This window comes from Haemaphysalis longicornis, unplaced genomic scaffold (assembly GCF_048455015.1).
Source record: "Haemaphysalis longicornis isolate Haplotype H1 unplaced genomic scaffold, Haemaphysalis longicornis Haplotype H1 scaffold_30, whole genome shotgun sequence".
In the NCBI taxonomy this organism is placed as follows: domain Eukaryota; kingdom Metazoa; phylum Arthropoda; class Arachnida; order Ixodida; family Ixodidae; genus Haemaphysalis; species Haemaphysalis longicornis.
The window spans coordinates 3,889-75,977 of NW_027526336.1; the positions used below are offsets into that span (position 1 = coordinate 3,889).

Sequence of the window (72,089 nt, forward strand, 5' to 3'; positions counted from 1 at the left end):
ACTCGGCTCACGCTTCATCCGCAGCTGACGCGAGCCTTACAGAACGATGACAGCCCGTCCGAAGACATTACCACTACTATAATGAACGTCCTGATTGGCGAGGTGCGTCTCGTGAAGATCGATGCCAAAGACACCAAGCAGACGGTCGTATTTGAAATGTATTCCAAGTGGGCATTTATACGCGTGATGGCACACGCCATCCTGCGGTACGCCTGGACGTACGGTTACAAATCCATGTGCAACCTCTTGCCCCACGGTCTGTTTACGTCTTCCAAGGGAGCCAAAGTGAGCGTCAACGGGGTGCCGGTCGAATCGACCGTGTACAACAAGTTTAACGGCCACTTGTACGGTCCGTCCGAGTGGCACAACGACAGCACGCGCGATGCGTTTGTGGCAACCACCACCGGTGGCAAGGCGGGTGCGCTCGCGGTGTGGTACGACGATCGCGGTAGGCGATTTCGTCTGGTGCAGACTAGCACCACCAAGGACGAAGACGACGCGCCAGATTCGGCAATCGCATTCGGAACGAGAACCGTGGACAGTGTTATGTGGGTGTACGACAAGAAGGACGAGCCCGATCGCATAGTGTCGTGTAACAATGCCGAAATCGTGGGGGTCGAGGGGGCCGCTTTGAACACGCATTCCATTCGCTCGGAAACAATTCCACCTGAACAGATGGACAAGCACAAGGAGGACGAAACCAATAGAACGTCGATTAAGGCGATTCCGGACGAGGCAGACATTATGTCTCCCGATGATACAGAATCGACAGAGCCGGCGCCGCCACCACCGGCTGCCGCCACCGTCGTTGAAACGGAGCTGCCACAGTCGGATGCAGCAGCAGCAGCAGCACCACGACCGGCCTACTATGCATTAGTCAGTGATGCTCTCGTACTACCCTACCCCAACCAACACGAAAGGTTAACGGAGCAGGAAAGAATTTTATTCAGACAGGTGGCTTCGTACATGGAACAACTGGTCAATGACTACAGCGCGACAGATTATCGGCAGTTGTTCATCGACACTCTCAATTACGTTGGCCTCACCGGAGGCGGCAGCACTACTTACGGTGACACTATTTGGCTGTCGCGCACGGGCCCGCTGTTTGCAAACGGAGCCGTAATCACGCCGTTTAACGAGACTCTCACTAACGCATACGGAACTTTACAGAAAGCCGTGCTCCGACTGAAAGACGAGGGAATGTTAGACGATAAAGCGCAGCGCAATATCAGATGCAAAGGCAAGAAGCCTTGCAAGGAAGATGAAAATGGCTGGTTGAGCACACAACTGACGGAGGACGATAAACAATTGGCAATCTACGCATCGGCTGCCAGCGTTGCCGCGACCACCATCGCCACTGCATTTTACCTGTTCAAGCAGGCCCCGGTTCGTGGATTACCGCTATCCCGTCGCAGTGGAATGCGAGGAGGAGTGGGCGGAAAAATCAAAACGTCCATTACTAAGAGTGCTTTGAAGGCGTACCCGTATTGACAACATCACAAAAAATGACGTCGAACAATAAACACCAACCTCAACTTGGAAGTGCGTTGTTACTCGGAGCATCTATCGGAATAATTTCCGCAATGGTGGGTGTCGGCTTTATATACGGTAAACCGAAAGAAGTCGTCAGGACTCGCAATGCAATGTTTCGGAATTTACCGTTCGGATTTAGCATACCGCTGGACGACGCCAGCGTCACGCCAAACGACGCGGTCATTAGACATTTAAACGAGCGACAATCCGAAAGTATTTTGTAGCGCATTTCAGTAACGATGAATGTAAATCAGAAGATCGAAGACAGTGACAACCACAGGCAGAAAATGCTCAACGTGATTGGCATGTCGTCCAGAGAGCGCAACATGGGCGGCGGCGGTAGAAGGCGCAACGACGACGCCGGCGGCGAGGCCATTGCTCGCGGAACGCCCATGAGCCGGAAGGAAAAGCAGTTTTACGACTTGATTAATGTCGCCATGCTGCTCCTGGCAATCGCGGCCATCGTCATGAGCCTGACAAATTGTTTCTTTCTGCACTATAGCATGTACTCCGTCGTCCGCTACTCGATTGGCAGCGGAACGGAATCGCTTTTGACAATTGGGGTGTACGTCCTTCTCGGCATACTCGCGCTGTGCATCATCAAGATGGCCAAACGCCGCAAGGTTCGCTCGTTCACTACAATGTGCATCATGTTGGTAATCACCTGTCTGTTATTGGAATCCATCTTTGTGAGGGTAGCGTGGCGCTACTTTTCCTACTCGGACGTAAAAGAAGACGTGATTGCGCGCTACGAAGCCATCTTCGCCTTCGTGAAGACTCACCTACCCAACTATCCAAACATCATGAAGCTCGTATTTAGCGGTCCCACCGATCACAACGTCATGATGGGTAGGATCAGATCCATCGTGAAATTCGTCGGGGAAAACTCGACGACGTCCGCGATATCGACAACCACCACGACAACACCGTTTCCGTTTTAATCTTTTTTTTAAGTAATGAAGAACTTGTTGCTGTTGTGCTCACTAGCGTTGTCGCCGCTGCTGGCGGTGGCAACGTTCGAGCTGCGCCAGACGACGGCGTACACCTCGCTGATCGAATCAGTCCCCCAGAGAGAGCCCATCGGTGGCTCCGCCAAAATTTTTACGTACACCACCATTGTGAATCCCCACTTGGACCCGATCGAAGCCAGCAACTTTCACACCGTGGTCGACACTGCGGCCGCGGTGTGGGTACAGACGATCCTATGCCTGTCCTCAATCGCACTGTTCAAGGAACACGTTCCCGACAATGTCATTCGCCGCATGCATCGCTCCTCTCTACAACCCGACATTGTAATTGCGTTCAGCGTTGGTTCGTACTACAACCTGAGACCGGGCGGGAAGAACGTCACGTTGTTTACGCAAACCTCGGACAGGGGCATATTTATCCCTCACCACATTACCGTGCAAAAGATTTACGCCTACGTCTTGCGCCACTTTGGCCGGCTGCTCGGGTTCAAACACACTACGTACAACCCCAAGGTCATGACGCGTAACCTGCTAAATTCCAAGAGGATGAAGGAGGAATTTAGCGACGACGAGGCGCGCGAAATGAGGCACTTTTCCAACATTGCGCGGTACGACGGGTACAAGTCCACCGTTATGCACATTCAATTTTGCACGAAGGAGGGCCCGGGTGCAATCAAACGGCCGAGCATCAATACGCGCACGTCCAGGACGTACTCGGAGAGGTCCGTACTCGTGCCCATTATGGGGAGCGCCATTCGGACTCTAATCGCAAACACCGAGGCCGCGTTCAGCAACAGAACCAGCGCAACTCACGCTGCAGTGGTCAGGGCGGGCGTGTTGGCCTAGCCAACGCTCGAAGTGTGCATGTCCCTGTACGCGTGGCAGTCCGGCGTCCGCAAGGTGAGTTACGAGGAAGCAAAGAAGTACAAGCCGTACAGCATCTCCAACTTTTACTGGAACACCCTGATCGTACTGAGCAAAGACAAACCCTACGAATACCTGGTGATCACCGAGGGCGGCGAGATTTTCGCCGTGGCCGATTCGGCCAACGTGCTGAGCCGTTTCATGTACGCGTACACAAATTACGACGAGAACACCGGACAAATCTCTTCCGTCAACGTGGCCCTGTACGGGGACACGGACTTGATGAACGTTGTGTACACCAACGTGTTTCCTCCCACGTTTGTACTAGACTATCTCGTTCAGAAATCTTCCGTTGGAAACAGCCAGCCGGCGAGGGCGTTTGCGCAGTATTACAGCAAGATGAACTCCTCCAAAATCGGCATCTGGGACGGTAGCACGGCCACGGGCATGGACGTGGAAGACGAGACCGGCAACAAAGAGAAGATTCACATAAAAGACGTGCAGTCCGTGAGTCCCATGACCAATTACGACATGGCGTACACCAAGATTGGCACGTGCAACGGCAGGAAGGTACTGCGCATCTTTTCTTTTGCCAACACCAATTTTGTTATCGATGTTTTAGGCAACATTCACGACAACTGCGTTGCCACCAGCAAGCGCGGCGGCAGCGACTTTGCCACTTTTGTCAAGGTTGCGATTGAGGATAACTATTACAAGAGCTTCCAAATCGAATGCATCAAGAACGGCGGAAACGACAAATGTAACTCGGAAAGTAAGCTGTCGGAGCTTCTGACTAACGCGGACGACGCGTACGAGTCGTACGATCCGGAAACTGCATACGGTGGGGTCGAAGAGGACGAGGACGAAGCCAGCGAAGAGGCTATGCAGCAGCGCAGGAATGCCAGCCACAACGCGCAGGCGCCCCCACCCCTGAAGTGCGCCTCCTTGTTTGAGTTTGCCAACAGGTACCAGGAGAACGAACGCTACCAGATGCTGGAGAAGATTCGCAACTCCGCAACGTACAGCGAGTGCATGGCCGCTTACAGGGGGGAGATTGGAACAGATGCGGATGAGGACGACGACTCTAACGACGACGACCGTTCCGACAACACCTCAATGTTTATGGGAATCGCCATAGTGGCCGTCATACTTACCACTCTGGGTCTGGCATACGGTTTTCGTCACTACAGAAAGAAGCACGACGATCATTCGGTTGCTTGAGGAAAAATAAAGATTATTTTTATTGCTTTCACATCGTTTGGTCGATCATGTCTCCGCGCATTTTCTTGTCGTTGTTGCTGTTGCATCCCATTACCATCAACGTGTGGTGGGCTTGTCCGAGCATGTTGACGACGGATCCGCTGACGGCGGTCGTGGCGGGCAGGATCATGCTATACGTGTTCATTTTTGCTCGGTTGTTGATGACGTACGCACCGGTGGCACCTAAGTTGGCCGCGGCATTCACCGTGCCGGCCAGGGCGGTCATGGTGCTATATTACGGTAGAGAGAGAGAGAGAGAGAGAGAGAGAAAGACTTTATTTGAGGCCAGCAGGGAGTGGGAGGTCGGGATGCGCAGAGCCTCCACATCCCACCCACGTTCACGACGTCCTCGGGACTAGGCCCCGCCGGTGTCGGCGTGAGCGGTGCGCGAAAGGTACTCGGGAGTTCGTCCCTTTCCCCCCCGTCTGCGACTCGCTCCGCTTCTGCCTGGCGAGAGCAGCCTCGAGCTGCTGGACGGCTAGAGTTTGTGCGTTCAGGTCCGTCGAATAGGCGGCACTCGTTATGGTGTCCGGCAGCCGGCCGTAGAGGTCGGCAGCTTCCACGGGGTGCACTGCACAGTCCCACAGGATGTGGGCCAGAGTTGCGCGATGTTGCCCGCACACACTACACACGTCACATGCGTACACGTCCGGGCACACGTGACGCGCGAGCGCCGGCGTGATCACTGACTGTGTTTGTAGTTGGCGTAGTAGCACTGCCTGCTGTCGTGTTAGTTCCGGGTGGGGCGCCGGAGCAGTGCGCCGGCCGAGCCGGTACCACTCCAGCACCTCCCCGTACGTGAGGAGGGGCTCCGGGTCCCACTCCACGTCGTCGTTGTCGTCTTCGTCATCGTTGTCTTCGCGATGGCCTCCCTCTGTCGCGGAGCTCGGCAGGGGGGAAGAGACCGCCGCCGCGCGGTTGGTCAGTCCTCGCGCGGCTGCGTCCGCCGTCTCGTTGCGGTTGGGGAGACCGTCGCCCACGTTGCCTCTGATGTTGGTGTGAGCCGGAAACCACCGAAGGTGGGTGGCCGGCACCGCTGCACTGATCACCGCACTGCACTTCACCGCGCGCACTGCACTTTCACATACGTTGTTCTTGGCGTAGTTCGCGATGGCCGTGCGCGAGTCACTGAGCACTGTGGTGCACTGCGGATCCGTCAGCGCCAGCGCGATCGCCGTCTCCTCCGCCTGGCTGGCGCACGGCACGCGGACGCTGCAGGCGCTGTATATTTCTCCCGTGGTGGCGCGGACCGCCACCGCTACGTAGGCGTCGGGTCGGTCAGTGTACCGGGCGGCGTCCACGTACAGGGCGCCCGTGTCGTTGGCGTGCGTTGCGGCGAGAGCGTGGGCCCTCGCCTCTCTGCGACCGCGGTTGCGGTCGGGGTGGACGTTGCGGGGCAGCGGGAGGATCCGGAGTCGCCCCATCACCTCCGGCTGGAGCTGCTGCCGCTGCTGTTGCTGCGCTGTCTCGTTCTGCTGCGACGACGTGCCCGCCAGCCCGAGGCGTTCCAGGATACGCCTGCCCGAGCTCGTAGTGGCGAGGCGCTTGAGTTGCGCCGTTCGTTGGGCCTCGCTGATCTCCTCGAGGGTGTTGTGCACCCCGAGCTCGAGCAGCCGGGCCGTGCTGGTGCTATTTAGCAAGCCCAGGGCCGTCCTGTACGCCTTGCGGATGGCCGCGTTGATGCGGTCCCTCTCCTGGCGCAGCCAGAAGTGGAACGCCCCGACGTAGGCGACGTGGCTCATCGCGAAGGACTGGAGCAGGCGGAGGAGGCTGGCTTCCTTCATTCCGTTGTGCCGCGTCGACACCCTCCGGATGAGTCGGGCCGCCGCGCCGATCTTGGTGACGAGGCGGTCCACCGCGGTCTTGTTGCTTCTGCTGGCCTCGATGTGCATGCCGAGGACCCGGAGAGTGGCGACCCTGGGGATGACTGTGCCGTCCCTCGTTCGTATGTGGATGTTTGCCGACTCTTCTGCCACTTTCTTGCGGTACCTGCCCGGCGGTGGGACGATCAGCAGCTCCGACTTCTGGGGCGAGCACCGCAGTCCCGTGCCGATGATACGGTAGAAGACTCTTGCGTGCCGACATCTTCTCTTATTAGTATTTTAATACGTCGTAATACTATACTAGTGCCCCAAATGCCAGTTTTTCAATTTGTTTGGTGACGGTGTTGGTCCTGTAATATTGATAACCCGCAATGCCGGCTCCCAATAGACCGGTTGCAAATGCGACTCCCGCCGCAGACGCCTTGTCCATCGTTGTGGGGGCCGGTGTGGGTACGTCTGAACCCGAGGAAAAGGTCTTGAGGTTCCTTGCAAGTATAGCAATTTCAATCGCGTTGGACAGACTCGAGGCCGCGGAAATGCAGGGGCTGATTGTGCTCACCGACTGAAACTCCATTTTGTAAAACTGTCTGAGAGCGACAGTATCTTTATTTAAATATACAGTGTATGTGTGTGCTGTAAAGCCTATACAGATGATGTAAGAGTTTTATAGTAATGGGTTTCGGAGAAGAAGACATTGCCGCTCGTTTGGCGTTTCGCGCCAGATGGGTCACCGCGCTCGGGGGTAACCCCAATGCATACTTGCGCAACGACAACAATGCAGTTCCCGTTCGTCAGATATACAGCGGTCTCCGCATTTTGCGCAACAACGACGAAATGGTCGTGCCAATCAACAACTGTGAAGACGTTGATATAGATCACGGTAAACGCCTAACTTTGGCGCGAACCGTAGGCACTATGATCCAGAAGTACTCTCCCATACGAGACATTTTCATAACGCACGACGCGAATGAGTACAGGGCACTGCCTCCCTCTACTCTGTTATTCGATGTAAATCTATCGAGATCAATGTTTAGCACTCCTCCCCCGCCGCCGCCGCCTCCATCATCACCAGTAGTGGAGGTGTTGAACACACCCAAATACGAACCTCCCCGGTCCCCAGTGTACAATTCGTATTTGTCACCGCCGCCGTTTAGGCCGTCACCTCTGCCGACGCAGTCTGCTCCGCCAACGCCGCCGCCGCCGCAGTCGCCGCCAATGTTTAGAACGCCGCCACCGACACCGCAGTCTTCTTCTCCGCGACAGTCGGCATTTAAGTTTAGACACCCAACGCCGCCGCCTCCGCAGTCTTCTTCTCCATTTACGTTTAGACACCCAACGCCCCCACCGCGACACGAGCAGTCGCCACTTATGTTTAGACACCCAACGCCGCTTCCGCCACGACACGACCAGTCACCACCTATGTTTAGACACCCAACGCCGCCGCTGCACTCTTCTCCTCCGCGACAGTCACCAATGTTTAGGCCGGCGCTGCAGTCACCGGTGGCGTCAAGGCAGCCAACGCCACGTTGCACGCCATCTCCATCTTTGAAACGCAAGCCTTCTTCATCTGACAAGACGACGAAAAAGAAGAAGAAGAAGCGGCGAAAACGTTCGGTTAGCAGCAGCAGCAGCAGCAGCAGCGAAAGCGAAAGCGATAGCGATGATGATGATGCTGAGAAGAAGCGCAAAGCCGAGAAGAAACGACAGTATTACAATCCGCGCGAGGAATACGATGATTCGGACGATGATTCCGATGATGATTACATGAGCGGAGACGAACTGTACGTGATATTGCATAAATTTGTGGAGGACATATCCAGATCGTATCCATACATTGTGGACGAGGAGGTTGTGAATGCTATCTTTAACATTGACGACAGTCTCACGCGACTAGAAGTCTTCAATCTGCTACTCCAAATAATTATCAACATTACGATATTCAAGTTTGCAGAACAGATACATTTGATGCACAAGTATAGAGCCTACGAAGTATGGCAGCTGCAAGGGCTCCTACCTGCCATGATGATACGGGAATACAACGCGTATATGAGAGTGGTGGTTGATTTCAACGATGCCATACAGAAGTGCATCCAGCACCGCAGTTACGACTATTACATAAAGGCGGCCAGGGCAGCCAACAAGAGGATCAAGAAGTACTACCGCGAAACCAATGTGGACGACGAAATGCTTTCAAACGCGCTCAACGCAGCAAACAAGGCGTTTTGCATTGTGAAGTACTGCAATCCGTTTACCCTAATGTTCAAGTTGCAATTGGACTTTCTCTTTCATAGATTGTTGTGTCTCATACGAGCAACTCTTCGGGCAAATCCGTCAATGATGCATTTACAGACGCCAAATAAGAAGACTGCGAAAAAGATTGACCGAAGTAACGAACAACAACAACAACATCATCAACAACCACAAGGTACAAATTTGGATTTATTCAGTATGCTATTCGGTCCATCGCAGCCGCAGCATTACACGATGGCGTGTAGCGATCGCATGGACGTCGAAAAGAGACGAAAGAAACACAAGCAGTACAGACTGCTCACTGATAATGTGCGTCAAGCCACGTCCGCGCTCAATCAGAAGATACACAAGTACATTTGCACGGAGGGTAGCTTTGTGTCTTTTCTCAAGTATTCCGAACCAAACATCATGCCGTCTTCTTCCTCTTCTTCTTCAACTGTACATCAACATCGCAAAGTGCGCAATCTCGTGGCTCCGACAGACATTGCTTCCGTGATGGACGAAGTGGCGACGATACACTTGCTTGGGTTTAGCGAGCGTTACGATGCGTGCATGCTCGTGGTCGATCACGTTCCAGCGTTTGCCACGCGAAGACTGCAAGAAGGCCGCTCTGGCGGTCGTGGGATAACGGGCGGCGGCGGCGAGGATAGTATGCGTCTAATCGCGGATGCGGTGTCTTCCATAATCGGATACGTGCTCACATTGATGTACAGATACAATGAAACGTACTTTATAACTTCGTATCTGACAAACTGCGGATTCATCGAGGGCTCGCATTACACGCAGGAAATCATCCTCACCACGTACGACAATACCGGCATGCCCATGGGGGTTGCACAACACATGCGCCCAACTGGAGTGGCCGTGGACAAAGTTCAAATGACGCTGCTGTCGAGCGACCTGTCCGCTCTGCTGAGCAAATTCATGAATCACTTTAAGCAGAACATTTCTCGGCCCCTAACCGAATCTTACACCAAACACAGCGTGGTGTACAGCGGTATAGATTCGCTGATGCGAGACAAGACGTCTCACAACTTTGACAATCTGTGCATGTTGATGGACAAGGTGTCCAGCAAGTACATGTCGCCGAGTGACAGCGCGTTGATACGTCAATTTGCCGATATTGCACTGCCGTGGGCGAGCGCGCGGTACGTTTACAGCAACCCGGACGAGGCCAAGCAATTGCTTGCGTTGGAGCACGTGCTAACCATCAACGAACTCTTGGACGTGTTCATGAACTCGGAGCTGCCCAACCTCATGTCCAAAGTATTGAATCGCATTGTCGGTGGCAGTAGCGACGATAAAAAGGATCACGATCAACCCAACAACCAGGAGCAACGCGGGAATGACAACGGTCTTCATAATGACCACAAGAAGGCATTCACAACTGCCGACTTTGCAGCAGCGTTCAAGGCGGCCTCTAAAAGTACCGCCGGCGGGCGGGGAGGGGATCGCAAAGACATTGCCTTCGGTCTCGCTGGCGTTCATCCTTCGTAAGCTTTGGCGTAGTGAGCAATCTCCATCGGCGGCATTCGCAAGTGCGAATTGGGGTTTGTCATGGGAGATATCAGAACCACGTAATTACTGTCTTCGTCCCCATTGATTGCCTTGGCAATGTCCAATTCTTCAGACGACACCACGTCCTCGTTTGACATGACCCTATTGGCCTTGCGGTCGAACAACGTCAATCCGGGATACTTGGAATTCAACGCTCCGGGACTGCGAAACATGAGTGCGGCGGAGGGTAGGTTGGCTTTGACCCACACATCGTTCACTTTGGAATCGTTGGTTGTACTTGCCGGTGTAAACGTATGTTCGAGTGCATATCTTCCTTTGCTACCGAGATGCAAAGCAGATCGAAAGTAGTGCTTTAGCATTGGAATAAAAATGTCATTTGCTAAGAATTTGCGTAATTCTTTGCATCGTCAATGGGAACCAACGTTGGAAGTTCGGTTGCCTTAGCCCCCTGTTGAGCTTGTCTGATGTATTGTTCAATTAGATCTTTGCCCGGTACGGGATTCATGGGTGTAACTGCATCTACTGTAAGTGGTGTACTCGATGACCAAATGTTTACTCCAAACGCTATTCGCTTACCATGTTCGTCAACAATCTTGTTGTAGGCGGCAAGAAACGCTGCCATGACTATTGCCCCGGACGTTCCGTAATACGGACACGCCGATTGCATTAGTTGCACGAACCGGTGATCTTTCACAAATTGTTGCGATTGCAAAGACGGTACATCGCTCTTTAGTATAGGCATAATAAGATCTCGCTTCACATTCGACACTGCGAGTGTCAGTTCGCATCCAATGCCGTACAAGTGCCTATAGTCTTTAGATTGCATTATACGTTCGTCACCGTGAAAGCCAAACATTGATATAAATATTTTAACGGCCACCGGTGGAATGTTGTTGAAGTCTTCTTTGGTAGTGTAGTGTCTTGCGAACAGAGAAGGCGTCAGTGGGACGGATAGTCCACCGCCGGTGTTCTCGTCTATGGTGTTGAGCTCGTCAACGTTCGTGAGCGCAGCGAGTGCCTGTGCGCGCGTGTCGGCGTACAGAGTGTTTCTTTCTCCGGAGACGGTGCCGTTGACAAAGTAAGGTTTGTGTTCATGTCCGGCAGTTGCGGGAGTCTTGCTTTCGCACAGTAACAGATCAAATATCCACTGGTCCACACACGCATTGACCTTAACCAAAGCGGCGTCTCCAGTCAATGGGTCTTCCAGAGCGAGATGAGCGTCCACTCCGGCCACGCGCTTCTTCCTTCGTTGGTCATGTACAGTGGCATTGTTTCAATTGTGTACTCTTTACCGTTGATCTTTACTTTAGTATTGGGTTCTGAAGACTTGTAGGCGTCCTTTTTAGCGGGTGCATTTCCACCAACCCTATCGCTGGGACTATTGCCGAAGAGACGCAAAAAAGGTTTGGATACTCTAATTTGATCCGCCCATGAAGTCGTCATTCGCGGAGCGTACCATAGTGCGCGCTGTAACGTGCGTATGAAGGAGGTGGTCTGCATTTTTTTTCTTACCTTTTGTGTGAGCTAACAAAAATGGCACAACAACGGCAGGAACACAATGTCATTGCATATTTGAGAAATTATTTATTGCAAGGACTCAGTAGGGCGGCCAACGTTCCATTCTTCGAGGCCGACCAGGACGATCCGTTATTAAATCCTGTAGGAGCGGGAGCAAGACCGGGACAGCAGATAAGTGACGATCCGTATAGTAGTGTCATCCCAGTAATTCAACCTCTTCCACCAGTAAATCATCAAGAACAAGTAGAACAGTACTTCAACAAATCCACTACAAGTTCTCTAATTGGCGATCCAAGTGGAATAGACGCCCCACTAAAGAAATTTGTATTTCTTAGTCCGGACGCTTTCGATCCGGGACAACGCATATTGAATTTTAACGGACCGTTTGCTTTCGTAAGGACCAAGTCTCATTCCAAAGGCGGTGGAGAATCTGAGGCGCTGAAAAAATGTTTCGGAAACGCGCACTACGCTTATCATTCCTTGGACAGTCTCGTCAACGCCGCACTCAGACTGACTCCGCAAAATAACGCGACTGATCGAACGTTTACGGCGTTGGTAAGTGATGCTTTTAAGACTGCAGACCCCGTACTGCCCATAGCGGAACGTGCAGCAGCCGGCACGCCGGTTATCAGAACGCAACCGGTTAGAAACGCGTTACCTACTGCCGTCTTGTTTCTAGGAGCCGGTGCAACGACTACACACGCCGATGTATTAAAGCAAACCGAATCGTTTTGTCACAAACACAGAAGTCCGTGGTTCGGAGGCGTGCGTTACGATACCGTGTACGCAATGTCCAAACAACGCTGTCTATTTCCGCGTCGAGACGACGGTGAAGACGTTGGTGCGACTCTATTCGTGGGCATTTTCATCGATGCGTTTATCAGAACCATTATGCTAATGTCCCAAATTAAGAATGTACGTTCCCCCTCGGCGGTGTGTAAGCATATTGTGGAACGATGTTCGTCATCATCATCAACCTCCACGTTCACGGAAAGAATAGCTAGATACGGATGCGAACCCGATTGGTGGGTGGGCATGAACGCGGCATTGAGTGTGTTAGTGAGAAATCCACCGGGTTCTGGAGTAAACGCCGCAACAACGCTCGCAACATTCGAAACGAATCACGGTAATCATCAAGCAAACTTATTCGCTAAAGAATTTTCGCAACACCCGTTCACTAGGGTGATCAGACACGACAAAGGCGATTACGGCAAGCGCTTGTTAAAACGTAAATGTGTCGAAGACTAAAATAATATTTGTCAGTACTCATGAGCAGTAATACCAGCAGTACGTATGCGCACGATGCCGCGCGCGCGATCGCAACGTTCGTCTTGTCTCCAGAGAACGGTGGACGCATCGACCCCGCAGTGACCCTCGCCACGGCCGATTTGCGCACGCTAATCAACAAATTTCAGGCGGCCTGTCATCCGCGCAAGTGGATAGATCAAGTAGTGCGCCAAGTTGGCGTGCAGCTAAAGTTGGACACGACTACCATAGACGGAGCCATAGAAGTAGTTCGAACGTACGTGAGGAGTCTGAAACGAGAAAATGAGCTGCTCCCGACTCAAAAGTGCGAAGCGTGCAACGGGGCCATCGCAACAGCGGGTTCCCACAAGGGCTACAACAGACGTTGGTGTTGGTCGTGCTTCTGGTTGCGCCGCAACGATAACCACAAATACATCGGGGGCCCGTCTCACGTGGAGGATTCGTCGGCCGTTGTCGTGATAGCCACCTCGCAAAAGATAAATTGCTGCGAACGAAGTGGCATAATAGTTGCCACCAAACCCTACGCCGGCACCACCACCGCTCAACCGGCGGCGGCGGCCGTTACACGCAAGCCACCTCCTCGCATACGCGCATCTGGCCGCGGTAATCCGATGCAGGGCGGAGCCCCTCTCTCTCTCATAGAAGAATTGAAACGCAGACAGCAACAGTTGGGTATATCGGGTGATGATGATGGTGATGATGACCCACCTCAATTTAAGCGACCGCCGCCGCCGTCGCCGGCGGCGGCGGCGGCGGCGGTTGTTCTCGTAGAGCAGCGGATCCTCTTCGTCTTCGCAACTGTCAGGCAGCGCAATCATGTAGTTGCTGTCAATGTAACCCCATTCCCAGGGGGGTCGTTGTTGTTGATGTTGCTGCTGTTGCTGCTGGTGATGTTGTTGCTGCTGCTGCTGCTGCTGATGATGATGTTGCTACTGCTGCTGCTGCTGATGCAGTTTGAGTTCGTCATTGAGTACCGCTTCGTAGTCTTCTAGGTCGATATCTGCATCCTCATCATCGTCGTCTTCCTCCTCGTCCTCCTCGGATGAGTTGGAATAGTTGTATTCGTCGTCATAGTCATCATTAGAGACCGGAACTTTAGGCAAAATGCCTATTTTTTATTCCAGTCCGTATCGAGCCTATTTAACATATAAGCATGAACTAAAGGAAGGGGAACATTTTAAGCAATAGTTGATTGTGCCTATACGTGCCTATTTTGAGGTTCGTGCCTATACAAGCTTTTAAGCGCCTATAAATGCCTTTTTTGTGCTGTCGAGTACAGACTTTGCCTCAATCAGTCGTATATCTCGATGGAAAAAAAGGAAATCTATTGTTGGACTGATGGGAATGCATGAGCATCTTGTCTCTCTCCATTGCTAACTTGAGGCCTCGCCCGATGCTCATTCCTTTCTCTTCAGACATCCGCCACGCAGAGTTTCTTTCACCCCACTCAGTAAAGCGTATAACCACAAAAATATCATCATCTTCTTCCTACACTATGCCAACCATGCTTAGCGTTCTAATAATCTCAGCGGTCTCGTTTTCTCGCTCTAGCAGCGGCTTTGGCTGCCTGTCTTTCCTTTTGTAGTCTGCCAGTATCGCCATTAGCCGCAGTATTTTTCATTTCTTCCTCGTTTGCCACCCTAAACTGGCTGCGTGCTCGATAATTATACAACGCGGGCAATCAGTGGCAGGAGTCACAGAGACCCGCCGAGACTCCCCGTGACTGACGGGCACGTCTGCAGAGGCAGCTGCCGCTCAGTCGCACTCCTGTTAAAGTATTCTTAGCACCGTCGCTCTCGTCACTCACGCAGCCGGCGATCTCTAAGCGCTATCTCACTTTACCGTTTTTGGGTTTATGTCGCTGGCTGTTTGACAGAGTGACGCGTAGCGACGGAAATATTACCCGAAATGCCCTATATATTGTTCGCGCAATAATACAGTGCTAACAGTGGCATAAATTGTTTTGTCACAGACAGGAGAACACGTGTTTTGAGGAATGGTCTCGTCGAATTTAGTCTGCAAGGCATGCAAGGTGAAAATAAAGAGTACGCGTTGTCCCCCAACCAGTCGGCGTGCAGCGAGTATAGAAAACAGTATGTTTGTGAATGGGGGTATGAAGTAATGAAAATGACGAGGCGCGCTGGCGTTGGAAATGGGTTCGCACTGGCTTGTTTGGAAGAAAACAAGAGAGCAATTGAAAACGTTGTATTTAGCATTTTTTAAGGGTTTTTATTGAATGCTAGCGGCATAAAAAGATTCTTGCGGGTTCCGTCGGCGCGTCGTCTGCTAGCGCCCCCAACGATAGCGCGCAAGCGCCAGCCTGCGAGGGAGCCGGCCAATGGAAGCCCTACCTCTCAAGGCCAGGACGGTACTGCGGGAAAGCTCAGCTACTCTCTCGGCAAGATGCGCAACATTGACTTTCACGCCTTTCCTTCTGCTTAAAAAATTGCAAATAAATCTGAACCCTTTCCCACTTATTTACCTCGGACGGGATTTCGAAAAGCCTTTCTAAACAATGCAAAACAATTACAAATTGCTCGCGAATCCCTCCCCCCCCCCAAAAAAAAGGTCGGATTTGTTTGGTGTCGAGAATATTGCAGCGCAGATTGCACGCGGGCGAGGCTAGAGCGTGCCCTAGAGAGGCAGCGCGAGGCTAGCTTGTGGCAAGATTAAGAGAAAACCTATTGACCCTATCACTACAGCCAGCACGTCAGCGTAGTTGGCGTTTCTGCTCTCTCCGTAATCCGTCCGAAGCCTGCCGACGAATGCCGAAGATTAAGACGCCGAAAAGTGTCCTTATCCGGCAATGGACCAGTGGATCGCAGTGCTACACCGTCGACGGAGAAACAGTATTCTGCCAACCCTGCGGAAAGCAGGTGAGAATACAATACTTTCCACTTGATCTTAATTAACGATATCATGCACTTGACGTGAACACTGGACCAACCGTAAACGTGACGCCTCCAACAGTGCTTACGCTAAATTTATTCTGAATGCTCAGAACTTGCCAATAATGTGCGTTTTAAGAACTTTTTACGGTAACTGCTATTCATTGTTGTGCAATGTTTGCAACCTAATTCGGGAACTGGCTTCCTTATTGAAAATTTCCGGCACAGTGTTGGTCGGATTGTTGTATAAGCATCATGATTTTAAAAACGGTTACCTGCTATTGCGCAGCTGGCCAACTTCGCCATTCCTTGAGCTATTGTCAGGTTTACAACTCTACATGACTAAAAGCAAAAGTACACTAGCAACGTTTCACGTGCCTTACGCAATATCTTAGTTTTCGTTACTGTTTTCTTCGCGCAGGTACCCTGTGAAAAAAAGTTCCACTTGCAGCAGCATGAAAGAACAGCACTGCATCAAGCCAATGCTCTGCGCAACCAGCCGTCGACATCAAGACAATCGTTCCTGGCTGAAAGTATTGCTCAAGGAAAAAAAAGTGAATTCAGCGCTGACCTGTGCGAAGCATTAGTCGCTGCTAACATCCCTTGGGCGAAAATCGAAAACAAGACTTTCAAGAATTTCTTGCAAAAGTACTGCAAACAAAAGGTACCATCAGAGTCGACTCTTCGCAAGGAGTACCTGCGACCACTGTACGAGAAGACGCTACAAGAAATTAGAAGAGAAATCGGTGAATTCCACATTTGGATTTCTGTGGACGAGACGACAGATGTCACCGGACGAGTACTCGGTCACTTTGTAGTCGGAAAGCTTGACGCAGAAGAGAAAACAACACCCTTCCTGGTTTGCTCAAAAGAGCTAGAAAAAACTAGCGGAGAGACCATCGCCCGCTTCGTGAACTCGTCATTGAAGCTTCTGTACCCCTCCGGAGCCCACGACGACCGAGTACTGCTGCTCTACACAGATGCAGCAGCTTATATGCTTAAGGCTGGTGCACTTCTCAAGGTTTTTTACCCAGAACTATTGCACGTCACTTGTCTTGCTCACGGGATTCATCGGGTGTGTGAAGAGCTACGAAAGTCGTTCAGTTCGGTCAACGAACTGATAGCTGTAGGGAAGGCGGTGTTCCTCAAGGCTCCTTCCCGCGTTCGTGCTTTCAGGGAGCAGCTGCCGGGTGTACCTCTTCCACCGGAGCCTGTTGTTACCCGCTGGGGAACTTGGCTGACGGCAGTGGAATACTACAACCAACACTTAAACGGTGTCAAGGCTGTTGTAAGCAGCTTTGCTGAAGATGAGAGTGTCGCCGTGAGAAGGGCCCAGAAGGTTCTACATGATGTTACACTTGCATGTGACTTGGCCTATTTGTGTGCCCATTTCACGTTCTTGGCAACAACAATACAGAAACTTGAAAGTTCGGGCACAACGCTGACTGAAAATATTCAGCTGATTTTGGACGCACAGGAAAGGTTCGCTAGTGCTCCCAGGGGACCGGTTGCTGACAGAGCTATAGAGAAGCTTAAGTCTGTGTTGGACAGAAATCCCGGATTTTCGACGCTGACGGAACTGTCTGAGGTTTTGAGCGGCGGACATACCGCGATTCCAGATGGAATCAAAACATCCAACGTGCCAAAGTACAAGTACGCTCCGCTAACCTCAGTGGATGTGGAGCGTTCTTTCTCTGCGTACAAGACGATATTGACTGACAGAAGGCACAACTTCAAGCCCGAAAACCTGGAGATGGTGCTTGTTTGCCACTGCTTCCACAGCCTTTCGCACAGTGTTGCGTCACCCTAGATATCTTGAAATCGTCACCCTTGAGTGTTTTATGAAGAAAATAAACTTGCATTTTCAAAATACCGATGTTTGTAGCCTGTGTTTACTCTAAACCGAAAAATTGCACTGAAATACGCCGCCTGAGTAAATATTATTCGAGCCTATATATGCCTATATGGTAGTACTTAGTGCCTATATATGCCTAAATTTCAATTTTGAGCGCCTTCAATAGGCGCCTAAAACCCGTTTTTTTAGTGCCTAAACTTCCGGTCTCTAGTCATCATCGTTATCATCATCATCGAGGTACTCTTCATCATCATCGTCTTCGTTGCGGCGGCGTAGGCCAACGCCGGTTCTGCGACACATGCGCCTCCGCTTCTTTTTCTGCTTCCACGACGAATTCTTTGACTTGCTGTTGCCATTTCCGCCATCACACAGACCGAAACATTTGTCCAAGAGTTTGCCGCGGGTGGTGCCCGTTCCATAAACGGTCCTCCTCATCATCTTGCAGATATATTCGTCATCGTACTTCATCCCCTTTTTTTTGCAGCTCTGACTACGGCCGGCACAACGTGCATGCTGCTATTCCCGCCGATAACGTCCAAAATACAATTTCTGGCGTTGCGCGCACCTTCCTTCGGAATACATTTTACGTGTTGAACAGTTACTTTGCTGGCGATCATCGAGCACATCTTCTCGGCGTCTGTCGACAGCGTTATAGCAGATCCCAGGCACGTGCACTTGCTGGTCACATTTTTGAGCAGTATAGTGGCAAGCAAAACTTTGCTTTCCCGCTTCATCGCACATGCACATTCCAGTAAGGTCTTCAGCGAGTTGAGATCCACATCACACCCGAACATGCACAGGGCGAAAGTCTTCAAACTGTCCAGGGAAGGAGCCGAGGAAGAGGAAGTAGAAAGAGAAGCCGAAGCCACGGCGGCAGGAGCAACCGCGTCCCGTTTACGCTTGCCCATCGCAGACAAATGCAATCCGGCACTGTTTGTGCGTTACCTGCAGAACTTGTTGACCGATCCTGGAATGAGACACCCCCGGGAATGTCAAGAACTACTATGGGCCTATAGAAAGAATTTATACAATATTTATTTATAGAATATAGAATATTATATTATATGGGCCTACAGAAAGAATAGAAAGAACTACTATAGAAAGAATTTATAAATATCGCGATACCGGAAGTCTGATATACGCGTTGTTATCTCATTTTCCACAGCAGCGGCGGCACGATGGCCGCGACAGAAACTGCGCGCGTTATTCGTGATGTCGCCGTGGGATGCTGTTCTCCTACTCCGCACGACACCGCAGCAACGACGACGACCGCATGTAATAATGGGGGAAGGATCGCCACCATAACAATTCACATCGACTACAGCATTCCCGCACAACCAGAAGCGTTTATTAGAAACTGCCAACCACTACGGGCTCCAGTCGTTAGACGGAGGCGAAAGAAAAAGATTAAAGTTTCTTCTGTTTCTTCTGCGTAGCAGCAGACTCCTCGTCGTTTGTTCTTTTCTTTTGAGCACGCTGCAGAAATGCCCGCATGCTGTTCTTGAGCAGGACACTCTCGCGAACCGTTGCGGCCCGTTTGCACGTTGCCTTGAACGACTGGTTGAGGGAGCGTTGCTGCTTGCTGCTGCCTTCGCTCCGTCCGCCGGCGATGTCGTTCAGAATGACTAGCTGTGCAATCTGCTGCACTTGCGCGTCTTCCAGGTCTTCGAACTTCTTCGCGCCCAGTTGCCTCAGGTAAGGCCGCGTGAGACTCTGGGCAAACTCCATCTCGGACCGAGTGAGCGTGTTGCAAAACAGGGGCACCTTCAGGTACCGAGACAGGGAAGTCACCACTGCGTCTGTGTAGTAAGAGTAGTCGATGGGTATCTTCCGCTTGAGCGCGACGACCGTGTCCTCCACGTGGTCGGACAGGTTGCACATTTTCTGGTCCTCGCGGTCGGACGTGCAGACCGCGCACAAAATGTAGGGGACTCGGTCTCCAATCTGAGGCGCGATGGCATCGCCCCTCCTCTTGATGCGCAGCACCAGCTGGTAGTGCGGCAGGTGAGGGTTCTCCTTCTTGAAAGTCTTGGATATGACCAGGCTCTCCTGGGGGGCCTCGCGCACGCCCAGCACGCTTCTCCTGACCGTCTCGCAGGCACTCTTAATAGACGAGGTAGTCATGAGCTCGTGAATCATCAGCCTCAACGCCTCGGACACGTAGCGGCAACAGTCCCTGCGCACAATCTCGATGCCCTTGTAGTCTAGCTTGTTGAAGGTGCCGTTCGTGTAGTGACCACCCACGTAGCGCTTCTTGGCCTCGAGCAGGTAGGGCATGTACGTCTTCTCGTAACACAGATTGATCACGCCCGGAAACTTGTCCGTGATGTGCTTCGCCAGCCTGTCGCCCAGCTCTTCCGCTGCGGCCAGCGTCGTGCCGTGCGTCGTCAGTATCATGACCGAGTCGGTGTCTCCGTAGACGATCCTCAGTCCCAGACTGTGTTGGTTAGAGTAATCCAGCACGTGGTAGATGGTGGCCCCAATCAACGTGCGGCCCATGTTGGTGACCGATCTCGACACCGGCTGACACGGCAGCAGCGCGTACTCGGAAGACGGCGAGACTGCGCAAAAGCCGTACACCGAGTTGGCGATCACCTTGATGGATATCTGACGCTCGTTGAGCACAATCTTCTTGGTCGGGTCGGTCTCGGTGGCCATCTGCTTCTTCACCTGCCTTCGAGCGTCGATGAGCTTGAGCAGCATGCACGGCATCACCCCTTCACGCACGCTCGTCTGCACAAAGTAGTCGTGGTTCTCCTTGCTGCCCTGAGGCGAGCCCTGCTCCAACCGGGCCATATTGGGCCGAATGTAGTCCCACACCTCCACGTAAGACTTGTGCAAATGGAGAAAGGCCAGGTCCGCCTTGGACTTGACCTTCTTTGCGGCAATCCTGTCGAGCGAGCGAGCCCAGCGAGCCTTGGTGACCGAGTCGTCGTCGTGCTGCGCGGCCAGGCACGGTTCCTTGGCGCTCCGCGCCTACACCTCGTCGCGCGTCACAAAGCCGGCCTCCCTGGTGCAAAACGTGTCCCCGTCTTCGGGCCACACCCAAGAAGTTATGCAGAAGTTGCCCGTCCTCATGGTGCTCGGATACAGCGACTCAAAGTCGAGCGTGATCACCGGGTCCACGTAGAAGCCAATCTTGGGGTGCACGACCGTGGCTCCCTTGTACGACTTGACCTCTCGAAGGGCCCGGGGACAGTATGCAAAGGACGGAAACAGGTACCCGCCCTGAAGAACAGACTCCACCAAGACCGTAGTCAGGACGCGAATCTGCTGTCCCCTTCCGTACACGTACCTCATGGGCACGTGCGAGATTCTGTTGATCTCGAGGGCACTGGTGATGGTGTAGGTGAATGCCATTAGCTTGAGAGGCAGCAAAGTATCTTGCACGCAATAGTCTGCAATCTTCTTGCGACCGTCGGGTCCGCCGTCGCGATGCAGCCCCGCAATCTCCTTGTACGGAACGTCGTCCTTTTCCTCGCCCAGCGAAGTCTTCGCCACATCGTTGAGCTTGTAAGAGTCCATCTTCTTGCCGTCTCGAATGACGGGGTACATGTCGATGACAATGCGCCCGGGCGTGCTGGACACGATCTTTGGTCTCGCAAACTTGCCGTCATCCTCCCTTTCTTTTGCTCAATGATGTCGTCCAGAGGGGGGACGTCGTCATCGTCGCAGTCATCGTCACAGTAAAGGTCGCAACTTGGTATAGCAGCAGACTTCTTTTTCTTCTTCTGCTGCTCATCTGCTGCTCATCATAATCAACAAATTTCAGGCGGCCTGTCATCCGCGCAAGTGGATAGATCAAGTAGTGCGCCAAGTTGGCGTGCAGCTAAAGTTGGACACGACTACCATAGACGGAGCCATAGAAGTAGTTCGAACGTACGTGAGGAGTCTGAAACGAGAAAATGAGCTGCTCCCGACTCAAAAGTGCGAAGCGTGCAACGGGGCCATCGCAACAGCGGGTTCCCACAAGGGCTACAACAGACGTTGGTGTTGGTCGTGCTTCTGGTTGCGCCGCAACGATAACCACAAATACATCGGGGGCCCGTCTCACGTGGAGGATTCGTCGGCCGTTGTCGTGATAGCCACCTCGCAAAAGATAAATTGCTGCGAACGAAGTGGCATAATAGTTGCCACCAAACCCTACGCCGGCACCACCACCGCTCAACCGGCGGCGGCGGCCGTTACACGCAAGCCACCTCCTCGCATACGCGCATCTGGCCGCGGTAATCCGATGCAGGGCGGAGCCCCTCTCTCTCTCATAGAAGAATTGAAACGCAGACAGCAACAGTTGGGTATATCGGGTGATGATGATGGTGATGATGACCCACCTCAATTTAAGCGACCGCCGCCGCCGTCGCCGGCGGCGGCGGCGGCGGCGGTTGTTCTCGTAGAGCAGCGGATCCTCTTCGTCTTCGCAACTGTCAGGCAGCGCAATCATGTAGTTGCTGTCAATGTAACCCCATTCCCAGGGGGGTCGTTGTTGTTGATGTTGCTGCTGTTGCTGCTGGTGATGTTGTTGCTGCTGCTGCTGCTGCTGATGATGATGTTGCTACTGCTGCTGCTGCTGATGCAGTTTGAGTTCGTCATTGAGTACCGCTTCGTAGTCTTCTAGGTCGATATCTGCATCCTCATCATCGTCGTCTTCCTCCTCGTCCTCCTCGGATGAGTTGGAATAGTTGTATTCGTCGTCATAGTCATCATTAGAGACCGGAACTTTAGGCAAAATGCCTATTTTTTATTCCAGTCCGTATCGAGCCTATTTAACATATAAGCATGAACTAAAGGAAGGGGAACATTTTAAGCAATAGTTGATTGTGCCTATACGTGCCTATTTTGAGGTTCGTGCCTATACAAGCTTTTAAGCGCCTATAAATGCCTTTTTTGTGCTGTCGAGTACAGACTTTGCCTCAATCAGTCGTATATCTCGATGGAAAAAAAGGAAATCTATTGTTGGACTGATGGGAATGCATGAGCATCTTGTCTCTCTCCATTGCTAACTTGAGGCCTCGCCCGATGCTCATTCCTTTCTCTTCAGACATCCGCCACGCAGAGTTTCTTTCACCCCACTCAGTAAAGCGTATAACCACAAAAATATCATCATCTTCTTCCTACACTATGCCAACCATGCTTAGCGTTCTAATAATCTCAGCGGTCTCGTTTTCTCGCTCTAGCAGCGGCTTTGGCTGCCTGTCTTTCCTTTTGTAGTCTGCCAGTATCGCCATTAGCCGCAGTATTTTTCATTTCTTCCTCGTTTGCCACCCTAAACTGGCTGCGTGCTCGATAATTATACAACGCGGGCAATCAGTGGCAGGAGTCACAGAGACCCGCCGAGACTCCCCGTGACTGACGGGCACGTCTGCAGAGGCAGCTGCCGCTCAGTCGCACTCCTGTTAAAGTATTCTTAGCACCGTCGCTCTCGTCACTCACGCAGCCGGCGATCTCTAAGCGCTATCTCACTTTACCGTTTTTGGGTTTATGTCGCTGGCTGTTTGACAGAGTGACGCGTAGCGACGGAAATATTACCCGAAATGCCCTATATATTGTTCGCGCAATAATACAGTGCTAACAGTGGCATAAATTGTTTTGTCACAGACAGGAGAACACGTGTTTTGAGGAATGGTCTCGTCGAATTTAGTCTGCAAGGCATGCAAGGTGAAAATAAAGAGTACGCGTTGTCCCCCAACCAGTCGGCGTGCAGCGAGTATAGAAAACAGTATGTTTGTGAATGGGGGTATGAAGTAATGAAAATGACGAGGCGCGCTGGCGTTGGAAATGGGTTCGCACTGGCTTGTTTGGAAGAAAACAAGAGAGCAATTGAAAACGTTGTATTTAGCATTTTTTAAGGGTTTTTATTGAATGCTAGCGGCATAAAAAGATTCTTGCGGGTTCCGTCGGCGCGTCGTCTGCTAGCGCCCCCAACGATAGCGCGCAAGCGCCAGCCTGCGAGGGAGCCGGCCAATGGAAGCCCTACCTCTCAAGGCCAGGACGGTACTGCGGGAAAGCTCAGCTACTCTCTCGGCAAGATGCGCAACATTGACTTTCACGCCTTTCCTTCTGCTTAAAAAATTGCAAATAAATCTGAACCCTTTCCCACTTATTTACCTCGGACGGGATTTCGAAAAGCCTTTCTAAACAATGCAAAACAATTACAAATTGCTCGCGAATCCCTCCCCCCCCCCAAAAAAAAGGTCGGATTTGTTTGGTGTCGAGAATATTGCAGCGCAGATTGCACGCGGGCGAGGCTAGAGCGTGCCCTAGAGAGGCAGCGCGAGGCTAGCTTGTGGCAAGATTAAGAGAAAACCTATTGACCCTATCACTACAGCCAGCACGTCAGCGTAGTTGGCGTTTCTGCTCTCTCCGTAATCCGTCCGAAGCCTGCCGACGAATGCCGAAGATTAAGACGCCGAAAAGTGTCCTTATCCGGCAATGGACCAGTGGATCGCAGTGCTACACCGTCGACGGAGAAACAGTATTCTGCCAACCCTGCGGAAAGCAGGTGAGAATACAATACTTTCCACTTGATCTTAATTAACGATATCATGCACTTGACGTGAACACTGGACCAACCGTAAACGTGACGCCTCCAACAGTGCTTACGCTAAATTTATTCTGAATGCTCAGAACTTGCCAATAATGTGCGTTTTAAGAACTTTTTACGGTAACTGCTATTCATTGTTGTGCAATGTTTGCAACCTAATTCGGGAACTGGCTTCCTTATTGAAAATTTCCGGCACAGTGTTGGTCGGATTGTTGTATAAGCATCATGATTTTAAAAACGGTTACCTGCTATTGCGCAGCTGGCCAACTTCGCCATTCCTTGAGCTATTGTCAGGTTTACAACTCTACATGACTAAAAGCAAAAGTACACTAGCAACGTTTCACGTGCCTTACGCAATATCTTAGTTTTCGTTACTGTTTTCTTCGCGCAGGTACCCTGTGAAAAAAAGTTCCACTTGCAGCAGCATGAAAGAACAGCACTGCATCAAGCCAATGCTCTGCGCAACCAGCCGTCGACATCAAGACAATCGTTCCTGGCTGAAAGTATTGCTCAAGGAAAAAAAAGTGAATTCAGCGCTGACCTGTGCGAAGCATTAGTCGCTGCTAACATCCCTTGGGCGAAAATCGAAAACAAGACTTTCAAGAATTTCTTGCAAAAGTACTGCAAACAAAAGGTACCATCAGAGTCGACTCTTCGCAAGGAGTACCTGCGACCACTGTACGAGAAGACGCTACAAGAAATTAGAAGAGAAATCGGTGAATTCCACATTTGGATTTCTGTGGACGAGACGACAGATGTCACCGGACGAGTACTCGGTCACTTTGTAGTCGGAAAGCTTGACGCAGAAGAGAAAACAACACCCTTCCTGGTTTGCTCAAAAGAGCTAGAAAAAACTAGCGGAGAGACCATCGCCCGCTTCGTGAACTCGTCATTGAAGCTTCTGTACCCCTCCGGAGCCCACGACGACCGAGTACTGCTGCTCTACACAGATGCAGCAGCTTATATGCTTAAGGCTGGTGCACTTCTCAAGGTTTTTTACCCAGAACTATTGCACGTCACTTGTCTTGCTCACGGGATTCATCGGGTGTGTGAAGAGCTACGAAAGTCGTTCAGTTCGGTCAACGAACTGATAGCTGTAGGGAAGGCGGTGTTCCTCAAGGCTCCTTCCCGCGTTCGTGCTTTCAGGGAGCAGCTGCCGGGTGTACCTCTTCCACCGGAGCCTGTTGTTACCCGCTGGGGAACTTGGCTGACGGCAGTGGAATACTACAACCAACACTTAAACGGTGTCAAGGCTGTTGTAAGCAGCTTTGCTGAAGATGAGAGTGTCGCCGTGAGAAGGGCCCAGAAGGTTCTACATGATGTTACACTTGCATGTGACTTGGCCTATTTGTGTGCCCATTTCACGTTCTTGGCAACAACAATACAGAAACTTGAAAGTTCGGGCACAACGCTGACTGAAAATATTCAGCTGATTTTGGACGCACAGGAAAGGTTCGCTAGTGCTCCCAGGGGACCGGTTGCTGACAGAGCTATAGAGAAGCTTAAGTCTGTGTTGGACAGAAATCCCGGATTTTCGACGCTGACGGAACTGTCTGAGGTTTTGAGCGGCGGACATACCGCGATTCCAGATGGAATCAAAACATCCAACGTGCCAAAGTACAAGTACGCTCCGCTAACCTCAGTGGATGTGGAGCGTTCTTTCTCTGCGTACAAGACGATATTGACTGACAGAAGGCACAACTTCAAGCCCGAAAACCTGGAGATGGTGCTTGTTTGCCACTGCTTCCACAGCCTTTCGCACAGTGTTGCGTCACCCTAGATATCTTGAAATCGTCACCCTTGAGTGTTTTATGAAGAAAATAAACTTGCATTTTCAAAATACCGATGTTTGTAGCCTGTGTTTACTCTAAACCGAAAAATTGCACTGAAATACGCCGCCTGAGTAAATATTATTCGAGCCTATATATGCCTATATGGTAGTACTTAGTGCCTATATATGCCTAAATTTCAATTTTGAGCGCCTTCAATAGGCGCCTAAAACCCGTTTTTTTAGTGCCTAAACTTCCGGTCTCTAGTCATCATCGTTATCATCATCATCGAGGTACTCTTCATCATCATCGTCTTCGTTGCGGCGGCGTAGGCCAACGCCGGTTCTGCGACACATGCGCCTCCGCTTCTTTTTCTGCTTCCACGACGAATTCTTTGACTTGCTGTTGCCATTTCCGCCATCACACAGACCGAAACATTTGTCCAAGAGTTTGCCGCGGGTGGTGCCCGTTCCATAAACGGTCCTCCTCATCATCTTGCAGATATATTCGTCATCGTACTTCATCCCCTTTTTTTTGCAGCTCTGACTACGGCCGGCACAACGTGCATGCTGCTATTCCCGCCGATAACGTCCAAAATACAATTTCTGGCGTTGCGCGCACCTTCCTTCGGAATACATTTTACGTGTTGAACAGTTACTTTGCTGGCGATCATCGAGCACATCTTCTCGGCGTCTGTCGACAGCGTTATAGCAGATCCCAGGCACGTGCACTTGCTGGTCACATTTTTGAGCAGTATAGTGGCAAGCAAAACTTTGCTTTCCCGCTTCATCGCACATGCACATTCCAGTAAGGTCTTCAGCGAGTTGAGATCCACATCACACCCGAACATGCACAGGGCGAAAGTCTTCAAACTGTCCAGGGAAGGAGCCGAGGAAGAGGAAGTAGAAAGAGAAGCCGAAGCCACGGCGGCAGGAGCAACCGCGTCCCGTTTACGCTTGCCCATCGCAGACAAATGCAATCCGGCACTGTTTGTGCGTTACCTGCAGAACTTGTTGACCGATCCTGGAATGAGACACCCCCGGGAATGTCAAGAACTACTATGGGCCTATAGAAAGAATTTATACAATATTTATTTATAGAATATAGAATATTATATTATATGGGCCTACAGAAAGAATAGAAAGAACTACTATAGAAAGAATTTATAAATATCGCGATACCGGAAGTCTGATATACGCGTTGTTATCTCATTTTCCACAGCAGCGGCGGCACGATGGCCGCGACAGAAACTGCGCGCGTTATTCGTGATGTCGCCGTGGGATGCTGTTCTCCTACTCCGCACGACACCGCAGCAACGACGACGACCGCATGTAATAATGGGGGAAGGATCGCCACCATAACAATTCACATCGACTACAGCATTCCCGCACAACCAGAAGCGTTTATTAGAAACTGCCAACCACTACGGGCTCCAGTCGTTAGACGGAGGCGAAAGAAAAAGATTAAAGTTTCTTCTGTTTCTTCTGCGTAGCAGCAGACTCCTCGTCGTTTGTTCTTTTCTTTTGAGCACGCTGCAGAAATGCCCGCATGCTGTTCTTGAGCAGGACACTCTCGCGAACCGTTGCGGCCCGTTTGCACGTTGCCTTGAACGACTGGTTGAGGGAGCGTTGCTGCTTGCTGCTGCCTTCGCTCCGTCCGCCGGCGATGTCGTTCAGAATGACTAGCTGTGCAATCTGCTGCACTTGCGCGTCTTCCAGGTCTTCGAACTTCTTCGCGCCCAGTTGCCTCAGGTAAGGCCGCGTGAGACTCTGGGCAAACTCCATCTCGGACCGAGTGAGCGTGTTGCAAAACAGGGGCACCTTCAGGTACCGAGACAGGGAAGTCACCACTGCGTCTGTGTAGTAAGAGTAGTCGATGGGTATCTTCCGCTTGAGCGCGACGACCGTGTCCTCCACGTGGTCGGACAGGTTGCACATTTTCTGGTCCTCGCGGTCGGACGTGCAGACCGCGCACAAAATGTAGGGGACTCGGTCTCCAATCTGAGGCGCGATGGCATCGCCCCTCCTCTTGATGCGCAGCACCAGCTGGTAGTGCGGCAGGTGAGGGTTCTCCTTCTTGAAAGTCTTGGATATGACCAGGCTCTCCTGGGGGGCCTCGCGCACGCCCAGCACGCTTCTCCTGACCGTCTCGCAGGCACTCTTAATAGACGAGGTAGTCATGAGCTCGTGAATCATCAGCCTCAACGCCTCGGACACGTAGCGGCAACAGTCCCTGCGCACAATCTCGATGCCCTTGTAGTCTAGCTTGTTGAAGGTGCCGTTCGTGTAGTGACCACCCACGTAGCGCTTCTTGGCCTCGAGCAGGTAGGGCATGTACGTCTTCTCGTAACACAGATTGATCACGCCCGGAAACTTGTCCGTGATGTGCTTCGCCAGCCTGTCGCCCAGCTCTTCCGCTGCGGCCAGCGTCGTGCCGTGCGTCGTCAGTATCATGACCGAGTCGGTGTCTCCGTAGACGATCCTCAGTCCCAGACTGTGTTGGTTAGAGTAATCCAGCACGTGGTAGATGGTGGCCCCAATCAACGTGCGGCCCATGTTGGTGACCGATCTCGACACCGGCTGACACGGCAGCAGCGCGTACTCGGAAGACGGCGAGACTGCGCAAAAGCCGTACACCGAGTTGGCGATCACCTTGATGGATATCTGACGCTCGTTGAGCACAATCTTCTTGGTCGGGTCGGTCTCGGTGGCCATCTGCTTCTTCACCTGCCTTCGAGCGTCGATGAGCTTGAGCAGCATGCACGGCATCACCCCTTCACGCACGCTCGTCTGCACAAAGTAGTCGTGGTTCTCCTTGCTGCCCTGAGGCGAGCCCTGCTCCAACCGGGCCATATTGGGCCGAATGTAGTCCCACACCTCCACGTAAGACTTGTGCAAATGGAGAAAGGCCAGGTCCGCCTTGGACTTGACCTTCTTTGCGGCAATCCTGTCGAGCGAGCGAGCCCAGCGAGCCTTGGTGACCGAGTCGTCGTCGTGCTGCGCGGCCAGGCACGGTTCCTTGGCGCTCCGCGCCTACACCTCGTCGCGCGTCACAAAGCCGGCCTCCCTGGTGCAAAACGTGTCCCCGTCTTCGGGCCACACCCAAGAAGTTATGCAGAAGTTGCCCGTCCTCATGGTGCTCGGATACAGCGACTCAAAGTCGAGCGTGATCACCGGGTCCACGTAGAAGCCAATCTTGGGGTGCACGACCGTGGCTCCCTTGTACGACTTGACCTCTCGAAGGGCCCGGGGACAGTATGCAAAGGACGGAAACAGGTACCCGCCCTGAAGAACAGACTCCACCAAGACCGTAGTCAGGACGCGAATCTGCTGTCCCCTTCCGTACACGTACCTCATGGGCACGTGCGAGATTCTGTTGATCTCGAGGGCACTGGTGATGGTGTAGGTGAATGCCATTAGCTTGAGAGGCAGCAAAGTATCTTGCACGCAATAGTCTGCAATCTTCTTGCGACCGTCGGGTCCGCCGTCGCGATGCAGCCCCGCAATCTCCTTGTACGGAACGTCGTCCTTTTCCTCGCCCAGCGAAGTCTTCGCCACATCGTTGAGCTTGTAAGAGTCCATCTTCTTGCCGTCTCGAATGACGGGGTACATGTCGATGACAATGCGCCCGGGCGTGCTGGACACGATCTTTGGTCTCGCAAACTTGCCGTCATCCTCCCTTTCTTTTGCTCAATGATGTCGTCCAGAGGGGGGACGTCGTCATCGTCGCAGTCATCGTCACAGTAAAGGTCGCAACTTGGTATAGCAGCAGACTTCTTTTTCTTCTTCTGCTGCTCATCATCCTTGTCGCCCAGGCTAAACGCGCGCCACGTCGCCCCAACTCGCTTTCCTAAACACGCCGGGATGTCGTACTTGCGCATCCGCTTCAAAATGTAAGGAATATCAAACCGAAGCACGTTGTAGCCGGTCATCACGTCGGGATCCACCTCACACACGTGGCTGCAAAACTGTTCCAGCAAATCTCGCTCGGTCTCGCACTCGTGCACGACTCCCCCGGTCCTCAGCGGAGCGCACGTCCCCAGAGTGAACATGTGCACGCTGCACTTGCTCTCTTTCGAGTCTTCCACGTAGTCCGAGAGTGTAATGTTTCTCACCGCGTCGTCAATGGTCACTGCGGCAATTTGAATGACTTGGTCCATGGAGTTGGACGCCTTGGGAAACGAGCCGCTCGCGCTGACGCACTCGATATCAAAAGACATCACTCTCATGCGCGGAATAAATTCAGACACTGACGGATCTGGTACGGTGTCGCCTATGAACGGGACGTTGATCGTGACGTCCTCGGGTTCCACTCGCCTGGCGACGCCCTCCATGAGGCTGATGCAGTAGGCCGAAGTGTAGAGCTTGGTGTCCAATATCAGTTGAATCACCGGATCCACGTTGCCCATGTAGGGAGACATGTGGACAATGTGCTTGACCGTGTAGCCCTTGCCGCCGTAGTCGCAGGATCGCTGATGCGCAACGATAGTCTTGTCCACGAATGTCTTGCGTAGGTTGGGGTCCGCAATCTCCACTCTGAAGAATGCAGACATGTTGGGCGTGTAGCCGTACCCATCGTGGGCTACAAAATTGCTGTCGTGCACGTAAAACAGAGACTTGGTGTTGATGTTTTGGGCGATGGAGCGCAGGCTGATGCGAGTGTGTTCCCTCGACCACACGTCTTCCCGCAGATAAAAATAGGGCATCCAGTCGGAGCAAACGATGCGGACGTTCTTGCTGTCCGGTATGCGTTTCGTGTACAGGTGCACGCTGCCGCGGCCATTCTTGTGACTGTACGTATACTCTACATCTATAATCTTGTACGAGACCATCGCGACAAAGTTTGGGGGACACTGACTGCCTCACTTATATCAACGCTGGAGGGGAGGCGGCGCACCGTGTGATAAACCATTTCTCTCCTCCTTCTTATCACCGGGTCGGCAGCTTTTTCCCCGCCGCCGCCGGTTGGTTCGTGATTATGTGCGGCGGCATCTTGTTGTTCTTCTTTTTGTGCTTCTTTTTCTTGCCAGTATCGCGGCAGCACAGCATCTTGTATAAATAATATCCACCTTTAAATATCGCGAGCAAACTTTTCTCCTCCTCGTCTTCTTCGACCGGAGTCTTTTTCTTTTTTTGATTCTTTGTGTTCTTGGGTATGCGGGACATGCGAATCTTTCCGTTTAACGGATCTACTTTATTGGTGGGGCGAACAAATTCGTCGTCTTCCTCATTGTCATTGTCGTCATCCTTGCGCCAATTATTACTACTACTAACCCCAGCGTTCATGTTGTATGCGGCCTTTGCCTATAATATATTTTCGACAGTTACTTCCGTTGTTTTTCACATACCTTGCGAATGAAAAAGTAAGGGTTCAACAAGATATGACGCACTTTAATCTTATTGTTAAACACCGATATCAAAGAGTGGCCGTGCGTGATGTTTTCGTCGTGCAAGTATAGGGACGTGCTGCCAAACACGCAACAGCACTCGGGCTTTTCGTTGCCGTTGCTAAAAAATGCGCTTCTCAGTGCCAGCTCCGGTATTCTAAAGTACGGCTTCATTAGTGGATTCATGCGGTCGAATATCAGTATGGCGTTCCCCTGCGAATCCGTCTTTACGTAGGTCGGAATAAACGGCTCCTTAAATGACAGGTCGAGCCTCACTTCATTAATGGAGGGCATTATGTCGGAGATATTTGCCAAAACTTTTGTCTCCACCAGCGTCTTGTTTCGCCTGCCGTTTCTGATGAAATCGTATAGCCTGTATCTGTCCATCACTCTGAGCGATTTGATTCGCGCGTTATATTCTCGCTCGCACCTGAGAAACGCGTTCATGCGCAAATTGCTGACAATGGGATCGTAAATTGGAGTGCGCCTGTTGAAGGCGGAAAGAACGACCGAATTTGTTTTGGCAACGGCCACGGTCGCTGCGTACTCGCCCGATTGCCTAAGCAAGGTGAGTGGAGTGTGCGGGTAACTAGTCGTGTAGGCATACATTACGTACGCCGGATTGCTATTATTGTCCACGTGCTGAAACCCGATTGCGTGTCCAATTTCGTGAGCCAGCACGTGAAACAACTCCCTGTAAGCGGGAAGGGGATCGTTGTGAAGCATTACGTACGCGTACGAATCCATTGCACCCTGACCCATCATCGAGCCGCCCCACTGTGCCGGACTTGAAGACGCGGGTCCGCCGCGCACCATGGATTCGTTTCGCAGGTTTGCAAACCAAGTCAGGGGCCTTCCGTACAATGCAAATGCCACCCTAACGTTTTTGCGAGGCGACCCCCCGGCGACGACGCTCGGCGCTCTCAGGAACGTAGAGGTGTCGCCGCCAAAAAATACGTCGCCATACGTATCGACAATAATATCGGTTAGCGTTTTGAAGCACTTGTAAGACAGGGGCATTATTCCGTTGTCATATTTGACATTCTCGTCAAGACCCGGTCCCTTAACCCTAATGTGAAGTGGGGTAAATGCCGCCGCCGCCGCCAATAGCAGCAGCAGCAGCAGCAGCAACAACGAAGAATGGCCAAGACTAAACATTGTTTCTTACCACCAATTTATTTTTGCCAGAAAACATCGCGCGTTTAAACGAGATACATATCAGAAGGGTCGTCTTGCAACTTGCACACGTAGTTCAACACAGTGTCGAGGTCGTCAAAAAATTTCACCATGATCACGTTGTTTTCCTTTCTCACGTGTACAATGTAATCGTAATTTACTGCAAACAACTGATCCTCCACGCGGTCCTGCATAGTCACGCCACTTGCAACGTTTCCTAAAAAGTGGAGCGTAATGTTGACGTTCCGCGCACTCGTTACAAAGCTAATGTCGCGTTCCTCGATGCGGGCAGCATTGGTAAAGTATCGCTTTATCCAGGGGTAAGGCGGCAGTCTCTCGTCCACATCAAACGCGCACTTGCCAAATTCCTTGACCACCAATACGTGCATAAACGTGGAACTGCCGGGCACGCCAAAGGCTATCGTAGAGTTGTAGTGCGGCTTGGGCACGCCAATTCCGGCAATGTCCTGCCAGTACCTGGTGGGAACCATCGTTCCAAACGGCAGCCACGACTTATACTGCTGTACAGTCGCCAACGATTCTCCGTTGCGAAAATACTGGGCCAGCTGCGAACGGTTGTGGGCTATGTTGGCCAGTTTCACATAATTTGCAAACAACTGTTCGTTCACCGAGGTCAAAAAGCTGTACGACTTTAAAATGTCGGAACGCATGTGAGCCAGCATTTCGGTCATCCCTTCCACGTAATAATAGTCAGATCTCAACAGCATTTCCAGTCGCAGCACTTCTTCCCGCTTTCTGATCCCGGCGATCCCGGCGATGTTGCTCTTGTTATGCAGCGAAGCATGCCGCATCAACACTCCCTCCAATATTATTCTATGAACATTGTCCAGCGTAGTTCTGCCAATTACAGTCTCGAACGGAACTTCGTAGTAAGTAACCGTGCGCTCGATGGTATTGCCAATAGTCTCAATCACCACGGTCGGGTCTTGTTGCACCTGATCCTGAGAAATGTAGCCGTACCGATATTGCACCGCGGGTTGGTGAGGAGCCAACGATCGCGGATGTTTCAGTAGCGACTCGTTCCTGCTGATCGTCCACACGCCGCCGACTCTGGGAACTATCCTCAACTGCTTTGCGCGCATGCGATCAAAGCCCGCAATGGTAGGCTCGTAATAATACTCTTCGGTGGAGCAATTTCTGGTTACTCCTCGCGGCTGCCGGCGAGGCTGCAACAACCCGAATCTCACATTGTACGTACAGGCGTAAAGAGAAATAAATTCGTAAATGGCCATTCCCACCAATTCGTTCGCGTACGTGCACGGCATGCGCAACAACTCGCAATACAGGTACACGTCCACAAAGTCCACGCCATCGTTGACGGTTGGGCCGGTCGGAAGGGAATACATTGGGTTCATGTAGGATCTGGTGTCGATGAGCTTGCTCACGGCGTCCGTCCAAAACTTTTCCAGCGGGACCCCTCCGCGCGGAAGAATCGGATGAGCCAGCTTGACGTCTTTGGAAGAGGCGCCGCCGGTGTCAGCATGATTGTTGATGATGATGTAGTAGATGAGACTGGTCCCGATGGCCACGATCGCAGTCACCAGCACGCACCACACGAAGCGCTGGCGGCATTCTCTCTTCTGGTGATCCTCCAGGCGTCGGGCAGCTTCGTACACGTCGGCCACGCGCTTCATTGAGTCGCGGTACACGTCTTCCCGTAGTATAGTGCCTTCCTCTCTCTCCTCGTTTCTCGGCTCTATGTGGTAATAATGATATCTATCATCCGAAGAAATGTGTTTGTACACACGGCTGTTGTTTCCAGTGGAGAGGTGTGAATCAGCTGGGATGACGTTGTCCACTATTCGCCTCCGCACTCGGAGTACTTGCATGTCTGGTCTGATAACGGAGCGGAGCAACGACTTTATAACAGCGACGCCCCCTCCTCTCCCTATCTGCGAATGAGAGCCTTTTTTGGCGGCGGCGTTTATCGCGCATGCATAAAGAGCGGCGGAAGGCGGGCGCGCGCATAAAAAATGATAACTACGGGCGCCCGACAAATGCGGAGCGCAAGGTTATGGGCATAATAAGATCCGCTGCACCGCCCCCAAACAGCCTAATGTACTGCCTCCTGGTGAGCCGCGTGACAAAGGGATCGTAGCGATAAATCAACAGCTGCGCCGCAGCTGCCGCGCGCGATCTTCTCCGCCGCGCAATCACAATGGCGCGGCAAATGTTTTGACAAGGCAGGTATTTCCTATTGTTAAATGGCACGCCGTGCGACTTTATTCTTTCTAATGTTGTTATGTTTGCTGGGACCGCTTCAGGAAAAAAAGAACATAACCCGTCACCGCTAACCGAGGTTAACAGAAGCCGATGAACCCGAACACACCTGGGGCCGCCGCTGACGTCAGCGTGACAGTGCGTCACAAAGCTAATGTAATGCGTGGCATTGAACCGCCTGATATCTTCTATTTGAATATTGGCTAGGTCGAAATGTAGACTCTTGTCATGTTTGGCGATGTGCTCATTGTATATTCCGTACCTATTGGATAAACATAGCACCTTGATCCAGTAGACTACATTGTTCGCAGGTGGCGTGTTTATCAGAATGCGTTCGGTGTTAAATTTATCCGGATTAGTCACGTCAATGTGACTAAGGTCAATGTCGCGCATGGCGTGATACCTTTCATCCCTAACTCGTTTAACAATGTTTGCCAGCACAATTGCGTCTTGTATGGTTGACTTTGTGACACTGGATAATTTTAGCTGCAGATACAAGTCGTACGAATCCAAACTTTCGCGCGTCATCGCGGCTGCGTGCATGTCCACTGATATCACGATGGTGCACCTGGTGGAAGGAATGTCAGGGGGTAAACGATAAAAAAAGGACGTTTGCACGTTTCTGCCAAATATAGCTCTAATGACATCTCCCAAGGCATTTGTCGACTCGTTGATGGAAAAATATTTGTAGTGTGTAATACACAGATTAACCGATGGCGGCGTGGCTACTGCAAGCCGAAAGCAGACCAGCGTTAATAATAAAAATTTCATAATGTACACCTTTCAGGCGTTGCACTTTACGTGTACAAAGCGTTCACTTTCGTCGTGGCGCTCTGCAGCCTCAACCGCGATCAAACAGTTTATGCGCGACAATGCGGACCAATTGCAGCGAGACGATGCGTACGTGTTTCCAGCGCTATATTCTCTAATAAATGTCGTCGTTGAAGAAGGCGTAAGGAGAGTCACGTTGAGAGACAAATACGCGTCCCCGCGACACGCTCACCGGGACGAATTCCTCATTACACCCATAACGGAAACCGGGTGTCCTCGCTGGACGCACGAATTACTCGACGACTTGGCCTGCGGAGCGGGTCTGTGCATCGCCTCCTCTCTGTCCGGCAAGTGCCTGGCCACGGCTAAGGTGTGCTCGAGTCCATCCGCAGTGGTGGATCTGTTTAATCCGAGGGGTCTGCGCAATAAGAGAGACGGTCTAAAGTATCTCACATTTGTCACCAGCACTCCGTGGCTGTTGCCCACAAAGAAATCGATCCAGGAAGCGCTGGCCAAGTCGCGATCGTTCGTAAACGTGCGCACATACGTGTACTACAACGCGGTTGGCGACCCCAATTACACCGTGTTTCTCGCGCTGCACGCCGAGGCCAAGTGTGAGGTGCTCAGTTGCTCGTGGCCGAGGCACCACGTTCAACCACCGACCCAGGCACCCACCGCCGACAGCGTTTGCGCGTTGCTGCCTTGGGAATACGAGGCAGTGGTATTGGGAGTCAACATAGACGACGACGAGTATACGAGTAGACGCACGGCGGTAATAGCCGCACTATCCACTCTTACAATGATGGCGGTCACGAATGCCAATTTCGATGCGTATAGACAGCAGGTAATTGCCTTAAGCCGTCCGGTGGACGCAACCTTAGTCTGGTACAAATTGGATAATACTCATAAATGTTGAGTGTATGCTGCTCAAGAACACCACTCACCTAAACAAGTGTGTATGCGAAATAATTGACACGGACGAAGAGGGAAAGGACGAAGCGCTACAAGCTAAAATCGTAAAGTTTCTTCTATGCGGTGATGGGGATACTGAGAACGCCCGGCTAAAAGCCGCTTTAGAAGGTAGCCTTTCAAAGAAGGTAACTGCCTACCTACCTACTTAAATCCTACCAACCTACCTACCCAAAACCTACCTAAAACCTACCTAGCTACCTACCAAGCTACCCACCTACCTACCTACCTTAAACCTACCTACCTAAAACCTACCTATTTATCTACCTACCTACCCAAAACCTCCCTACCTACCTACCTACCCAAAACCTACCTACCTACCTAGCTAAAACCTACCTACCTACCTACCTACTCACCTCCCTACCCACCTACATGCCTACCTACCTACCTACCTACCTGCCTACCTACATACCTATATACCTAAAACCTACCTACCTACCTATCAAAACCTACCTGTCTACCTACCCAAAAATTACCTACCTACCTATCTACCTACCCAAAAATTACCTACCTACCAATCTACCTACCTAAAACCTACCTACCTAAAACCTACCTACCTATCTACCTCAAACCTACCTACCTACCTAAAACCTACCTACCTACCTACCTACCTAAAACCTACCTACCTACCGAAAACCTACCTACTTACCTACCTACCTACCTCCCTACCTAGAACCTACCTACCTTCCTAAAACCTACCTATCAAAAACCTACCTACCTACCGACCTCAAACCTTCATACCTACCTTATACCTACCTATCTACCTACCCAAAACCTACCTAGCCAACTACCTACCTACCTAATACCTACCCACCTAGCTACCTACCTTCCTACCTACCTACCTAAAACCTACCTACATACCTACCTACCTAAAACCTACCTACCTACCTACCTACTTACAACCTACGTATCTACATACCAGGCTACCTACCTACCTTCTTTCTTAAAACTTACCTATCTACATAAAACCTACCTACCTACCTACCCAAAATCTACCCACCTTCCTACCCACTTAAAACATGCATGCCTACCTACCTACCATGCTACCTACCTACCTACCTAAATCCTTTCTAGCTACCCTCCAAGCTACCTACCTACCTACCTATCTTCCTAAAACCTACCTACGTACCTAAAACTTACCTACATACCTAAAACCTACCTACCTAGCTACCTACCCAGCTACCTACCCACCTACCTACCAACCTAAAACCTACCTACCTACCTACACAAAACCTACCTTCCTACCTACTTAAAACCTACCTACCTAACTAAAACCTACCTACCTATCTACCTACGTAAAACCTACCTAACTACCCACGTACTTAAAACCTACCTACCTACCTACCTACCTACCTACCTGCCTAACTACCTACCTACCTACCTACTTTTCTACCCTCCTACCTTCCTACCTACCTACCTACCTACTACCTACTTACTTACCTACCTACCTACATTAAACCTACCTACCTACCTAAAACATACCTAGCTACCTACCAAGCTACCTATGTACCTACCTACCTACCTAAAACATACCTACCTACCTATGTACCTAAAACCTACCTACATACCTTAAACCTACCTACCTACCCAAACCTACCTACCTACCCAAACCCCCCAAAAAAAGAAAAAGTTCCTGCGATTTTGCAGCCGCCCCATTCCATAGGGGCGATTTCCCGTGCAAGCCGGGTGAACTTCCCAAGCGTTGTAGTCCCACACAAGGGCCGAGCGCCAGGCCGGGGAGTCGCTTGTACCTATTTTACCGGTAGGTGCCCGGCGCCACCAAGGAACACGAATTCACATGGTGCCTTCCACAGCCACGATGGACGCTCAACTCGCAACCGCCTGTGGCAGGACAAGCCGCCAGACTCTTTCACCCCCGGCAATGGCGCAACGCGGCATGATGGCCGGGGGCCCCGCCAGATGGACAAGGGTCAGGGGCCCCGCGATAGGGTAAAGGCAGCTTTCCAGACGTGAAATCCCCTTTCAAGGGTCCGCACTCGACCAGGGACGCCTGTACCCATTAAAGAAACCGGTGGGTGTCCGGCGGTACCAGGATTCGAACCCCGGACCTCCCGCATACGAGGCGAGTGCTGTACCTTTGAGCCATCGCTGCGGTTTAAAAGTTCCTGCGTTTTTGCAGCCGCCCCATTCCATAGGAGCGATTTCCCGTGCAAGCCGGGTGAACTTCCCAAGCGTCGTAGTCCCACACAAGGGCCGAGCGCCAGGCCGGGGAGTCGCTTGTACCTATTTTACCGGTAGGTGCCCGGCGCCACCAAGGAACACGAATTCACATGGTGCCTTCCACAGCCACGATGGACGCTCAACTCGCAACCGCCTGTGGCAGGACAAGCCGCCAGACTCTTTCACCCCCGGCAATGGCGCAACGCGGCATGATGGCCGGGGGCCCCGCCAGATGGACAAGGGTCAGGGGCCCCGCGATAGGGTAAAGGCAGCTTTCCAGACGTGAAATCCCCTTTCAAGGGTCCGCACTCGACCAGGGACGCCTGTACCCATTAAAGAAACCGGTGGGTGTCCGGCGGTACCAGGATTCGAACCCCGGACCTCCCGCATACGAGGCGAGTGCTGTACCTTTGAGCCATCGCTGCGGTCCAAAAGTTACGACCCCTTCCACCGTGGCATTTCCCGACAAAGTCGGGTAACTTTCCAAGCACTAGATCCCCTGGGCAGGGGGTGCTTGTACCAATTTTTACTGGTTGGTGCCCAGCGGTACCGAAGTACCTCCCACATTCTCGTACCCCATGGTACAAACCGACGTGGTGGAACGGTTTCCAGTACACTGGATCCCCCGTACGGGGGGCGCCTGTCCCCATTTTTATTCTGGTGGGTGACCAGCGGCTCCAGAGGAACCTACCACGTCTGCCGCAGTGGTAGTGCGTGTCCAAGCCCTTCATCCCCCGCCGAGACAGGAGGCGCTTGTATCCTTTGAACTGGTGGGTGCCCAGAGGTCCCAGACCCCGCCCGAAGGGGTTCGAGGGACCTACCACATGGCCTCCCATGGCTGCTTGTGGTCAAGCTCCAAGCGTTTCTTCCACCGTCGAGACAAGCTACGGTCTGGGGACGCTTGTACCCTTTAAAGAAACCGGTGGGTATCCGGCGGCCCAGGATTCGAACCTGGTACCTCCCGATTACGAGACGAGCGTTTTACCACTCGACCATCGCCGTCGGTTTTAAAAGTTACGACCCCTTCCACTGGGGCATTTCCCGACGAAGTCGGGTAACTTTCCAAGCACTAGATCCCCTGGGCAGGGGGTGCTTGTACCAATTTTTACTGGTTGGTGCCCAGCGGTACCGAAGTACCTCCCACATTCTCGTACCCCATGGTACAAACCGACGTGGTGGAACGGTTTACAGTACACTGGATCCCCCGTACGGGGGGCGCCTGTCCCCATTTTTATTCTGGTGGGTGACCAGCGGCTCCAGAGGAACCTACCACGTCTGCCGCAGTGGTAGTGCGTGTCCAAGCCCTTCATCCCCCGCCGAGAAAGGGGGCGCTTGTACCCTTTGAACTGGTGGGTGCCCAGAGGTCCCAGACCCCGCCCGAAGGGGTTCGAGGGACCTGCCACATGGCCTCCCATGGCTGCTTGTGGTCAAGCTCCAAGCGTTTCTTCCACCGTCGAGACAAGCTACGGTACGGGGACGCTTGTACCCTTTAAAGAAACCGGTGGGTATCCGGCGGCCCAGGATTCGAACCTGGTACCTCCCGATTACGAGACGAGCGTTTTACCACTCGACCATCGCCGTTTCTACCCACCGGTTTCTTTATTGGGTACAGGCGTCCCTGGTCGAGTGCGGACCCTTGAAAAGGGATTTCACGTCTGGAAAGCTGCCTTTACCCTATCGAGGGGCCCCTGACCCTTGTCCATCTGGCGGGGCCCCCGGCCATCATGCCGCGTTGCGCCATTGCCGGGGGTGAAAGAGTCTGGCGGCTTGTCCTGCCACAGGCGGTTGCGAGTTGAGCGTCCATCGTGGCTGTGGAAGGCACCATGTGAATTCGTGTTCCTTGGTGGCGCCGGGCACCTACCGGTAAAATAGGTACAAGCGACTCCCCGGCCTGGCGCTCGGCCCTTGTGTGGGACTACAACGCTTGGGAAGTTCACCCGGCTTGCACGGGAAATCGCCCCTATGGAATGGGGCGGCTGCAAAATCGCAGGAACTTTTTTTTTTTTCCGAGGGCCGGGCGTTTTGTGTAAGGTACAAGACCGGGCAATGCCTGAGTGTACATTTGTAATCCGACATCGGCGCTTCCTCCCTCTGTCGCCATAGCGGCAGCAGCGGCAGCAGCAGCGCCAGCCCGGCTCTGCGTGGCCTTGCGCTGCGCCTGCAGGTGCGGGGGAGGGTGGAAGTAGCGGCACTGCTGGTCCCGAGAGCAGCGGCCCTTGACGAAGTCTATGCACACGGTCACCGCCCCGTCCCCGGTGTCCACCGCCACGTGTTCGGGCGGGTGCCCAAAGCGGCACTCCGTCTCGGGGCGCTTGCAAGTGCCACGCTGGAACTCCCGGCACACCTCCAGTCTGTCAGTGCGTGCCACCTTTTGTGGGGACACAAGCGAAGCCTGCATAACGCTCAGAGGAGCCGTCACGGCATCTGCAGTCATCATCCCAGGCAGGACAGGACTAGGCGTCAAGTAATGTCCAAACGACGATGCGGTGGCCATTGTGGTGAGCGCTGGCATGTACGGGCTGGTGGCCACGGCTGCCGTGGGGAGCTGCCCCGGGAGCATGGCCAGCAGCGGCATCTGCTGCAGCAGCGCGTTCGTCAGGGCCAGGTGGTTGCGGCCATTGATCAGCAGCTGGTCCTTGAGGTGCTGCGGCGGGTGGAAGTACTTGCACGGTGGCTTCTCCCGGTTACAGCGGCCCTTGATGGAGTCGTAGCAGGCGATGACGCGTCCGTTCTGCACCTCGACGTTTGGCGGCGGGTGGGCGAACTTGCACTCGGCGTCCTGGCGCGAGCACTTGTTGCGCTGGTACTCGCGGCACACCTCGAGCTGTAGCCATCGCGAGTCCTTGGCCGACACCAGGCTGGGCGCGGCGGCCAGCACGAGCGACGACGAGGCGGCCGCCGGGTGCTGCACGGAGGCCACCACCGCGGTGCCCGCCGCCGTCGGGCTCGGGGGACTCGGCGGCGTCGCCACGCTGGCGGCTGAAGGCGCGACGGGGCCCAGGGCTGCTGCTGCTGCTTCCGCTTCCGGCGACCACCACGATCACGCCCAGCGAGCGACTATGGCCATGCACCCTCGGCGGGCGTCCTACTTCAGGCGCGCTGCGTGGTCATCCACGGCCCGCTAATCCGTCCCAAAGTCCGGGCACACGCGCACGCAGGCTCGCAACACACCACACTGGCGACGATCACACTCACTGCTACTGCTGCTGCTGCTGCTCTTGCAGGCGGGGTCCGTGCTGCGGTGCTACGCGGCGGCACAAGCGCAAGCTCGCTACTCGAGGCGGTGGACGTCGCGCGTCGACTGGTCTCGGACGGACGGAGTACGGAAAACGGACGGACGGACGGAAAAAAAAAACATACCTAAAACCTACCTACATACCTAAAACCTACCTACCTAGCTACCTACCCAGCTACCTACCCACCTTCCTACCAACCTTAAACCTACCTACCTACTTACACAAAACCTACCTTCCTACCTACTTAAAACCAACCTACCTAACTAAAACCTACCTACCTATCTACCTACGTAAAACCTACCTAACTACCCACGTACTTAAAACCTACCTACCTACCTACCTACCTACCTACCTACCTACCTACCTACCTGCCTAACTACCTACCTACCTACCTACTTTTCTACCCTCCTACCTTCCTACCTACCTACCTACCTACTACCTACTTACTTACCTTCCTACCTACATTAAACCTACCTACCTACCTAAAACATACCTAGCTACCTACCAAGCTACCTATATACCTACCTACCTACCTAAAACATAACTACCTACCTATCTACCTAAAACCTACCTACCTACCTACCTACCCAAACCCTACCTACTTACCTACCTACCTTCCTACCTTCCTAAAATCTAACTACCTTCCTAAATCCGACCTACCTACCTACAAACCTAAAACTACCTAACTTCTTAAAACCTACCTACTTAAAACCTATCTACCTACCTACCCACCAAAAACCTACCTACCTACCTAAAACCTACCTACCTGCCTACCTAAAACCTATCTACCTACCTACCCAAAACCTACCTTGCTACCTACCTACCTAAAACCTACCTACCTACCTACCTACCAAAAACCTACCTACCTAGTTACCTACCCAGCTACCTACCTACCTGCCTAACTAATTAAAACCTGCCAAGCTACCTACTTACCTTAAACCCACCGATCTACCTAAAACCTACCTAGCCACTGACCTACCTACCTAAAACCTACCTACCTACCTACCTACTTAAACCTACCAAGCTACCTACCTACCTACCTACCTACCTAAAACATACCCACCTACCTACCTACCTACCTACCTCTCCTAAACCTACCTACCTACCAACCCAAAACCTACCTACCTACCTACCTAAGAGCTACCTAGCTACCCACCAAGCTAGCTACCTATCTACCTACCTACCCAAAACCTACCTACCTACCAACCTACCTAAAACCTACCTACCTCCCTACCTACCTACCTACCTACCTACCTAAAACCTACCTACCTTAAACCTACCTACCTACCTAAAACCTACCTACCTACCTACCTACCTATCAAAACCTACCCAAAACCTACCTACCTATCTACCTACCTACCGAAAACCTACCTTCCTAGCTACCTACCAGGCTACCTACCTACCTAACTACCTACCTTAAACCTACCTATATACCTCCCAAGCTACCTACCTACCTACCTATCTACCTACCTAGAACCTACCTACCTACCTATCTACCTAAAACCTACCTACCTACCTACATACCTACCCAAAACCTACCTACTGACCTACCTACCTACCTACTAGCCTACCTACCTACCTATCTAAAATCTACCTACCTGCCTAAAACCTACCAACCTACCTACCAACCTACCTTCCTACCTAAAACCTACCTACCTTCCTAAAACCCACCTACCTAAAACCTATCAACCTACCTAACTCAAACCTTCCTACCTACCCTAAACCTACCTACCTACCTACCCAAAAACCCAAAACCTACCTACCTACCTACATACCCACCCTCCCACCCATCCACCCACCTACCTACCCTCCCACCCATCACCCACCTACCTACCTACCTACCTACCTAAAACCTACCTAGCCACCTACCTACGTACCTAAAACCTGTATACCTAGCTACCTACCAAGCTACCAACCCACCTAAAACCTACCAAGCTACCTACCTTCCTACCTACCTACCCAAAACCTACCTACATACCTACCTACCTAAAACCTACCTACCTACCTACTTAAAACCTACCTACCTACCTACCTAAAACCTGCATGCCTAGCTGCCTACCATGCTACCTACCTACCTACCAAACCTATCTAAAACCTTTCTAGCTACCAACCAAGCTACCTACCTACCTACCTATCTTGGTAAAGGCTACCTACGTACTTAAAACTTACCTACATACCTAAAACCTACCTAACTAGCTACCTACTAAGCTGTCTACCCACCTACCTACCTAAAACCTACCTAGTTACCTACCAAGCTACCTACCTACCTACCTACCTACCTAAAACCTACCTACCTACCTACACAAAACCTACCTACCTACCTACCTACCTAAAACCTACCTACCTACCGACCTACCTAAAACCTACCTACCTACCTACACAAAACCTACCTACCTACCTACCTACATAAATCCTACCTACCTACCTACCTAAAACCTACCTACCTACATACAACCTACCTATCTACCTACATACCTACCTAACTACCAACCTACCTGTCTACCTTTCTAACTTCCTACCTTCCTACGTACCTACCTACCTACTACCTACCTACTTATCTACCTACCTACCTATATTAAACCTACCTACATACCTAAAACCTACCTAGCTACCTACCAAGCTACCTACGTACCTACCTACCTACCTACCTACCTAGCTACCGTAAACCTACCTACCTAGCTACTTACCAAGCTACTTACCTACCTAAAACCTACGTAGCTACATACCAAGCTACTTAAAACCTACCTACCTACCTAAAACCTACCTACATAGCTACCTACCAAGCTACCTACCTGCCTACTTAAAACCTACCAAGCTACCTACCTACCTACCTACATAAAACCTACCTACCTACCTACCGAAAACCTACCTACCTACCCAAAACCTACTTACCTACCTACCAACCTGCCTACCTAAAACCTACACACCTACCTACCTACCTACCCAAAACCTACCTATCTACCCACCCAAAAAGTACCTACCTACCTTTCTACCTATCTACCTACCCGAAATCTACTTACCTAACAACCTACCTACAACCTACGTACCTACCTAAAACCTACCTACCTTCACTCATACCTACCTAGCTACCTACCTACCTACACACCTAACTACCTACCTACCTACTGCCTGTCTGCCTGCTGCCCTGCCTTCCTGCCTACTGAGCTACCTACCTACCTAAAACCTATCTACCTAGCTACCTACTGAGCTACCTACCTACCTACCTAAGACCTACCTAGCTACCCACCAAGCTGCCTACCTACCTACCTACCTACCTTCCTACCTAAAACCTCCTACCTACCTAAAACCTAGCTATCCTACCTACCTAAAACCTACCTGCCTACATACATAAAACCTACCTACCTAAATCCTACCTACTTACCTACCTACCTACCTACCTAAGACCTGCCTAGCTACCCACCAAGCTACCTACCTACCTACATAACTTCCTAAAACCTACCTACCTACGTATTCAAAACCTACCTACATACTTACCTACCTACCTAAAACCTACCTACCTACCTACCTAAAACCTATTTAGCTACCTACCTACCTCCCCTAAACCTACCTACCTACGTACCTCAAACCTTTCCTACCTACCTACCTATCTAAAACCTACCTAACTACCCACCAAAATAAAACCTATACATACCTACCTACCTACTGGCCTACCTACCTACCTATCTACCTACCTACCTAACTACCTAAATACCTACCTACCTACCTACCTACCTACCTACCTACCTAAAACCTACCTAGCTACCTACCAAGCTACCTACCTACCTACCTACCTCAAACCTACGTATCTACATACCTACCTATCTACATACCTCCCTACCTACCTACCTACCAAAAACTTACCTACCTACCTACCTACCTACACAAAACCTACCTACCTACCTAAAACCTACCTAAAACCTACCTGCCTACCTACCTACCTACCTACCTACCTACCTACCTAAAACCTACCTACCTACTTACCTACCTAAAACCTATCTACCTACCTTCCTACCTACCTCCCCTAAACCTACCTACCTACCTACACAAAACCTACCTACCTACCTACCTAAAACCTACCTACCTACCTACCTAAAACCTTTCCTACCTACCTACCTACCTACCTAAAACCTACCTAACTGGCCACCTACTTAAAACCTATCTACCTACCTACCTACCGGCCTACCTACCTAACTACCTACCTACCTACCTACCTACCTTACTATCTACCATCCTACCTTCCTACCTACCTACCTACCTACGTACCTACTACCTACCTACTTACCTACCTACCTACCTACATTAAACCTACCTACCTACCTAAACCTACCTACCTAAAACCTACTTAGCTACCTACCAAGCTACCTACCTACCTACCTACCTACCTAAAACTTACGTATCTACATACCAAGCTACCTACCTACCTACCAACCTACGTACTTAAAACTTACCTACCTACCTACCTACCTTAAACATACCTACCTGCCTACTTAAAACCTACCTACCTTCCTACCTACCCACAACCTACCTACTTACCTACCTACCTACCTACCTAAAACCCACCTACCTTTCTACCTACCTACCTACCGAAAACCTACCTACTTACCTAAAACCTACCCACATTCCTACCTAACTAAAACCTAACTACCTACCTAAAACCTGCATGCCTAGCTACCTACCATGCTACCTACCTACCTCCCTATCTTCCTAAAACGTACCTATGTACCTAAAACTTACCTTCATACATAAAACCTTCCTGCCTATCTACCTACCAAGCTACCTACCCACCTACCTACCTACACAAAACCTTCCTACCCACCTACCTAAAACCTCCCTACCTACCTACCTGAAACCTACCTACCTACCTACCTACATAAAACCCACCTACCTACCCACCTACTTAAAACCTACCTACATACCTACCTACCTACTACCTACCTACTTAGTTACCTACCTACCTACCTACATTAAACGTACCTACATTAAACCTACCTACCTACCTTAAACCTACCTACCTAAAACCTACCTATTTACCTACCTAACCAAAACCTACCTACCTACCTACCTAACTACCTACCTACCTACCTATCAACCTACCTATTTACCTACCTATATACCTACCTACCTACACTCATACCTACCTAGCTACCTACATACCTAACTACCTACCTACCTACATCCCTACCTACCTACCTGCCTGCCTGCTGCCCTGCCTGCCTGCCTGCCTACCTACCTACCTACCTACCTACCTACCTACCTAGGACCTACCTAGCTACCCACCTACCTAAAACCTACCTACCTACCCAAAACCTACCTACCTACCTACCTATCTAAAACCTACATGAAACCTACCTACCTACACACCTACTGACCTACCTACCTACCTACCTAAAACCTACCTACTTACCGACCTACATACCTACCTACCTACCAAAAACCTACCTACCTACCTATCTAAAACCTACATGCCCAGCTACCTACCGTGTTACCTACCTGCCTACCTTAAACCTACCTAGCTACCCACCAAGCTACCTACGTACCTACCTATCTTCCTAAAACCTACCTAAGTACCTAAAACTTACCTACCTACCTAAAAACTACCTATCTAGCTACCTAGCAAGCTGCCTACCCACCTACCTACCTAAAACCTACCTAGCTACCTACCAATCTACCTACCTACCTACCTACCTACCTAACCAAAACCTACCTACCTACCTACACAAAACCTACACTTAGCTTCCTACTTACCTACCTACCTACCGACTAACCTAAAACCTACCTACCTAGCTACCTACCAAAGTCCCTACCTACCTACCTAAAACCTACCTAGCTACCTACCAAGCTACCTACCTTCCTAAAACCTACCTACCTACCTACCTAAAACCTACCTACCTACCCAAAACCTACCTACTTACCTTCCTACCTACCTACCTACCGACCTAAAACATGCCTACCTGCCTAAAACCTACCTAACTACCTACCTACCTACCTACCTAAAACCTACCTACCTTCCTAAAACCTACCTACCTACCTAGCTACCTAAACCCCCCAACCTACCTATCTAACCACCCACCCACCCACCTACCTAGCGACCTACCTACCTACCTACCTAAAACCTACCTATCTACCTACCTACCTAAAACATTCATAACTATCTACCTACCAAGCTACCTACCTACCAAAGTCCCTACCTAACTACCCACCTACCTACCTAAAACCTACTTAGCTACCTACCTACTTAAAACCTACCTACGTACCTACCTGCCTAAAATCTACCTACCTACCTAAAACCTACCTACCTACCCAAAACCTACCTTCTTACCTTCCTACCTACCTAAAACCTACCTACCTAGTTACCTCCCATGCTAACTACCTACCTACCTACCTACCTACCTAAACCCAACATAGCTACCTACCAAGCTACCTACCAACCTACCTACCTAAAACCTACCAAGCTACCTACCTACCTACCTACCTTAAACCTACCTACCTAAACCTACCTATTTACCTACCTACCGAAAACCTACCTACCTACCTACCTACCTACCTATCAACCTACCTACCTACCTACCTACCTACCTAGACTCATACCTACCATAGCTACCTACCTACCTACATACCTAACTACGTACCTGCCTACATTACTACCAACCTACCTGCCTGCCTGCTGCCGTGCCTGCCCGCCTGCCTGCCTACCTACCTACCTACCTACCTACCTAGGACCTACCTAGCTACCCACCAAGCTACCTACCTCCCTAAAACCTACCAACCTACCTACCCAAAACCTACCTACCTACCTTATCTAAAACCTACCTGCAACCTACCTACGTACATACTTACCTAAAACCTTCCTACCTACCTAAAACATACCTACCACATAAAACTTACCTACCAACCTACCTACCTACCGATCTACCTACCTACCTTAAACTTACCTACCTACCTAATCAAATCCTACCTACTTACCTACCTACACTATCTACCTACCTATCTACCTACCGATCTACCTACCTACCTACCTGGCAAAAACCCACCTACTTTTCTACCTACCTACCAACCTAAAACTTACCTACCTACCTATCTAAACCTACCCACCTTCCTGCCTACCTAAAACCTACCTACCTACCTACCTATCTACCTACTTAAAACCTACCTACCCACCTAAAACCTACCTACCTAGCTTCCTACCAAGCTACCTACCTACCTACCTCCCCAAAACCTACCTACCTACCTACCTGACTACCTAAAAGCTACCAACCTACCTAAAACCTACCTATCTACCTGCCCAAAAAGTACCTACCTACCTATCTACCAACCTACCTACCCAAAACCTACCTACCTACCTACGTACCTACACTCATACCTACCTACCTACCTACCTACCTACCTACATACCTAACTACCTACCTACCTACATTACCACCTACCTACCTACCTACCTAAAACATACATACCTCCTAAAACTTACCTACCAACCTACCTTGCTACCGACCTACCTACCTACCTTCCTAAAACCTACCTACCTACCTACCCAAAACCTACCTACTTACCTACCTACATACCTATCTACCTGCCAAAAACCCACCTGCCTTTCTTCCTACCTACTAACCTAAAACCTACCTACCTAAGACCTACCTAGCGCTACCTACCTATCGAAAACCTACCTACCTACCTAAAACCTACCTACCTACCTACCCAAAATCTACCTACCTACCTACCTATCTAAAACCTACATGAAACCTACCTACCTTCCTACCTAAAACCTACCTACTTACCTAAAACATACCTACCACCTAAAACTTACCTACCAACCTACCTACCTACTGACCTACCTTCCTACCTACCTAAAACCTACCTACCTACCTAAAACCTACCTACCTACCTACCCAAAACCTACCTACTTACCTACCTACATACCTACCTACCTGCCAAAAACCTACCAACCTTTCTACCTACCTACCAACCTAAAACCTACCTACCTACCTATCAAAAAGCTACCCACCTTCCTACCAACCTAAACCCTACATGCCTAGCTAACAAACATGCTACCTACCTACCTACCTTAAACCTACCTAGCTACCCACGAAGCTACCTACCTACCTACCTACCTATCTTTCTAAAACCTACCTACGTACCTAAAACGTACCTACCTACCGAAAACCTATCTATCTAGTTACCAATCTACCTACCTACCTACCTACGTAAAACCTACGTACGTACATATCTGCCTAAAACATCCTATCTGCCTAAAACTTCCTAAAACATACCTACCTATGCAAAACCTACCTACCTACCCAAAACCTACCTACCTACCCACCGACCCACCTACCTACCTACCTACCTATCTACCTACCTACCTACCTACTTTAAACCTACATACCTAGCTACCTACCAAGCTACCTAGCAACTTAAAACCTACCAAGCTACCTATCTACCTACCTACCTACCTAAACCCTACCTACCTAGCTACCTACCAAGCTACCTACCTACCTACCTGCATAAAACCTACGTAGCTACCTAACCAAGTTACCTACCTACCTACCTACCTACCTACTTAAAACTTACCTACCTACCTACCTTCCTAAAACCTTCACACCTACCTACCCAAAACCTACCTACTTACCTACCTACCTAAAAACTACCTACCTGCCCTAAACCTACCTTCCTACCTACCTACCTACCTAAAACCTACCTACCTACCTAGGTTAAACCTGCCTACCTACCTAAAAGCTACCTACCTACCTACGTAAAACCTACCTACCTACCCAAAACCTACCTACCTACCTACGTAAAACCTACCTACCTACCTACCTAAAACCTACCTACCTACTTTAAACCTACCTACCTACCTACCAACCTAAACCCTACCTAGCTACCTACCTACCTACCTACCTAAAACCTACCTACCTAGCTGCCTACCAAGCTACCTAAATACCTACCTACTTAAAACCTACCAAGCTAACTAGCTTACTAGCTTACCAAGCTTACCCAAAACCTACCTACCTACCTACCTGCCTACCTACCTACCCAAAACCTACCTACCTACCCAAAACCTACCTACCTACCTAAAACCTACATACCTAAAACCTACCTATTTACCTACCTGCTCATAACCTAGCTACCTACCTACCTACCTACCTACCTACTGCCTGCCTGCCTGCTGCCCTGCCTTCCTGTCTACCTACCTACCTACCTAAAACCTATCTACCTAGCTACCTACTAAGCTACCCACCTACCTACCTAAATAACTACCTACCTACCTACCTAAGACCTACCTAGCTACTCACCAAGCTACCTACCTACCTACCTAAAACCTACCTACCAGCTACCCACCAAGCTACCTACCTACCTACCTAAAACCTCCCTAAAACCTACCTACCTACCTACCTACCCAAAACCTACCTACCTACCTACCTAAAACCTACCTACGTACCCACTTAGATGCCTACCTACCTTCCTATCTACCTACCTACCCACCTATACCCTACCTAGCTACCTACCAGGCATCCTACTTAGCTAAAAACTACCTACCTACCTACCTACCTACGTACCTTAAACCTACCTACCTACCTACACAAAACCTACCTACTTACATACCTACCTACCTACCTACCTAAAACCTACGTAGCTACCTAACCAAGCTACCTACCTATGTACCTTAAACCTACCTACCTACCTACACAAAACCTACCTACCTACCAACCTACCTACCTACCTAAAACCTATGTAGCTACCTAACCAAGCTACCTACCTACCTACCTACTTAAAACTTACCTACGTACGTACCTACCTAAAACCTACCTAACTACCCAACTACAACCTACCAACCTACCTACCCAAAACCCACCTACTTACCAACCTACCTACCTACCTACCTACAACCTACCTACCTCGCTACCTACCAAGCTACCTACCTAACTACCTACTTAAAACCTACCAAGCTTCCTACCAACCTACCTACCTACCTAATAAAAACCTACCTACCTACCGGCCTACCTAAAACCTACCTACCCAAAACCTACCTATCTACCTACCCAAACAAGTACCTACCTACCTTTCTACCTACGTACCTACACAAAACCTCCTTACCTAACTACCTATCTAAAACCTACCTACCCACCTACCTAAAACCTACCTACCTAGTTACCTACCAAGCTACCTACATACCTACCTCAAACCTACATAGCTACCTACCAAGCAACCTACTTACCTACCGAAAACATACCTATTTACCCACCTACCCGAAACCTACCTACCCTCCTACCTACCTACCTCCCTACCTACCTACCCGAAACCTACCTACTTAGCTACCCACCTCCCTACCTACCTACCTACCTACCTACCAACCGACCTACCTACGTACCTACATACCTACACTCATACCTACCTAGCAACCTACCTACCTACATACCTAACTGCCTACCCACCTACTGCCTGCCTGCCTGCCACCCTGCCTTCCTGCCTACCTACCTACCTATCTACCTAGCAACCCACTAGGCTACCAACCTACCTACCTTCCTACCTACCACCTACGTACCTACTTAAAACCTACCTACCTACCTTCCTACCGACCTACCTTCCTACCTACCTACCTAACTAAAACCTACCTACCTACCTACCTAAAACCTCCTACCTACCTAAAACCTACCTACCTACCTAAACATACCTACCACCTAAAACCTACCTACTAACCTACTCACCTACATAAAACCTACCTACCTATACACCTACCTAAAACCTATCTACCTACCTACCTACCTACCGACCTAAAACCTTCCTACCTACCAACACAAAACCTACCTACTTACCTACATACCTACCTACCTACCTAAAATCGACCTACCAGCCTAAAACCAGCCTACCTCCTACCTACTGCCTGCCTGACTGCCGCCCTGCCTTCCTGTCTACCTACCTACCTACCTACCTACCTACCTACCCAAAACCTATCTACCTACCTAACTACCTACCTAGCTACCCACCAAGCTACCTACCTACCTACCTAAAACCTACCTACCTACCCAATTAAAACCTACCAACCTACCTACCCTAAAACCTACCTACTTACCAACCTACCTACCTACATAAACCCTACCTACCTGCCCAAAACATACCGTCCTACCTTCCTCAATACTTAAAAATTACCTACCTACCTACCTACCTACCTACGTAAAACCTACCTTCGTACCTATCTGCCTAAAATCTACCTACCTACCTAAAACCTTCCTACCTACCTACCCAAAACCTACCAACTTACCTTCCTACCTACCTACCTACCTACCAACCTAAAACCTACCTACCTGCCTAAAACCTACCTAACTACCTACCTAAAACCTACCTAACTTCCTAAAACATACCTACCTATGCAAAACCTACCTACCTACCCAAAACCTACCTGCCTACCTACCTACCTAAATGCACCCACCTACCTACCTACCTACCTCTCTACCTAAAACCTACCTACCTACCTACCTCCCTACCTAAAACCTACCTATCTACCTACCTACCTACTTTAAACCTACATACCTAGCTACCTACTAAGCTACCTACCAACCTAAAACCTACCAAGCTACCTATCTACCTACCTACCTACCTAAAACCTACCTACCTTAAACCTACGTAGATACCTACCTAAGTTACCTACCTACCTACCTACCTACCTACCTACCTACCTACCAACCTAAAACCTACCTTCCTGCCTAAAACTTACCTAACTTCCTAAAACATACCTACCTACCCAAAACCTACCTACCTACCTACCTAAAACCACCCACCTACCTACCTACCCACCCAACCACCCACCTACCTACCTACCTACCTCCCTACCTAAAACCTACCTATCTACCTACCTACCTACCTACTTTAAACCTACATACTTAGCTACCTGCTAAGCTACCTACCAACCTAAAACCTACCAAGCTACCTATCTACCTACCTACCTACCTAAAACCTACCTACCAAGCTACCTACCTTCCTGCCTACCTAAAACCTACGTAGCTACCTACCTAAGTTACCTACCTACCTACCTACCTACCTACTTAAAACTTACCTACCTCCTACCTTCTTAAAACCTTCCTACCTACCTACCCAAAACCTACCTACCTACCTACCTACCTAAGACCTACCTACCTTAAACCTGCCTACCTACCTAACTAATTGAAACGTACCTACCTACGTAAAACCTACCTACCTACCTACGTAAAACCTACCTACCTACCTATCTACCTAAAACCTACCTACCTACTTTAAACCTACCTACCTACCTACCTACCTAAACCCTAACTAGCTACCTACCTACCGACCTAAAATCTACCTACCTAGCTGCCTACCAAGCTACATACCTACCTACCTACTTAAAACCTACCAAGCTAACTACCTACCTACCTACCTAAAACCTACCTACATACCCAAAACCTACCTACCTACCTACCTACCTACCTACCCAAAACCTACCTACCTACTTAAAACCTACCTACCTACCTACCTACGTACCCACCAGGATGCCTACCTACCTACCTAGCTACCTACCAAGCTACCTGCCGACCCACCTAAAACCTACCTAGCTACTTACCAGGCTACCTACTTAGCTAAAAACTACGTACCTACCTACCTACGTACCTTAAACCTACCTACACAAAACCTACCTACATACCTACCTACCTACCTACCTACCTACCTACCTAAAACCTATGTAGCTACCTAACCAAGCTACCTTCCTACCTACCTACCTAAAACTTACCTACCTACCTAAAACCTACCTAACTACCCAACTAAAACCTACAAACCTACCTACCCAAAACCTACCTACTTACCAACCTACCTACCTACCTAAAACCTACCTACCTGCCTAAAACATACCTTCCTACCTACCTACCTATCTAAAACCTACCTACCTGCCTAAAACCTACCTTCCTACTTACTTAGCTACCGAAAACCTACCTACCTACCTACTTTAAACCGACCTACCTACCTACCTACCTAAACCCTACCTAGCTACTTATCTACCTACCTAAAACCTACCTACCTCGCTGCCTACCAAGCTACCTACCTAACTACCTACTTAAAACCTACCAAGCTTCCTACCTACCTACCTACCCAAAACCTACCTATCTACCTACCCAAAAAAGTACCTACCTACCTTTCTACCTACCTACCTACACAAAACCTCCTTACCTAACTACCTATCTAAAACCTACCTACCTACCTACCTAAAACCTACCTACCAAGCTACCTACCTACCTACCTCAAACCTACATAGCTACCTACCAAGCTACCTACCTACCTACCTAAAACCTACCTACCTAAAACATACCTATTTACCTCCCTACCCAAAACCTACCTACCTACCTACCTACCTCCCTACCTACCTACCCGAAACCTACCTACCTACCTCCCTACCTACCTACCTACCTACAGTCATACCTACCGAGCAACCTACCTACCTACATACCTAACTACCTACCTACCTACTGCCTGCCTGCCTGCCACCCTGCCTTCCTGCCTACCAATCTACCTACTTATCTACCTAAAACCTATCTACCTAGCTACCTACTAGGCTACCCACCTACCTACCTTCCTACCTACCACCTACCTACCTACTTAAAACCTACCTACCTACCTTCCTACCGACCTACCTTCCTTCCTACCTACCTAACTAAACCTACCTACCTACCTAGCTACCTATCTAAAACCTCCAACCTACCTAAAACCTACCTACCCAAAACCTACCTACCTACCTACCTACCTACCTACCAACCTGCCTACCTACCTACCTACACTCATACCTAGCTAGCTACCTAACTACCTTCATACCTAACTACCTAATTACCTACCTGCCTACCTAACTGCCTGCCTGCCTGTCGACCTGCCTGCCTGCCTGCCTGCCTACCTCCCTACCTACTAAGCTACTTACCTACCTACCTACCCACCTAAGACCTACCTACCTACCCACCAAGATACCTACCTACCTACCTAACACCTACCTAATTCCTACCTACCTACCTACCTAAAACCTACCTACCTTCCCATCTACCTAAAACCTACATACCTACCTACCTGCTAAAAACCCACCGACCTTTCTACCTACCTACTAACCTAAAACCTACCTACCTACCTATCTAAAAGCTACCCACCTTCCTACCTACCTAAACCCTACATGCATAGCTACCTAACATGCTACCTACCTACCTACCTTAAACCTACCTAGCTACCCACGAAGCTACCTACCTACCTACCTATCTTCCTAAAACCTACCTACGTACCTAAAACGTACCTACCTACCAAAAACCTACCTATCTAGTTACCAATCTACCTACCAACCTACCTACGTAAAACCTACCTACGTACCTATCTGCCTAAAATCTACCTACCTACCTAAAACCTACCTACCTACCTCCCTAAAACCTACCTTCCTACCCAAAACCTACCAACTTACCTTCCTACCTACCTACCGACCTAAAACCTACCTACCTGCCTAAAACCTACCTAAATACCTACCTACCTACCTACCTAAAACCTACCTAACTTCCTAAAACATACTACCTATGCAAAACCTACCTACCTACCCAAAACCTACCTACCTACCTACCTACCTACCTAAAACATACCTACCTACCTACCTACCTACCTACCTAAAACCTACCTAATTACTTTAAACCTACCTACCTACCTATCAACCTAAACCCTACCTAGCTACCTACCTACCTAAAACCTACCTACCTAGCTGCCTACCAAGCTACCTAAATACGTACCTACTTAAAACCTACCAAGCTAACTAGCTTACTAGCTTACCAAGCTTACCCAAAACCTACCTACCTACCTACCTGCCTGCCTACCGAAAAAAGTACCTACCTACCTATCTACCAACCTACCTACCCTAAACCTACTTACCTAACTACCTACCTAAAACCTACCTACCTACCTACCCAAAACCTACCTACCTACCTAAAACCTACCTATTTACCTACCTACTCATAACCTAGCTACCCACCTACCTACTTACCTACCTACCTACCTACCTACCTACCTACTGCCTGCCTGCCTGCCGCCCTGCCTTCCTGTCTACCTACCTACCTACCTAAAACCTCCCTAAAACCTACCTACCTACCTACCTACCTACCTACCTACCCAAAACCTACCTACCTTCCTACCTACGTAGCTACCCACCTCATACCTACCTAGCTACCTACCAGGCTTCCTACTTAGCTAAAAACTACCTACCTACCACCTACCTAAACCCTACGTAGCTACCTAACCAAGCTACCTACCTAACTACCTACTTAAAACTTACCTACGTACCTACCTACCTAAAACCTACCTAACTACCCAACTAAAACATACCAACCTACCTACCCAAAACCTACCTACTTACCAACCTATCTACCTACCTAAAACCTACCTAACTACCTACTTAAAACATACCAAGCTTCCTACCTACCTACCTACCTAATACAAACCTACCTACCTACCTACCTACCTGCCTACCTAAAACCTACCTACCCAAAACCTACCTATCTACCTACCCAAAAAAGTATCTACCTACCTTTCTACCTACGTACCTACACAAAACCTCCTTACCTAACTACATATGAAAACCTACCTACCTACCTACCTACCTAAAACCTACCTACCCCGTTACCTACCAAGCTACCTACCTACCTACCTCAAACCTACATAGCTACCTACCAAGCTACCTACCTACCTACCTAAAACCTACCTACCTAAAACATACCTATTTATCTCCCTACCCGAAACATACCTACCTTCCTACCTACCTCCCTACCTGCCTACCCGAAACCCACCTACCGACCTACCTCCCTACCTACCTACCAACCGACCTACCTACCTACCTACCTACCTACCTACCTACCTACCTACACTCATACCTACCTAGCAACCTACCTACCTACATACATAACTACCTACCTACCTACTGCCTGCCTGCCTGCCACCCTGCCTTCCTGCCTACCAACCTACCTACCTATCTACCTAAAACCTATCTACCTAGCTACCTACTAGGCTACCCACCTACTTACCTTCCTACCTACCACGTACCTACCTAATTAAAACCTCCCTACCTCCCTTCCTACCGACCTACCTTCCTACCTACCTACCTAACTAAAACCTACCTACCTACCTACCTACCTACCTACCTACCTAAAACCTCCTACTTACCTTAAACCTACCTACTTACCTACCCAAAAGCTCTCTACTTACCTACCTACCTACCTACCTGCCTAAAACCTACCTACCTAGGTACCTACCAAGCTACCTACCCACCTACTTACCTACCTCAAACCTACCTAGCTACCTACCAAGCTACCTACCCACCTACCTAAAACCTACCTACCTAAAACCTACCTACCTACCTACCTACCTACCTACCTAAAACCCACCTACCTGCCAACCTACCTAAAACCTACCTACCCAAAACCTACCTACCTACCTACACTCAAACCTACCTAGCTACCTAACTACCTTCATACCTAACTACCTAACTACCTACCTGCCTACCTAAGTGCCTGCCTGCCTGCCGACCTGCCTGCCTGCCTGCCTACCTCCCTACCTACCTAAAGCCTACCTACCTAGCTACCTACCAAGCTACTTACCTACCTACCTACCCACCTAAGACCTACCTACCTACCCACCGAGCTACCTACCTACCTACCTAAAACCTACCTAAAACCTACCTACCTACCTAAAACCTACCTACCTTCCCATCTACCTAAAACCTACAAACCTACCTACCTACCTACCTAAAACCTGCCTACCTACCTACTTAAATCCTACCAACCTACCTACCCAAAACCTACCTAAAACCTACCTAGCTACCTACCAAGCTACCCACCTACCTACCTACCTTAAACCTACCTTCCTAAAACCTACCTATTTACCTACCTACCTACCCAAAACCTCCCTACCTACCTACCCAAAACCTACCTACCTACCTACCTAACAACCTACCTAAGTACTACTTACCTATCAACCTAACTACCTACCTACCTATCTACACTCATACCTCCCTAGCTACCTACCTAAAACCAACCTACCTAGCTACCCAGCAAGCTACCTACCTACCTAAAACCTACCTACCTACCAACCTAAAACCTACATACCTACCTAAACATACCTACCACCTAAAACCTACCTACCAACCTACCTAACCTACTTAAAACCTACATACCTATATACCTTCCTAAAACCTACCTACCTACCTACCTACCTACCTACCGACCTAAAACCTACCTACTTACCAACACAAAACCTGCCTACTTACTTTCATACCTACCTACCTAAAATCGACCTACCCGACTAAAACCAAGCTACCTACCTACCTACCTACCTACCTACATAAAACCTATCTACCCAGCTACCTACAAAGCTACCCACCTACCTACCTACCTACCTAAAACCTATCTTCCTAGCTACCTACCAAACTACCCACCTACCTACCTAACTACCTACCTACCTACCTAAGACCTACCTAGCTACCCACCAAGCTACCTACCTACCTACCTAAAACCTACCTACCTACCTACCTACCTAAAACCTCCCTAAAAACTACCTACCTACCCAAAACCTACCTACCTACTTACCTAAAACCTACCTACATACCTACCTACCTACGCACCTAGATGCCTACCTACCTACCTACCTACATGAAACCTACCTACCTACCTACTTTAAACCTACCTACCAACCTACCTACTTTAAACCTACCTACCAACCTACCTACCTACCTACCTAACCTACCTACCTAAAACCTACCTACCTAGCTACCTACCAAGCTACCTACCTACCCACCTAACACCTACCTAGCTACCTACCAGGCTACCTACTTAGCTAAAAACTACCTACCTACCTACCTACGTACCTTAAACCTACCTACCTACCTACACAAAACATACCTACATACCTATCAACCTAAAACCTCCCTAGCTACCTAGAAAGCTACCTTCCAAACTACCTACCTTAAACCTACCTATTTAAAACCTGCCTATTTACCTACCCACCTCCCCAAAACCTACCTACCTACCTACCTACCCAAAACCTACCTAGCTACCTACCTAACAACCTACCTAAGTACCTACTTACCTATCAACCTAACTACCTACCTACCTATCTACACTCATACCTCCCTAGCTACCTACCTACCTACATACATAACTACCTACCTACCTACATCCCTACCTACCTACCTGCCTGCCTGCTTTCCTGCCTGCCTGCCTGCCTGCCTACCTACCTACCTACCTACCTACCTACCTACCTATCTACATACCTACCTACCTAAAACCTACCTACCTAGCTACCCACCAAGCTACCTACCTACCTAAAACCTACCTACCTACCTACCAACCAAAAACCTACATACCTACCTAAACATACCTACCACCTAAAACCTACCTACCAACCTACCTACCTACTTAAAACCTACCTACATATATACCTTCCTAAAACGTACCTACCGACCTAAAACCTACCTACCGACTTAAAACCTACCTACCTACCAACACAAAACCTGCCTACTTACCTACATACCTACCTACCTACCTAAAATCGACCTACCAGCCTAAAACCAACCTACCTACCTACCTACTGCCGGCCTGCCTGCCTCCCTGCCTTCCTGTCTACCTACCTACCTACCTAAAACCTATCTACCTTGCTACCTACAAAGCTACCCACCTACCTACCTACCTACCTAAAACCTATCTACCTAGCTACCTACAAAGCTACCCACCTACCTACCTAACTACCTACCTACCTACGTAAGACCTATTTAGCTACCCACCAAGCTACCTACCTACCTAAAACAAGCCTACCTACCTACCTACCTACCTACCTACCTACCTATCTAAAACCTCCCTAAAAACTACCTACCTACCTACGCAAAACCTACCTACCTACCTACCTAAAACCTACCTACCTACCTGCCTACCTACGCACCTAGATGCTTACCTACCTACCTACCTACATGAAACCTACCTACCTACCTACTTTAAACCTACCTACCAACCTACCTACCTACCTACTTTAAACCTACCTACCTACCTACCTAACCTACCTACCTAAAACCTACCTACCTAGCTACCTACCAAGCTACCTACCTACCCATCTAAAACCTACCTAGCTACCTACGAGGCTACCTACTTAGCTAAAAACTACCTACCTACCTACCTACGTACCTTAAACCTACCTACCTACCTACACAAAACATACCTACATACCTATCAACCTAAAACCTACCTAGCTACCTACCAGGCTACCTACTTAGCTTACCTACTTAGGCTACCTACTTAGGCTACCTACTTAGGCTACCTTCTTAGCTACCTAAAAAGCTGTCCGGAGAAATTCTGGCGGTACTTAGGTGATCGTCCTAAAGACGTCCAACAGATATCAATTAACGGTTCTGTTACCGGCGACTCGGTCGCTATCGCTAACCATTTTAACCAATATTTTCGCTCCGTATTCTCTCCAATCCAAGACAGTACACCGTACAACATGCCCCTTCCAAATCTGTCCTCAGAATTTATAATCGTTGAGGGTGTTATTAACATGTTACTCAACCTAAAAATTAGATCTTCCGTTGGCCCCGACAACATACCCAATGCCTTTTTGCACCGATACGCTGAGCCGCTAGGCCATATTCTTACTCACCTTTTTAGGTTATCATTTGACTGTACCGAAATTCCTGACGACTGGCGCATGGCATGTGTCATTCCAATCTTCAAAAAAGGATACCGCCTCTTTGCTGACAATTACCGCCCTATCTCCCTGACTTCTAGCATCTGTAAACTCTTCGAACATGTAGTATCAAATTTTATTGTCTCGTTCTTAGAAGCCAACAATAATCTAACGCCTTTTCAGCACGGGTTCAGAAAACGCTTATCTACGCTAACCCAGTCAGTAACCACTATTCATGAACTTGCGTCTTCACTCGATAAGGCTGAACAAATCGACGTCATTTTTTTAGATTTCAGTAAAGCATTCGACCGTGTTCCTCACAGTAAACTGATCCTAAAGCTTCAAAAAATTGGCTTACCAATACCACTCATAAAATGGATCCAGTGCTATCTGTCTAACCGCAAGCAGTTTGTTAAAATCAATAGCTCTTTTTCCAATACTCTCCCTGTAACTTCCGGTGTTCCTCAGGGCAGTGTGCTGGGACCTGTACTCTTTTTATATTATATCAATGATATTCCTGACGTTATCCACGCATCGTCGATTGGTCTAAAGTTGTTTGCGGATGACTGTGTACTTTTCAAACGAATTTCATCCTCAAGTGACCAAGCTAACCTGCAATGTAACCTTGATGCTGTCTCTGAATGGTGTGCGAAATGGTCCATGGAACTTAACTGTGACAAATCTGTATTGCTCCAAGTAACTAACAAAAAAAATGCATTCACGTCTTCTTACAGGCTCAATAACCGCACGCTGAAACAAGAAGACGAATATAAATATCTAGGAGTTGCTATAACAAGCCCACTAACTTGGTCCAGTCACATTAACAAAATTTGCGCATCGGCCTCCAGAAAACTCGGGTTCCTCAGGCACAAACTAAAAGCTGCTCCTTCACATGTTAAATTGCTAGCTTATAATTCCATTGTTAGGCCTCAACTCGAGTACGCAAGCACAGCATGGGACCCATTCCTTAAAAAAGACATTCACAAATTAGAAATGGTGCAAAAAAAGGCGGTCCGGTTCATTTTTAACAGCTATCATAGCCGAGCTTCTCCATCGCTTCTCATGGCCAACAACAATATAATGACCCTGGAAAACAGGAGGCAGGTTGCACGACTAAGGTTTCTGTTTTTGCGTAATTCCCAGCAATTTAATGTTAATCCAGGACTTTATATTCAGCCCCGTTTATCTCGTTCAACTCGAAGCACCCATGAGCACAATCTAACTCCAATTTTTGCACGCACTAATCTTTTTAAGCACTCCTTCTTTCCCCGCACAATCGAGCAGTGGAATAAATTGCCTGTTAATGCGTTTTCGGCGCGTGATGTGTCGGACTTTGAAAAGCGTGTACTTTCTGCAATATTTTAAACATTCACTGTGCCGCTACTTTTCTTTGTGTACTGCTATCATTCCTGTTTTTTGTCAGTTTCTTATTTTTCCTTTCTGTTTTCTCACACTTGTTTGACTGTTTTCAGAAATATGTACCAATTTACCATGCGGATTGATGCTTTTTTATTAAAATAATCCCTGCCCACCTGCTTGGTCTTTGGACTGCAGTATGTCTAAATAAATAAATAAATAAATAAACTGCGTACCTACCTACCTACTTACCTTAAACCTACCTACACAAAACCTACCTACATACCTACCTACCTACCTAAAACCTACGTAGCTACCTAACCAAGCTAACTACCTACCTACCTACTTAAAACTTCCCTACCTACCTACCTACCTACCTACCTAAAACCTACCTAACTACCCAACTAAAACCTACCAACCTACCTACCCAAAACCTACCTACTTACCAACCTACCTACCTACCTAAAACCTACCTACCTGCCTAAAACATACCTTCCTACTTACCTACCTATCTAAAACCTACCTACCTGCCTAAAACCTACCTTCCTACCTACTTAGCTGCCTAAAACCTACCTACCTACCTATTTTAAACCGAGCTACCTACCTACCTACCTACCTAAAACCTACCTACCTCGCTACCTACCAAGCTACCTACCTAACTACCTACTTACAACCTACCAAGCTTCCTACCTACCTACCTACCTACCTAATAAAAACCTACCTACCTACCTACTTACCTGCCTACCTAAAACCTACCTACCCAAAACCTACCTACCTACACAAAACCTCCTTACTTAACTACCTACCTAAAACCTACCTACCTACCTAAAACCTACCTACCCAGTTACCAACCAAGCTACTTACCTACCTACCTCAAACCTACATACCTACCTACCTACCTACGTAAAACCTACCTATCCAAAACCTACCTACCTACCTACCTACCAACCTGCCTACCTACCTACCTACACTCATACCTACCTAGCTACCTACTACCTTCACACCTAACTACCTAACTACCTACCTGCCTACCTAACTGCCTGCCTGCCTGCCTGCCTACCTCCCTACCTACCTAAAGCCTACCTTCCTAGCTACCTACCTACCCACATAAGACCTACCTACCTACCCACCGAGCTACCTACCTGCCTACCTAAAACCTACCTAAAACCTACCTACCTACCTAAAACCTACATACCTTGCCATCTACCTAAAACCTACATACCTACCTACCTACCTAAAACCTGCCTACCTACCTACTTAAATCCTACCAACCTACCTACCCAAAACCTACATACCTAGTTACCTAACAAGATACCTACCTAGCTACCAACCGAACTACCTACCTACCTACTTTAAACCTACCTACCTAAAACCTACCTATTTACCTACCTACCGAAAACCTACCTACCTACCTACCTTAAACGTAACTACCTAAAACCTACCTATTTACCTACCTACCTACCTAACAACCTACCTAAATACCTACTTACCTATCAACCTAACTACCTACCTACCTATCTACACTCAAACCTCCCTAGCTACCTACCTACCTACATACCTAACTACCTACCTACCTACATCGCTACCTACCTACCTGCCTGCCTGCTGCCCTGCCTACCTGCCTGCCTACCTACCTACCTACCTACCTACCTCCCTACCTACCTACCTACCAACCTACCTACCTATCTACCTACCTACCTACCTAAAACCTACCTACCTAGCTACCCACCTACTTAAACCTACCTACCTACCTAACTACCTACCAGCCTAAAACCTACATACCTACCTAAACATACCTACCACCTAAAACCTACCTACCAACCTACCTACCTACTTAAAACCTACCTACCTACCTACCGACCTAAAACCTACCTACCTACGAACACAAAACCTACCTACCTACCTACAATCGACCTACCAGCCTAAAACCAACCTACCTACCTAACTATTGCCTGCCTGCCTGCCGCCCTGCCTTCCTGTCTACCTACCTACCTACCTACCTACCTACCTAAAACCTATCTACCTAGCTACCTACAAAGCTACCCACCTACCTACCTAACTACCTACCTACCTACCTAAGACCTACCTAGCTACCCACCAAGCTACCTACCTACCTACCTAAAACCTACCTACCTACCTACCTACCTACCTACCTACCTAACTACCTAAAACCTCCCTAAACCTACCTACCTACCTACCTACATAAAACCTACCTACCTACCTACTTTAAACCTACCTACCAACCTACCTACCTACCTACCTACCTAACCTACCTACCTAAAACCTACCTACCTAGCTACCTACCAAGCTACCTACCTACCCACCTAAAACCTACCTAGCTACCCACCAGGCTACCTACTTAGCTAAAAACTACCTACCTACCTTCCTGCGTACCTTAAACCTACCTACCTACTTACACAAAACCTACCTACATACCTACCTACCTATCAACCTAAAACGTACGTAGCTACCTAACCAAGCTACCTACCTACCTACCTACACAAAACCTACCTACCTACCTAAAACCTACCTATCTACCTAGAACCTTTCCTATATACCTACCTACCTAAAACCTACCTAACAACCCACCTACTTAAAACCTATCTACCTACCTACCTACCTATCTACCTACCTACCTATCTACCTACCTACCTACCTAACTACCTACCTACCTACCTACCTACCTACCTTCCTTACTTCCTACCTACCTAAACCTGCCTACCTAAAACCTACCTAGCTACCTACCAAGCTACCTACCTACCTACCTAAAACCTACCTACCTACCTATCTACCTTAAACCTACCTACCTACCTAAAATCCACCTACTTGCCTAAAACCTACCTACCTACCTACCTACCTAAAACCTACCTACCTACCTACCGACTACCTAAAACCTTCTATCTACCTAAAACCTACCTACCTACCAACCTAAAACCTACTTACCTACCCAAAACCTACCTACTTACCTACATACCTACCTACCTGTCTACCTGTCTAAAACCTAACTACCTTTCTACCTACCTTCCTATCCTAAACCTACCTACCTACCTATACACCTAAAACCTACCTAGCTCCCCACCAAGCTACCTACCTACCTACCTACCTAAAACCTACCTACCTAAAACCTACTTAACTAGCTACCTACTAAGCTACCTACCTACCTACCTAAAACCTACCTACCTACCTAAAACCTACCTACCTAGCTACCTACCAAGCTACCTACACACCTACCTACCTACCTCAAACCTACCTACCTTCCTACCTACCTACCAACCTACCTACCTACCTACCTACACTCATACCCACCTAGCTACCTACCTACCTACATACCTAACTACCTACTTACCTACCGGCCTACCTACCTGCTGCCTGCTTGCCGCCCTGCCTGCCTGTCTGCCTACCTACCTAGCTACCTACTTAGCTACCTACCTACCTACCTTCCACCTACCTAAAACCTACGTACCTACCCACCGACCCAAAATTTACCTACCTACCTACCTACCTACCTTAAACCTCCCTACCTACCTACCTAAAACCTACCTAGCTACTTACCTAATTACCCACCTACATGCCTCCCTGCCATCCTACCTACCTGTCTACCTACCTACCTACCTACCTAAAACCTACCTACCTACGAACCTATCAAAACCTACCTATCTACCTACCCAAAACCTACCTACCTACCTACATATCTACCTACCTACCTACCGAAAACCCACCTACCTAGCCACCTACCAAGCTACCTACCTACCTACCTACCTAAAACCTACCTAGCTACCTACCACGCTACCTACCTACCTACCTATCTACCTACCTAAAACCTACCTACCTACCTAAAACCTACCTAGCTACCTACCAAGCTACCTACCTACCTACCTATCTACCTACCTAAAACCTACCTACCTACCTAAAACCTTCCTACCTACCTACCTATCTACTTACCTAAAACCTACCTACCTATCTACCTAAAACCTACCTACCTACCTAAAACCTTCCTACCTACCTACCTACCTACCTACCTACCTACCTCCCTAAAACCTACCTACCTTCCTAAAATCTACCTACTTACCTAAAACCACCTACCTTCCTAAAACCTACCTACATAGTTACCTACCTACCTACCTACTTAAACCTACCTACCTACCTACCTACCTCTCCTAAACCTACCTACATACCAACCCAAAACCTACCTACCTACCTACCTAAGAGCTACCTAGCTACCCACCAAGCTACCTACCTATCTACCTACCTAAAACCTACCTACCTACCAACCTACCTAAAACATACCTAAAACCTTCCTACCTCCCTACCTACCTACCTAAAACCTACCTTCCTACCTATAACCTACCTACCTACCTACATTAAACCTACCTGCCTACCTACCTACCTACCTAAAACCTACCTACCTACGTACCTATCAACACCTACCCAAAACCTACCTACCTACCTGCCTATCTACCTACCTACCTACCCACCCTCCCACCCACCCATCCACCTACCTACCTACCTACCCACCCACTCACCCACCTACCTGCCTACCTACCTACCTAAAACCTACCTAGCCACCTACTTACGTACCTGAAACCTACATACCTAGCTACCTACCAAGCTACCAACCTACCTAAAACTTACCAAACTACCTACCTTCCTACCTACCTACCTAAAACCTACCTACATACCTACCTACCTAAATCCTACCTACCTAGCTACCTACCAAGCTACCTACCTACCTACCTACCTACCTAGTTAAAACCTACCTGCCCACCTACTTTAAAATAACCTACCTACCTACACAAAACCTACATACCTACCTACCTTCCTAAAACCTAACTACCTACCAACCTACCTAAAACCTACCTACCTACCTACACAAAACCTACCTACATACCTACCTTCCTAAATCCTACCTACCTACCTACCTAAAACCTACCTTACTACCTAAAACCTACCTATCTACCTTTCTACCTACATATCTACCCAACTACCTACCTACCTACCTTTCTACCTTCCTACATTCCTACCTACCTACCTACCTACTACCTACCATCTTACCTACCTACCTACATTATTTAAACCTACCTACATACCTAAAACCTACCTAGCTACCTACCAAGCTACCTACGTACCTACCTACCTGCATACCTACCTACCTAAATCTACCTACCTGCATAAAACCTACCTAACTACCTACCGACTTAAAACCTACCTACCTTCCTAAAACCTAACTACCTAAAACCTACCTACCTACCTATGTAAAACCTTCCTACCTACCTACCAACCCTTCCACCCACCCACCCACCTACCTATCCAACCACCCACCTACCTACCTACCTAAAACCTACCTAGCCACCGACCTACCTACCGAAAACCTACCTACCTAGCTACCTACCAAGCTACCTACCTAACTAAAACCTACCAAGCTACATACCTACCTACCTAAAACCTACCTACCTACCTACCCAAAACCTACCTTCCTACCTACCTACCTAAAACCTACCTACCTACCTAACTAATTACCTTCCTAAAACGTACCTACCTAGTTACCTACCCAGCTACCTACCTGCCTACCTACCTAAAACCTACCTAGCCACCGACCTACCTACCTAAAACCTACCTACCAAGCTACCTTACTACCTACCTACTTAAAACCTACCGGGCTACCTATCTACCTACCTACCTAAAACCTACCTACCTACCTACCTCTCCTAAACCTTCCTACCTACCAACCCAAAACCTACCTACCTACCTAAGAGCTACCTAGCTACCCACCAAGTTACCTACCTATCTACCTACTTAAAACCCACCTACCTACCCAAAAGCAACCTACCTACCAATCTACCTAAAACCTACCTACCTACCTACCTACCTAAAACCGACCTACCTACCCAAAATCTACGTACCTACTTACCTATCTAAAACTTTTCTGGCTACCCACCAAGCTACCTACCTACCTACCTATCTTACTAAAACCTACCTACTTACCTAAAACTTACCTACATACCTAAAACCTACGTACCTAGCTACCTACCAAGCTGCCTACCCACCTACCTACCTAAAACCTACCTAGCTACCTATCAAGCTACCTACCTACCTACATACCTACATAAACCTACCTACCTCCCTACACAAAACCTACCTACCTACCTACCTAAAACCTACCTACCTACCTACACAAAACCTACCTACCTACCTAAATCCTACCTACCTTAAACCTACCTACCTACCTAAAACCTACCTATCTACCTACATACCTACCTAACTACCTACCTACCTACCAACCTAGCTTTCTACCTTCCTAACTACCTATCAACATACCTAAAACCTACCTAGCTACCTACCAACCTAGCTTTCTACCTTCCTAACTACCTATCAACATACCTAAAACCTACCTAGCTACCTACCAAACTACCTACGTACATACCTACCTACCTACCTAAAATCTACCTACCTGCCTAAAACCTACCTACCTACCTACCTACCTTCCTAAAACCTACCGACCATCCTAAAACCTACCTACCTAATCTACCTACTTACCTACCTACCTTAAACCTACCGGACTACTTAAACCCTACCTACCTATGTAAAACCTTCCTACCTACCTACCCAAAACCTACCTACCTACCTACCCACCCTTCCACCCACCCAACAACCTACCCACCTACTCACCCACCCTCCTACCTACCTAAAACCTACCTAGCCACCGACCTACCTACCAAAACCTACTGACCTAGCTACCTACCAAGCTACCTACCTAACTAGAACCTACCAAGCTACCTACCTAACTAAAACCTACCAAGCTACCTACCGACCTAAAACCTACCTACCTACGAACACAAAACCTGCCTACTTACCTATATACCTACCTACCTACCTACAATCGACCTACCAGCCTAAAACCAACCTACCTACCTACCTATTGCCTGCCTGCCTGCCGCCCTGCCTTCCTGTCTACCTACCTACCTACCTACCTAAAACCTATCTACCTAGCTACCTACAAAGCTACCCACCTACCTACCTAACTACCTACCTACCTACCTAAGACCTACCTAGCTACCCACCAAGCTACCTACCTACCTACCTAAAACCTACCTACCTACCTACCTACCAACCTACCTAACTACCTAAAACCTCCCTAAACCTACCTACCTACCTACCTAAAACCTACCTACCTACCTACCTAAAACCTACCTACCTACCTACCTACCTACGCACCTAGATGCCTACCTACCTACCTACCTACATAAAACCTACCTACCTACTTACTTCAAACATACCTACCAACCTACCTACCTACCTAACCTACCTACCTAAAACCTACCTACCTAGCCACCTACCAAGCTACCTTCCTACCCACCTAAAACCTACCTAGCTACCCACCAGGTTACCTACTTAGCTAAAAACTACCTACCTACCTTCCTACATACCTTAAACCTACCTACCTACCTACACAAAACCTACCTACATACCTACCTACCTATCAACCTAAAACGTACGTAGCTACCTAACCAAGCTACCTACCTACCTACCTACACAAAACCTACCTACCTACCTAAAACCTACCTATCTACCTAGAACCTTTCCTATATACCTACCTACCTAAAACCTACCTAACAACCCACCTACTTAAAACCTATCTACCTACCTACCTACCTATCTACTTACCTACCTATCTACCTACCTACCTACCTAACTACCTAAATACCTACCTACCTACCTACCTACCTACCTACCTTCCTTACTTCCTACCTACCTACCTAAACCTGCCTACCTAAAACCTACCGAGCTACCTACCAAGCTACCTACCTACCTACCTAAAACCTACCTACCTACCTACCTATCTACCTTAAACCTACCTACCTACCTAAAATCCACCTACTTGCCTAAAACCTACCTACCTACCTACCTACCTAAAACCTACGTACCTACCTACCGACTACCTAAAACCTTCTACCTACCTAAAACCAACCTACCTACCAACCTAAAACCTACTTACCTACCCAAAACCTACCTACTTACCTACATACCTACCTACCTGTCTACCTGTCTAAAACCTAACTACCTATACCTAAAACCTACCTAGCTACCCACCAAGCTACCTACCTACCTACCTACCTAAAACCTACCTACCTAAAACCTACCTACCTACCTAAAACCTACCTACCTACCTAAAACCTACCTACCTAGCTACCTACCAAGCTACCTACACACCTACCTACCTACCTCAAACCTACCTACCTTCCTACCTACCTACCAACCTACCTACCTACCTACCTACACTCATACCCACCTAGCTACCTACCTACCTACATACCTAACTACCTACTTACCTACCGGCCTACCTACCTGCTGCCTGCTTGCCGCCCTGCCTGCCTGTCTGCCTACCTACCTAGCTACCTACTTAGCTACCTACCTACCTACCTTCCACCTACCTAAAACCTACCTACCTACCCACCTACCCAAAATTTACCTACCTACCTACCTACCTACCTACCTTAAACCTGCCTACCTACCTACCTACCTAAAACCTACCTGGCTACTTACCTACTTACCCACCTACATGCCTCCCTGCCATCCTACCTACCTGCCTACCTACCTACCTACCTACCTAAAACCTACCTACCTATGTACCTATCAAAACCTACCTATCTTCCTACCCAAAATGACCTACCTACCTACATATCTACCTACCTACCTACCGAAAACCCACCTACCTAGCCACCTACCAAGCTACCTACCTACCTACCTACCTAAAACCTACCTAGCTACCTACCAAGCTACCTACCTACCTACCTATCTACGTACCTAAAACCTACCTACCTACCTAAAACCTTCCTACCTACCTACCTATCTACTTACCTAAAACCTACCTACCAATCTACCTAAAACCTACCTACCTACCTAAAACCTTCCTACCTACCTACCTAAAACCTACCTACCTACCTACGCAAAACCTACCTACATACGTACCTACCTACCTACCTCCCTAAAACCTACCTACCTTCCTAAAATCTACCTACTTACCTAAAACCCACTACCTACCTAAAAC

The 72,089-nt window shown here is 49.4% G+C and overlaps 3 protein-coding genes across 3 annotated transcripts; all 3 read right to left on the reverse strand.

The window, feature by feature from the left end:
* Positions 1-19,150: 19,150 nt before the first annotated feature.
* On the reverse strand, positions 19,151-21,298 carry LOC144177738 (uncharacterized). Its single transcript, XM_077705319.1, has 2 exons — positions 20,726-21,298; positions 19,151-20,683 (listed from the first exon to the last, which is right to left on the reverse strand). Exons 1-2 carry the CDS (start codon positions 21,296-21,298, stop codon positions 19,151-19,153), a joined length of 2,106 nt encoding a protein of 701 aa, XP_077561445.1.
* A 6,218-nt stretch (positions 21,299-27,516) lies between these two features.
* LOC144177739 (uncharacterized) lies at positions 27,517-30,884 on the reverse strand. The gene is made up of 3 exons (XM_077705320.1): positions 29,743-30,884; positions 29,092-29,689; positions 27,517-29,049 (listed from the first exon to the last, which is right to left on the reverse strand). The coding sequence occupies exons 1-3, from the start codon at positions 30,882-30,884 to the stop codon at positions 27,517-27,519; spliced, it is 3,273 nt and encodes a 1,090-aa protein (XP_077561446.1).
* Positions 30,885-40,737: 9,853 nt separating this feature from the next.
* LOC144177741 (muscleblind-like protein 1) lies at positions 40,738-41,814 on the reverse strand (the record flags this gene model as incomplete). The annotated part of the gene is made up of 1 exon (XM_077705321.1): positions 40,738-41,814. A coding segment is annotated over one exon (1,077 nt), but the record flags the coding sequence as incomplete, so codon positions are not given.
* Between the last annotated feature and the right edge of the window lie 30,275 nt (positions 41,815-72,089).

Coding starts and splice junctions, on each gene's coding strand:
- LOC144177739 (XM_077705320.1), bottom strand. CDS start 30,884: ATGGTCTCGTACAAGATTATAGATGTAGAGTATACGTACAGTCACAAG. Junction 29,690..29,742: donor CCTCTGGACGACATCATTGA/GCAAAAGAAAGG, acceptor GATCGTGTCCAG/CACGCCCGGGCGCATTGTCA. Junction 29,050..29,091: donor GCTTTGTGACGCGCGACGAG/GTGTAGGCGCGG, acceptor CTGGCCGCGCAG/CACGACGACGACTCGGTCAC.
- LOC144177738 (XM_077705319.1), bottom strand. CDS start 21,298: ATGTACCCCGTCATTCGAGACGGCAAGAAGATGGACTCTTACAAGCTC. Junction 20,684..20,725: donor GCTTTGTGACGCGCGACGAG/GTGTAGGCGCGG, acceptor CTGGCCGCGCAG/CACGACGACGACTCGGTCAC.